This window comes from Cryptomeria japonica, chromosome 1 (genome assembly GCF_030272615.1).
Source record: "Cryptomeria japonica chromosome 1, Sugi_1.0, whole genome shotgun sequence".
NCBI lineage: Eukaryota > Viridiplantae > Streptophyta > Pinopsida > Cupressales > Cupressaceae > Cryptomeria > Cryptomeria japonica.
This window is the reverse complement of record NC_081405.1, coordinates 20,453,010-20,525,098: the sequence shown is the minus strand read 5'-3', so window position 1 is coordinate 20,525,098 and position 72,089 is coordinate 20,453,010. Positions and strand designations below refer to the sequence as shown.

Below are 72,089 nucleotides of genomic sequence, written 5' to 3'. Positions count from 1 at the left end.
TCTCCCATTTTCAATAACCACTATCTTCAAAATTATTGTGTAGTTCTTATGTAGGATTCCCAATGCAACACTGAGAGTCAATCAACCACAATAATTGAGAAGAGCAATGAAAGCCATGAATGGAATCAATGAGGGAGTTTAATCAAATTAATTTCCATATTTTATTGATTTATATTATATTTTTCATTGTCTTTATAGATTAGCTAATTAGATTTGAGTTTTGGTTGTTAACTCATTTAATTATGTGCAATTTTCCCATAAAACAAGGGGTACATGCCTTGACAACCCAATCCTGGAGCATGCTTTTATGGGGGACCCTCCCAACAAAGTATCCTATCAAAGTATATTGTTCTAGCCATTGACAATTTAAAAAAAAAGTTAAAAAATACATATTGCAAAGTCTATTGAACCTATTTTAATTGTAATTTTTCTTTGATTCATTTGTTAATAACTGTAGCGTTTAAATTGTCACTAGGCCAATTTACACCTCATGTCATTCCCCTACTTAAGCGCGTTTTCTTCCCATCTCCTATCTAGGTTTGTTTAGTGTCTTAACTCCATATTTTATGCCATATGCACCTACCAAATGACTCTCTAGAGGAGTGTCCTCCTCTTTGGACCTAAATTTTGGTCCTTGATTGAGGAGGACCAAGGCGTCTAATGAGAAATGAAATTGGTGGCTCTATATGACCATTGGAGGTTGGCCTAATCAATAAATTGACCTAGGATCTCATATATAAAGACACTCACTAGTACATTTGGGCCTAATTTCCAACGGCTAATTGTCAGATTTGCGACGACCAAACGTCAGTCTTCCGACAAACTTTACCATTGAAAACTCATTGTCAGGATTTCCGACGATGCCATTTCCGTCGGATTTCCGATGGATGTTATGATTGCTCTTCGATGACCATTTGACATGGTAGTGATGTTGGATATACAGCATCCTCGTCGGACGTTCCATTAGTTGTCGTCGGAATTCCAACGGCGAGAGATGATGTGGGTCAAACAACTTTGTCATCAGTGAATGACAACATTGAACAAGTTCTATTTTTAAAAATTGCATTAAACATTTTAATTTATTTGATTAAGTGTTATTTGCAAAAAATGATTATCAATGATGTTTCCTTTCTCCAAGAATTGTCTAGGATCTTTCTGTCAGATAATATGTAACATCGAATGACTAAATTTTTTCTTTACAAATGCTTATTTAATTTAATTATTATCTGAGCGTGAATTAAAATTTATATCTGTACGGAAGCAGAACATACAAGCTTTAGAGTCATGTGCAAGAAAATTTCCTAAAAGAAAGCAAACAGGCATTATCTTGAATGACATAGAAACAAGCTCATCAGCTGCCTAGAAGAGAGCAATTGGAGAAAAGAAGAGGAAAGTGTTAAAGGGTGATAAATAGATAGAGAGTATGCAATACAAACAAACAATGTCTAGAGTGTCTGATGTGACGTCTCTAATTTATATCCGAAGGAACTGACTGGTTTTGGAGTTCCTACGAAACCTATTGGGCCACGCTTTGGAGGAAATCAATGTGTTCATGCAAGGAGCACATTTTTTCTATTATGAGAATGATGGTTTTGCACCGAAGGATATTTGGAAGTCAATATCCAAAAATTTCTATAGTGTGGAACAAGAGTTGGCGGACTCGAAGTATAATTGTCAGCTTTCAGAAGACCAAGAGGTTATGTACACAATCTCCCAATAGAAGAGCGATTTCAAGAATTAACTCTCCCCCCCATGACTATCTAGGAAGCACTTCCTCAAACAAAGGACTATTGGCCTCCATGGGATCAAAGGAAAAAATTAAAGCATAGACTCTAGATGATGTGGTGGTGTCCTTCGTGAAGAACTCTACACTATAATTGAAAATTCACGAGGGAAACTGCAAGATAGTGAAGAGAAATACAATATTGAAAAGTAGGAAGAATGGATCTTGGTTTGGGTGGGGCCAAGTCAGGTGGCTCCTCTAGAGGTTGACAAGATAGAAATCATATTAGGATTTGAAAAAGATCACACTCGTGGAACTTCATGTGCGAGTGATCGATTGCGGTGTTTGGGTAATGCATTCCAAATAGATACAGTTGCATGCCATCAGGATAAAAGTCTTTAATCAAGACATTACCCATTTGGAATGCAACTGTATCTATTTGGAATGCATTACCCAAACACCACAATCGATCACTCGCACACGAAGTTCCACGAGTGTGATCTTTTTCAAATCCTAATATGATTTCTATCTCGTCAACCTCTAGAGGAGCCACCTAACTTGGCCCCACCCAAACCAAGATCCATTCTTCCCACTTTTCAAGATTGTATTTCTCTTCACTATCTTGCAGTTTCCCTCGTGAATTTTCAATTATAGTGCAGAGTTCTTCACAAAGGACACCACCACATCGTCTAGAGTCTATGCTTCAATTTTTTTCTTTGATCCCATGGAGGCCAATAGTCCTTTGTCTGAGGAAGTGCTTCCTGAATAGTCATCGGGGGAAGAGGTAATGCTTGAAATTTCCCTTCTATTGGGAGATTGTGTACATAACCTCTTGGTCTTCTGAAAGATGAAAATTACTTTGAGTCTGCCAACTCTGGTTCCACACTATAGAAATTTTTGGATATTGACTTCCAAATATCCCTCGGTGCAAAAGTATCATTCTCATAATAGAAAAAAGGTGCTCCTTGCATGAACACATTGATTTCCTTCAAGCGTGGCCCAATAGGTTTCACAGGAACTCCAAAACCAGTTAGTCCCTCCGGACATAAATTAGAGACGTCACATCAGACACTCCAAACATTGTTTGTTTGTATTGCATACTATATATCTATTTATCACCCTTAAACACTTTCCTCTGCCATTCTCCAATTGCTCTCTTCTAGGCAACTGATGAGCTTGTTTCCATGTCATTCAAGATAATGTCTGCTTGCTTTCTTTTAGGAAATTTGCTTGCACATGACTCTTCAACTTGTATATTCTGCTTCCATACAGATATAAATTTTAATTCACGCTCAAATAATAATTAAATAAAATAAGCATTTGTAATGAAAAGATTTAGTCATTCGATGTTACATATTATCTGATGGAAAGATCCTAGACAATTCTTGGAGAAAGGAAACATCATTGATAATCATTTTTTGCAAATAACACTGAATCAAATAAATTAAAAATGTTTCATGTAATTTTTAAAAGTAGAACTCGTTCAATGCTGTCATGCACTGACGACAAAGTCATATGACCCACACCATTATGCATAATAGAACAAATCAATATAATAGGCTATTATAAAGAATATATACAAAAATATGAAAGAACATTAAATTACCATTACAAACCCATAAACCATTAAATAGTGAAAATATATATAAATTTGTAAATGTCTCCCTATAAACACCACAACCATAACCAAAACAAAAAAAATCTTACCCGCAAAAACTTAGCTGGTGAGTTGCAAGTCTACAACATCTCTCAGATGATCAAACCGTTTCTTAATTTTGTTCTTCTGGTTAGTCAATGGAATTAGTTGCATGTTCAAGTTTTCTATTTGAAACCTTTTGTTTCCCTATATTTGAGACATAATAAAATTCTTGTGAGTAGGAAATTGATTCAGGAGTTATGTGTGAAGAATTTGGCAAAGTAAATGATGACAATCAAACTCAAATTTTATCTGTCTTGATTAAAGAATTTTATCCCGATGGCATTAAATTAAAGTTCTTTCTCTATTTTTTGGTGATCTCTGGAGCAGAGGTTGCTTTGCATCGACCTGGGATACATTTAACTTGTGTTGTATCTGCGGAAATATGTATCCTAGGACGATGCAATGCAACCTCTGCTCCACCAATACCAAATAGAAGAGAAAGTACTTTAATTTAAAGTCATCACGATAAAATGCTTTCAAGACATATATTAGGTATAAAAGGCCTACCCCGTCATTTGAAGGGGTTTACCTACAATTCAAGTGATCTCTTAATTATAAAATCAATTCAATTCCAAGTGAACATGCAATCAAGCATTCATCAAGAATTGAAGGAGAAATCAAGTTAATAAACATATCATCTTTTAAATTAAGAAATGGGCAAGAGATTAAGAATACAAACCTTCCATATTGCACACTTCAAGGTATATTAAAATCAGTTTAAAGTGTATTCATTTAGGGACCTTTCATAAAATATTCTCAACTTACATATCATAAAAGGATCTTAAAATATTCATTGTTTATAATGATAAGAATTTGGTTGTTCCATACACCTTCCTTTACTATTTTAAAAATATCATCGACCAAAATATTGTGCAGCAATAGTATGGAGTGCATTTCATCTATTTTATGTCTAAATATTTCATCATACCACTTTCTTTTCAAAGGTGACTGATCAATTGCGGTGTTTGGGTAATGCATTCCAAATAGATCCAGTTGCATACCATTTATCTGTCTTGATTAAAGACTTTTATCCTGATGGCATTAAATTAAAGTTCTTTCTCTATTTTTTGGTGATCTCTGGAGCAGAGGTTGCTTTGCATTGACCTGGGATACATTTAACTTGTGTTGTATCTACAGAAATATGTATCTTAGGATGATGCAATGCAACCTCTGCTCCACCAATACTAGATAGAAGAGAAAGTACTTTAATTTAAAGCCATCGGGATAAAATGCTTTCAAGACATATATAAGGTATAAAAGGAAGCCTAACCTATCATTTGAAGGGGTCTACCTACAATTCAAGTGATCTCTTAGTTATAAAATCAATTCAATTCCAAGTGAACATGCAATCAAGCATTGAAGGAGAATTCAAGTTGGTGCAAGTGCATTTGGAAGACAAAAGGACTCAATGAAGTCATTAAAGACTTTTGAAGGTCTTATGAGTGAAGAGCCAATCAATTATGATGTCTTAAGGGGGCAGCCTTAAACAACACACACTAAGCTTTGACTGCTTAGGTGTGTTGTGGGCCCATTCCTTCCCTTGATGTCCCTTCCCATCTGTTTCCGTTAAAAAGACAATCACCGTTAGCATTTGAATTCAAATAGTGTTCTCGCGTTTGACTGCATAGAACAAAGCAAATGGCATAAGAAACTTTCATCTACCTCACAATTGTTATAGAATACCTCCCCGAGGAGATATTCTCATGTCCTTTCCTGATTTATGATGTCGATGAAATGCATAAGCGTCCTCACAATGCAGTCAATGCAACAAATAGATTTCCATTTCGATCAGTTTTATTTGCCAACGTACTCTCTACCTGTGCCAAAATGGGAGCTTTGGAACAGAGTATGGGCTTCCATCAAAGCAGAAGGTAAGGGCAATTAATATCAGATGCTTACGGTTGGAAATGCTCTGTTTGACATGTTTGGAAAATGTGGAAGTATAGACATGAAAGCGCATGAACTGTTTAGTGAGATGCATCAAAGAAACGTGATCTAATGGAATGCTAAGATTGCAGGATATGCACAAGATGTGTTTGAAATGGATTTAGAAACTTCCAGCCAAATGTGATTAGTGAGTATAGATGTTGTAGTGCAACTGCCTAGGTACACATGCATGCAAAATATGTAAGCTTAGATAAGGCACATGAACTATTTGACATAATGCCTCAAAGATCACCCAATATCCAATGGCGGTTGGGAGAAAGAAAACATCAATTTTTTGATAATCTTAAATATTTCTTTATTCATCTCTATAAATCTATTATGAATTTAGTCTCAATATTGTAGAAATTTATTCTATTATGAATGCACTATTTACGGATGTAATCTTTATATATATTTTTTAATTAGGAAAAGGTCCTAATAGAATCCCCAACTAATTAATCTAGAGAAAAATACCACTAAAGAAAGAAATTCAATCCTCACCACTATGGTCTTGAAGGCTTTTAAGACACTTGGATTCCTATTTTGGACCGCTTTTCCTTGACCCTATGTTAAGATAGTAAACTAGTTTGAGAGAATCTATTGGGTGGGAAATTGTGTATGGTTGCAATTATTTTCATGCATGGAAAGTGATTTAAAGTTTGGACCAATAGAGGATAAGTATTTCTTGAATCTTCAAGGACATGTGCAGAGCACCGCATGGATTTTTCTCCATTATTGAACTCTTCAAATATGTAAGTAAATTATTTTTGGTTGATGACACAGTAAGTGTGGTATTTGTCTTTTCGATATGTTGTGGATAATATTAATCAAATATGGAATTTTTTTGATGCTATATACACTATGTTTTGGATTGAATTTAGGTAAGTGAAGAGGTAATGGAAGAATAAAAGAGGTACACAAAGGAAGAAGAGTGAAATAGGTGGTTTGGGATGGAGGTTACAAGTATATATGATAATTCGTATGGATAATTTGTTGTCTATAAAGAGCCAAATAAGCTATCACAGCTTCAACATGAATGAATGCCTCATCTACAGAAGCAAAAGGTACCTCTAATGGTTTCAAAATTTGTCAAAATAGTTATGATATACCAAATAATCAAGTGGAATATCCTTTAGGTAACTAATATTATCTTCAAACTATTTATTTTGATTTTCATCATATCCTTTCTATGTGCATTTCCCTTGGTTTTAGTCCCATTTTTTCTTTATTTTATTCAAAACAAAATTTATAGATGCCTCTACTTGTCTCACCACTCATTAATTTTTTGGGATTTTCATTCCATTCACCAAGGTTGGCATCTATTCTAAGACTTTGTGTCATGGCCAAGCTAAATGATTTGCCTCTAGTTTCTCTCCAATCTAGTCACTAGTAGCATGTGAAATCTATCTCTTCCTAATTATTATTCTCTCCATCTTGTTAATGACCATTTCATTAATGAATCCTTCCTCATAATTTTGGATAAGTGAGACAATGTTAGCTCAAGGAATCTTTTCAATCCTCTTTCAAGATTCTTTCCCAAGTAATAATCTTGCATATTGGAAAATAAATTACGCTTCTATTTTTCCAAGCTACTCTTCCTTATAATGTTTAGATTTATTCTAAAGTGCTCATTGTGACTCATGTTTACTAATCTTCCTATTAGTCTCATTCCAATATCTCCTACAAAAATATGGAATGATTACATTTATATTTTATTTGTGTCTCCTAAATATCCACAAAATTTGGAACAATAATACAATTTTTTAATAATATTTAATTGTAAAAGAAAGGATTAAAATGGAACTAAACACTCTAAATAAATTAATCAGGGTTAAAGGGATAAACTAGGATCAATTCATGAAGGCAAGATCTGTTATCTCAAAATTAATAGATTCATGCAAGAAAAGAAATATTAAATCTAGAGATAAAATTCTTGAAAAATTTAGCTAGCTAAAAGTGAAAGAATGTTGTCAAGCTCTCATTTTCGCATAGATTGGCAAAGGTTGTAGAGGAGAAATCACTATTGAACTTACCCCTGTCTCATATAACCCTATGTTGGCTAGGCCCCACAATAATTAGAAGATCCTGATTACTGTTGTCCTAAACCTTGCATTGACCATCACAATTTCATAGTGAATTGAGTTAATTAGTCCATTAGCGAGATTGGGAAAGAGTTTGGTATTGATTTAGGTGTTGGTGGAAGGTTTAAGGAGGTACACTATCATCATAATTAATGTTAGAGAGTGTTGTGTGAAGAAGAATGGCCACGAAAGGAGTGACTGTCCTAAGTGCTTGAGACTGTCAAAAAAAGTGAGTGTTGCAGCAGTGAATCTTCCTTTGACCTTTGTGTGTTTGGGAGGGTAAAGACCCATGGTGGTATATGTTGAGTGGTTGGGAGGGTAAAGACCCACATATCAACTATCTACTTTGACATCCTAGCATGGTGTCCACCTACTCTAAAACCTTGTGGGCACTCTCTGTCTAATACTAACATATACATAACATGTGCCTCTCATATAACCCTATGTTGGCTAGGCCCCACCATAATTAGAAGATCCTAATTACTAAAAACACTAGATTCTCCCCTAAAAGGTTGTTGAGTCATAGAAGGCCTAGCTTGATAGCCCTATAGTCTCTCATACCTAAAATATCCTTGTGTCTATGATGGTCAAATGTGACTACCCTATGACCCCTACTATGCTCTAGTAGACCTATGTCCCTGATATTGATACTATTGGGTTTTTCTTTGTAAATCATATAGTAAGTCTAAATTATCCTTTGAAGGATGGGGAGGCCTATGGACACTTTAGTCCCTTAATCAAGGTTACAAACTTCTCTCATGCCTCTTGTGTCCTCCCATGTACCTCCTTTTCCATAAGATACTTTTCCATAGCAACCCTAAAGTCATTTGGATTGGCCATGTGTAGGAAAACTAAAATTTTGGGCTTTCCACCCCTAATGAAATAATTGACAAGTAACTTGTCTTGAATGTAATCTACAAACTACAAGAACTCCAAAAACTAACTCTCATGTTGAGCCACTATGAAACCTTATTATGTAAATTGTGAAACTCACCTATGCATCTCTGTCAAAAATATTTTGAAATAGAACACACTTTGAAGCACTCCAAAATGGTATCTGGAGAGGGTTTCCAATGTGAGTTGGTGCATTTTATCCTCCCAGTACCACAAGGTGGAAGCAAGTCCTCTCAAAAATTGCATTGAAAATTATGCCTTTAGGTTGCTCACATATAGATGCAACCCAAAGCATAAGTCCAAGCTAATTAGTAAACAAGACTTATCCTCAACCCCATTTGTGGATCTTAAAAATGTAGAGGATTGGAGATGAAGCAACTCTTGAATATGATCCTTTAGCTCATGATATGTGCTTGCTATAGTCTATACCTCTTGTATTTATGCATGATGAGGCTAGGTAATGTGTATTGATCAATATTCTATCTCCTCTATATGTATTTCCCAAATTCAAGGCGAACTCCTAATAAGCTCCCAAGATGCAAGTATATGCTCCTCTACTACAAGTGGATCCTCATGGCTTGTAAGATTTGAGGTCCATACTCAGGCTACTCATCTTGGTGAAAACTCTCAAAGTGATATGACCCTTCCTTCCATTTCCTACACCCTATTTTCTAACCCACACCTCATAACCTTTACCTCACTTCCTATCATTATTACCTTCCATCTACCTTTCATATCCCCTATCTTAACCTCCTCCACTTTCCTACATCATATCCTACACCTTAACCTCATACACACTTACTTTTACTTCACCTACCTAACCCCATTCCGTCCTTCACATCCTTTTATCTCCCCCCATTCACTTTCCTACCTTCCAAACCCCTAACATATCCTAACTTACTCTTTTACCATTACATCCTTCATCACTTACCTCCCTATCTTATCCTAACCCACACCTCATAACCTTATACCTCTCAGCTTCCATTTTATACCACCTTCCTAACGGTACACTTATGCTCCCCTCCAAAACACCGAGAAAAAATAGCACTCGATCACTACACATTGCTCTCACGATTCTACAACAGGGATTTTTTGTCACTACCATATATACCAGCATCCATAATTAGGATATATTTTACATAATGGCACTCGATCACGTAGATTTAGGTCATCCATCCCCTTAATTAGGATATATTTTAAATATGGAAAGTAGTGTTAATATGTTTCAGGCTAACTATATTGTTCATTATTTAAAATGCAGTGTTTAAATAATACATGATTGTAGGATTGTTCAACGGTTTAGGTCTTGTAAGAAATTCTTCTTTTAAATTGATCATATCATATTACAGAAACCTCTCACCATCTCTGTTATTGCCAATTAATCTGATAAATATATAATAAAATTTGAATCTAAATATTTGAATATGTATAACAATGAATTTGTTGATTATACCCTACCTTTTTCCTGCAGCGATTAAACCATTCCTACATCCTGCAGCGATTAAACCCACAGGGAACTATGTCCACCTCCCTCCTTCATGTTCATCGGGGGACGGCCCCTACCTACATGTTCCCTATTGTGATCCCCATTGTGATCCCCTAATATGCCCCGAGACAACGCAAACTAAGATACCTTGGGAGGGCCTTAGGTAGGCACTCGTTCGCTCGACCAGGAAGGGATGCTTACGCAAATAGTTGTGGTTGAAGCCAGCGAAGATGGATAGAGATTCGATAGTGTGGTATATATGTTTGCAAAATGTGGAAGCACCCACAAAGCGGGTGAGCTGTTTGACAGAATGCCTCAAAGAGATGTCATTTCCTGGAACACAATGATGGGAATGGTGAATACTCAATGCTAAAGGAAAAGAACCATAAAATTCATTTATCTACTTGATATTGGAGCACAAGTCTTAGGATAAAAACCTATCAAGAGCCTAGAATTGAGGGTTAATCATTTTGCCAAATCACTTGGAGTTGTGATCCAAGCTTCTTCTATTTTGAATTATTTTGATATTAGGGCCTTGCTCTTAGCTTCGTCAAAATACTTGATCCCAAATAGACTCATTCACCTCTAAACCAAAAACCCAATAACACTTCCAACATCATTAAATATTTAATAAACTTTTCAAAAGATCTTTTTGTTATTTATGGGAATTTTTTTAAAATTTCATAATTCTCATATAGACTGGAATAGAACAATAAACATATGTAAAAGATTTGTCCACAACAACATCTACTACTGAAAGTTTGCATCATTACATGCACCTGCAAATTCATATTTTAACATAAACACGATACAGGACAATAATAATTTGAAATAAATGTCCACCACACATCCGATCTCCTTCAAGATAAGCATTAAAATATGAAGTACACAACCTATCTTCCCTACAATGAGGAAAATACAAATTATCTAACACCAGAAGATGCAATCAACTTCACTCCAATGGCTTCCTGAAAACCAAAGCAAGATCTATCTAGCCATAGTTGGAAATTTTTCATACCATTTAAAATAATGTCTCCCATTACTAGCAACTGATTGATCAATGTTGGCTAGTGCCTGCCTCCACTTCCACTGAATCATACTCCATCGCCACTTCCAGCCTGAGCTGTAGAACCGGCTGGTTTCACACCAATGATCTTCCCCACCATGATTAAACCCACAGGTTCGCTACAGAGGCGAGACGAATGAGAGGCGGGATTTTGTAAAGAGGCAGGATTTATGAAATGACTTGGTCTTTTTTTTTTTAAAGTAATGCACGCGATCGTCGGAATTTTGATGAACACAGGCACTTTTTCTTAAAAAACCCAAATGTCATTGCTAATTCCTTCTCCGTCGAAACCAAATGTTGCATTATCGTCAGAATTTCGACGAAATCGGGCATTTTTTCAAAAACAAATCAAGTTTGATCACAATATACCTTCTCCGTTGGAATTTTAGGCTAAATGTATTAGTGACTTGATCAACCTGATTTCATAACTAGCAATTCCATTTCAAGCAATTAGGCAGTCAAGCATTGAAGTGTTCATCATCAAGAATTTCCAAAGATCTTGAAGGTTGCATTTCCCTCATTCAAACATTGCGAAGAAAATTACATAACTCATATGCAAGCATGTGTGTGTGATTAGGGTTTTGTCACTTTCTCTCCATTTCATACAACATATGTGATTGCATTCAAGAAGCGAAGTATCATTATCAGTCATTGCAGATTTGAGGTATATCCTTCCATCATTTATTTCAATATTTGCAATATTTCATTCAAGGTTAATTCCTAAATCAAGATTTCACTTAGGCAAACCCATATTCCCAACCTATTTCCCTTCTCTAGTGTGCGCAAGAATAGGTACAAAACTGTGATCTTTAGAATTGGATTTATTTACAATGACGAATCAATCCCCCATTGGAGTGCAAAAAGTGTGGAGGAACAGAGTGACCACCATCCCGATCTTGACATATCAAAAGATCCTTCTAGGAACAAATCTAAATACATTTACATTCCTCTTATCCAGGTTTGTGGCTTGATTTGACAACTTTAGCTCATTGTTCATGCGCTTTTACATCTATTTCAGCACATTTACCCTAATTTCAATATTTTCACAATTCAACTTAAAAGAGAGCAATCAACTCAAATCTAGTGAATCTGATTAGACTTATGAACCCTATCCTTGTTTATTTGTGGCTAGGTCTATTAGGTTCACCCCTCTTTAATGTAATGGTCCCTAAGCCTAAAATTAGTGGTTTCTACTACATTTAATTGTGGAAATCCTAATTTTTCACCATTACCTTTTGGTGAACCCAACTCCTTGCACCTTTAATTCTAATTGATGTTCTTAGATCTGAGTGTTTATGCAATTTAAAATTTAAATTTATATTTACAAGTTTAATTTCCAATTGAATTTCAAAAAATTAGAGGTTAAATCAACAAAACCCCCCATTTTTTTTAATTCTAAAATTGATTTTGTAGGCTATCTAATTGTATTAATTGTTCCAGATCCAATTTGAAAACATTTTGAATTTAAAATTTAAATTCATTGATCTTATTTTAATCAAAGTACATAAATTTAGAGGCTTATTCATAAAAATCCTAATTTATTTTGGTTAATTAGATTTGTGGGTTGTATAATTTATCACTTTGATTTTGAGATTTGATTTTAAATATTCATAATGGCACTTAATAGATTTGATTTATTTGCTATTTCACATACGATTACTTTGATTTTCACTTATATTGATCATAATCATGCATTGGATAATGGTTTCTTTCACTTCACTTTGCTTCTTTTCATTCACAGCACTTTTGCATTTTTAAAATTTCCAAATTCCTTCCTTTCAATCAATTAAATCTCAAAGCTTTCATTTACAGTGCATGTTGTTTTATTGTGATAGTTTTAGGAAAATGCATTGCATATATAGATCACATTAAAGCTTCTGTAGATCCCAATCCTAGAGATGTTAATGGAAAACCTAATACTTGTACCTCTCCTAGGGTATATAATGCGAATGAAGAACAAGCCAATACTCTTATCAATGATCTCTCTAATGGAGAGAAAGCATTGAAGAGCAACATGGCACCATCTTCTTCTCATACACATACCCTAGCATAAGGGGCACAAGATTAAAATATTAGTGTTTCAATCTCTCTAGATCCTCCTTATTCTCCCAGAGCATATCTTAATCATCAAAACATTTGTAGAGAAGATGATTTTATGCATTTTATTCATGATTTATCTCCCAACATAACATTAAGCAAAGATGAGGCCTTAGATGATAAGGATCTTCCTTCCCAATATACCAAAGAGGATATGCATGATGATAGAAAGGAAAATCCTCCTCCACAAGATATTCCTTCTTCATCTACTTGTCCCTTTGTTCCTTCTAAACACACTTACACTACAAATTTTAAAATAAATTCATTATAACATTCCTTCTCCTTTTCAATTAAGAAATTCTCTTAGGAGTGGCTATAACATAATATCAAAAAAAAGGTTTTAGAGGACAAGGACTTGGAAAATTTGAACAAGGAATTAGAGTCCCTATAAACCCTCCTACAGAAACTATGTTAGACACAATGCACCACTGAGAGGGGGGTAAATCAGTGGTTCTCAAACTTTTCCCTTTAACTATCTTTATGAATTTATGTCGATTAGCAGATCTAACTGAATGTAGACTTACCGGTTAGTAAGAAGACTAAACACAAATTCATTCACACAAAGGGACATCACATAATACCGATATGTATGAGGAAAACCCAAGATGGGAAAAACCTCAGTGAGCAATGATGTTGGAGGTTACTGCTCCAATCCAGCTTCACAATGAATTTGTTATAATGTTTAGGGCACCAACCCAAGGAGCACCAACCCCTAACTTGTTTATGGGCTACAACCCAAAGGAACTACAACCCCTGCACTAAGTTACAACAATAAACATTCAAATACAAAAGTAATATCCTGGTTACAAAAGAGTTTTGAAACCTCTGCACATAACTTCCTTCTGTCGGTGAGACCCCTTCTCTGCTATACCGGTTCACTCTTCTGCTGTTGCATTGTCGGTAACCTCTACCGGTTCACCTCTACTCTTCTTCTACTTTGTTGGATCTCCTCACTGCTCTACTCTTCAGTCCTCTCAAGTGTCCTTCTGTTGGTATAAGCACCTATCGGTTATCTCCTTTGATGCAATCTAGCTGCTATACCGGTTGCTCAAACCACACCAGTTAACCCTCTGTTAAACCCTATCACCAGTTTAACCTTCTCTCACTCAGTCACTGTTATCTTCTACTATTTTTCATTCTGACTTATCTAACTCTCTCATACAACACTCAATCTCTTCGCAACAACTCTATCTTCTTCTTATTCAGCAACAACCTTCAATGATTTTAGCTTCCTTATTTATAACCTGGTTTTCCCACCAAAAGACAATTCAAATCATAGGCGGTTAGGGTTTCCTCATCAACCTCAAGGAAAACCATATCCAATCAGATCTTATCCGATCTAATCACCCAGACAGCTGTTTGCACATCACCGCCATTGTCGTGCCTTCTTGATCATGCCTTCTATCTTTGGCAATCTGCTTTTTACCCTGTCGGTTGATTTCTTGGTCAATCACCAAGATTGGTCTTGCGGTTTCCTTCATCTGCCTTGATCTCCTCAATCACTTTGAGCTGGCCCTCTGTTGTCCTCCAGACCTTGAGCCGCAAACCTTTGTAATGGCTCTGCAATACATCCCATGATTTACGGAATCTACCATTAATATTGACCAACTCTTCAACAACCTTGTCAGTGCACATTCCATCTACCATTGCATGCAAGTCCACCACCTTGACGCCATGTGGCATCCATGCCTATCAATTGCCAGCTAGATCATCTGTGTCAGTATGAACAGGATCATCGACCAACCACTCAACCGGTTCTTGTTTTCTGTCGGTTTACTAACCCTGTCAGTATCTCACACTTTACCGGTTAACCTTCATGTCTACACTTTGTTGAACTACCAGTGGAACACCTTACCAGTCACCAGACATGTCTATCCATAGCATGCTCATTCTCATCAAGTGGGAAGTATTCTACATCTGCACCTTGTCCATATTACTGGTGGACTTACATACCAGTAAAAACTCTTGATGACACCATGTCATCAATCTTCAGTGGTTTCCATCCAAAGCATTTGCATACCGGCTGCATACACTCTTTGCAACTGCTCCACTTTGCCTCCTTCTTGATCATCCCATTCCATATCTCAACGGGTTTGTCAAAGTGACAAACCCATCACTCTTCATCTGCACCGGTATCCCAACATGCCTTCTTTGTCGGTCAGTGCATAACCCTAATTTCATGCACTTGAGGCATTCCTTTGTTTCATCGATAGATCCAGTGTGAGCCTTCAAACACTTGCCTTTACCTTTTCTTCCTTGTCTCACAGAACTATGATGCACACTTATGCATAATAGGAGATAAGGTCCACTTACTGGTAGAGTGACACCTTGTCATCTGCATCCTGCAATGCACTCATGTGACTTCCTTGTTTGTGTAGCACATCTTCAAACATGAACATGTGACCAAGTGACCAAGTGTGGGTACATTCACTGTCAGTCATCTCTTCACATGGTGACTGCATCTTCATCTAGTGGGAGTCCTGTTGTTCTGCAACCTCACAACATATTGGTGACCTGTTCATTCTTCTCCTCTGGTGTTGATGTGATTTGGGTAACATTTTGCCTCTTCATCACAAACACCATCCAAGCATCTTGCTCATTGTCAACACTTCACTTACTAGTTGACATACTCTCCTTACCGGTGATACACTGTACCGATAACCTTACCATTTCATCCACACAAGTCAAGCACTAACTTGTGTACCGGTGACTCAAGTGATCATTCCTCTGAATGACATTCTCTTCCTTACCTCACCAGTGATCTGCAACTCAAGGTGATATCAAAGATATCTCATCCTGTACTCCTCCAAGACAGTCTTGCACAAATATCTCTTATACCAATAGTCATCCCATACCGGTTGACATCAATGACAACACAATGCCAACAAAATAGCATAGAAGGCCTAGGACATTATCATGATTCTCCTATGGATGATCTCATTAGGATTCAAAACTTCAAAGATCATCTTGCAAGACAAAAAACCTATTGTTCATCTACAAGTGCTTCTTCTTCAAAAATTCCTTTATGCTCATATCACCAAACAAATGATCACACTACCAATGATTGTCCTGATTTTGAAAATGGAATGCAAAGACTCATTAATAGAGGCATAGTTATAATTATAGATGATAATACTTCTTCTTCTAACAATCATTTTCCTATATCATAAGAGACAAGGCCTAATCCTATTGATGATAAGGAAAAATTAGCCACTAGAATCTTTTGGAAATTAAAGTATGATAAGAATGTTGCTTTTCCTTTCATAAAGTTTAGCAAAAACATAAAGACGGAAGTGAACATTGCCTTTTTCATCATAGTGGTTCTCATTCTCTTGGAAATTGTAAAGCATTTAAATAATTTATTCAAGATTAATTTGATAGGGCCCGCATAGATCTTTCAACTCATATTGCTCTCTTTCTTATTGAGAAAGTAGCGCCTTAGCACTCTAATCAGCCTCCATGTTTCTCTTCACCCTATGATACAAGTAGTTAACTTAATTGGGGGCTCTTTGTCACAAGAGGTGATGCTTTTTCTGTTGGCATGATGTTGTCATTGATGTCAACAATGTTACTTGTAGGGTGCAGATAAGTTGAAATGTAGAAAATAATAGATTGCAAATAACTAGGGCAGAAGAGACGAAATGTTAAAATAGGTTGCAAAGCATACAAAATGGATTGATGATGTGCAAAAGTGTTGAATTCATGTGTCTCATACTTATAATTAATGTTCTAAATTTGTCTTTTAGTGTGTTTAATCCATCAAGTTTGATTTAGGCTACTTGTAGATTGAAAAATGTGAAAAATCTCCACTATGGTAGAATTTCGGTGAGACAGTTTGTTTGTCTTATCAACATATACTTGTCTCAATGAGATATACTCTATCGACAAGACTTATCTCAGCTCTTGCAGACTCACTAGGCTATAACAATATACCTTTCTTTCGGTGAGACGTCTTCGGGTCTTGGTGACGCGGTTCTCTAGTTAGTTGTGACTTCTGTCGGGTCCTACTAATATGCTTCTTGTTCGTCGTGATATTGGTTTTCTCTTCCTAACATGGCCTTGTGGTCATTGTGACTCAATGTTTTGGAGAGATAAAATTCATCTTATGTAGATCCCATTAGACTTGGTGACTTCCTTTTTTGGTGAGACATCAATTGTGTCTCATCAACATGTATTCGTGTTGATGAGACTTGGCCTATCGACATGACCAAATTTGCCTCTCGTCGGCTTTTTAATGTTACATCGATAAAATCCTTCTTTAGTGTGATGGATGTAGTGTCTGGGCGATGTGGTCCCCTTTCGATATGACTTGAAAGCTCTCTTGTCAATATGCTCTTTTGTTCGGTGTGACTCAACCACCTCTGTCGGGCCCACTTCACTCATACGTTTGCAGGCATCCATTTGGCTATTGCTTATTGGTCCATCATGGCAGTGAGGTGTTCATGAGGGGCTCATCTACCTTTTTCGACGTGACCTTAGTTTTCAACATAATCCAAAAGGCCTTGTGCCAGCTCGTGGGAGTTACATCGAAATGGTCTCTTTTGGTGTGACTAGTGTTGTGTCTTGCCGACACAATCTTGCTTTTCAGTGTGACTTGGTGTGTCAGTATGACACCAAATCACTTCCTATAGATCTTGGAAGCTATAGTGACATGAAGATTTTGATGTAACACCAAAGTTGTCACACTGATAAAAGGTGAACAAGGCGTGAAAGTAAATGTGACCACACGGTGAAGAGATATGTGTTATTCATAGTTTTGTTGGGTGACCACCAAGGAAGGCATAGTTGCTCACGACATGGTGAAAGTGATAAAGGTAGCAGCGGGGAGGAAGGTAAAGTGCATTTCATTGTTTCAATGGATAACCATCAATGAAGACCTAGCCAGTTGTGATATGGTGAAAAAGACATTTGATGTCGCGGTTTTGCAGAGTTGCTTAAACAAATTGCCAAGGTGGTTTACGACATAGCGATAAGGCTTTTGTTCAGTGTGATATCGTTAGGTCTTAGTGATAAAATCCTACATGCAGGTTTTGGCCAAATGGAAGGGTTTTAACGTCCCCAATGCAACCTGATAGTTGAATAGTCCTCGTGGGGAGTTTGACAAAGGTTGACCAGATGACAGAGATGAAGATATTGATGATGTGGAGCATGCAGAACAAATGAAAGCCCATTAGAATGAAAAAAGATATTTCTTGCAGAGTTGGAGCTCATACATGAGGTGGTTTTCTATCCATTTAGAGTAGGTCAAGATAGGATGAAGCTGCATTTATGGAAGTCAAGTTGTAGTCAGTTGTGAGGCTCGAGTAAATCTACGAGACCAAATATTACTAAGTATAGTAATCCAATATCAGAAGATGATCTGAATATAGATGGTATCCAAGAGAATGCATTTATGAATGATGGCTATCTAATGGAAAAGAATGTACATAGAATCCAATTAGCCTACATATATGATTTCTTAGAGGCCGAGAAGATTAATTTTAAAATTCATTGTTGGAGGGAAAATTATGAGTGTACAAAAATGACAGAATGGAGAAGTTTTAGATGAGGTGTGATAGAGGTAGATGATGCAGTTGAGTTGGCTGAGATAATTAGGTGGATGCTGAACTGAAAAGTGTGTGTGCACTCCAAGCGTTCTAGTTGAAGAAAGAAATTGGTCGGGGGAAGAGAGCTGCGGAAAAAGGAAAGTAGTTATTGAGCAGGGAGAAGAGACAAGTGTGTATGCTGAAATAAGAGACTGTCCATTCTGAAAAAGATAAGTAGTGTGTGTAACCAGAAGAGGAGGTAGTGCAGAATAGAAAGAGAGGAAGATACAAAGAAGTGTGTTGCAAAAGACAAAGAGGTGTGTAATTCAGAAAGGGAGCACAAAAAAGTCAAAGAGCATAAAAGAAACATTAGAAGGTAAACATAACAGAGCAACTGGGCGTGCATGAAAATTAGGCTCAAGGGTTACAAAATATCATTTGTAACAAGGCGTTTCATTGTATTTAAAATAAATCATTGAGTCTTTGTAATCATCTGAGTGGGTGCTCAAATTTGGGGTAGGTTCTCCTTTGAGTTGGTGCTAATAAAGATTAGGGGTTGATGCCCATAAATGTTGTAATTAGTTTTTCAATGCGAGGTTGGATTGGAGCGGTAGACTCCAACAACATTTTTCACTGAGGTTTTTCCCCACTGTTGGTTTTCCTTGTACACTTGGTGTTATGTGTTTATCTTGTGTCATGTGGTTTTCTCTTGTGTGCATGTGCTTTAATCTATTTGCTTATCAGTGTTGGCACAATTTGATTCACAATTTTAAATTTTAATTATCATCGATTCACCCCTCCTCTCAGTGATCTATTGTGTTCCTTCATTTTCAATTTCAAATACTTTGGGGTAGCAACATCATTCATTCTTGCCTCTATCTTATTATTTCTTCTCTTTACTAATTCCCTTCAAGGGTTGCATTGTGCATATTTTGATGTCCTTTCTTGCATGGATTGGTATGTCTCTTATGATTCATCTCTCCTTAAGGGAGTTTGTAATCTTTCATTTCAATTCTTTCTTCTCTCTTTGAAGATTACCTCTTCTTTAGAGTAGCATTTTACATATACTAATGTATTTTATTGCATTGAGTATTCCTTCATGTGAGTACATTGTGCATTTTCTTATGTCTAATATCTCCTTAGAGGTTGTGTAATTCTTCTCATTATCCTTGCGCTTGGGGGGAAATGATTTCTCTCTCTCTTGTCCTTTCTAAGGATCCACTTATCCTTTGTTGAGGGGTATTTTCTTATGATTTGATTTCATTAATTATGTGAATTTGTTGTTTTATCAAGGATTCTCTCTCATGCAAGAGGTGTACATCCTTGGCTACAACCCCTTTTTCACTTGGCAATGTATATCTATTATAAACTTACCTCTCACATTGGGTCAAAAGTGTGTCATCCTTCATTGAGAATCCCTTTGAACTAGCAATAGGAGGAAGGTATGCACTATTGTTCTATTGTCCAAACAAGGAACACTGAGAGGGGGGGTGAATCAATGTTCTGCAATTTTTAACATTCTTAATCTGACCTTTAAACCACTTCATGCAAATGAATAAAAATAGAGTGCAGAAACACAAAGAAAATAACCACAACACCATAGCACCAAGATTTTTACATGGAAACTTGGTTAAGGGAAAAACCACAGTGGGATTGAGACCCACAATATTAATATACCTTGCTAGAAGTATAATAATATTACATGAGGGGAATGCACATGCATTTAGGCACACTGCCTAGAGTTCACTGCTCAAATTACAATAAGGGCTACAACCCCAGAAGGCTCACTGTCTTACAAATGATTATAGTTAATAATTGAAATGTCTGAACTGATAAACAACATCTAAAAATGCCAAAAATAGTTCTGGTTAAACACAAAATACTCTGCTCTGCAACATTGGTCTGTTATGATATTTTGTTGTATTCCGGAGCAAAAATCTTTCACTTGCGCACGCGAAACTAGGCACAATCACCCATACACACTTCACACACATCTACCAACCCCAAAAATGATCATATAAATCGCTTATATATATCTGCAACATCAAATTAGATCTATTTCATGTCATCCCCAAAATGCATAACATGCAAATGAAACGTGTTACCCAAGTTGGCTCAACCTGATCCAAAAAAACCAAGCGAACAAAACCAAATTGTCCACATGCTTCCCACGTGTTGGATTAACATCCTTGAACACACAAACAATCGCCAAAATCAATTTGCAAGATCCGCACAATGAATATTCACACGTTACCACTGATGAACACTGTTCTACTCAAAAACTTGTCTACCAAATCTTCTAATTTACACAAGACTCAACACCGGAGGCCACAAACTTGGAATAAGGCATATTACATGTCCATGATACATCTTTGAGATCCACAACATAAAATGCTCAACACAAATGAATCACCAACCAAAGCACTGTACACTTTGTCGGAGGACCTATTCTTCTCATCGAACCTCAATCAATCTTCCGGTATGAATAAATTCTAAATTGGATGGCATATCTGACATTAGTTGTCGTCAATGACAACATCTGAACAATAATGCAATGTCTCTTGCCAACAATCTCCCCCTTTGGCATTGATGGCAACACTTAGTGAAAAATGACTAAGTGTCAAACCAAAACCAACATATATACAGTGCAACCAAAAATCTGACTGTCGGACTCCAAAAATATAAAACTCCCCCTAAAATCAACATTTTTCACTCCTCTACTCTACCCCTTTGACATCAATGGCAAAGGTAGGGTTCCATAAACCAAAATTCAAGCCAAAAATTCTATATACATATGTACACATAGTCCTTACATGCTCACAAAAATTTGAAGATGTCTGCATATGAATTCTTTAATGTGTCCAAGTGACTATCCCAACCCTTCTTCAAGCTCTCCAAAATTGTTATCAGCCCACTAAAAAGATAAGCTTGGGCTTCTACTGTCTTTAGGTTTGTCGGATCACTGTTTGCCAGAGCATCTTGAGAATTCTTGAGAGCACTAAGCATAATGTCCAACTTAGGAGTAATGAGACTCCTAAGTTCTCCAACTCTGCCAATTATTCTCTCCCCGTCATGGTCCAGACGTCTGATTTTCATGACTGCTCAATGATATATGCATTCTAGGTCATCCTCATGTACCTTAGACCTCTTCTCAATGTCCACAGTGAACTTGGACTATGATAAGCATGATTTGTATTAGTTTCCACCTTCGGACAATGCATCTTTCATACTCTTTACGCAGGCATTTAAAGTGACTTTTTCTTTGGCAATCATCTTTTTCAAATTACGGAGCCTCTTTGCATTGAATTCATTTTGAAGCTTCTCCTCAACTGACTTTTCAAAGACTCAAAATTTGTATTTACAAAATTGATCAAACTTTTTAACTATCTGGATGGACTTTCTGAAGTATCCTTTTGAAATGAGGGCATCAATTTTTCAAAAATACCGGTTGCTAGAGTTAGCAACATACTATCCTTTGTATGAGACTTCAGAAGATCCTCACTGGCTTTCACTTGAGCAAATGATGCAAGTTGAAGCTTTTGAATTGGAGACAGAGAAGCGAGGTTAATCAGACCTTGAATAACCTTCAGATCATCAATGACTTGCTTTCCTTTCACTATCTCCGTAGTGTCTTTTACCTCAGTCTTAACTTCAACCTTAACCTCCACCTTCTCCTTTTCTGCATTTTGTAGACACCTAAAATTAATATTTAATTAATTTAAGCCTGTCAACATAATTAATTGACTTAATTGTGTTATCCTTATTCTTCTCAGTGTTAATTAAATCTAATTTAATTAATTCCATCACTATTGTCCAATAATTAATTTATCAAATAAATTAATTATTCCCCTATTCTTCTAAAGTCCCCTCCAATAATTATTTCCTCTAAACCCACTCAGTTAATTAATTCTAATTAATTAATCTAGTCATGTGATTCCTACAAATCACTTTTCCTAATCCCACTCAACCTAATTAATCCTTCTAGAATCTCTCATAATCATGCTTATCATTATCTCTCAATTTTTAATTTTATTTACTCTGTACTTACTTCTGAACTCAATCTTTGCTAACTTGAGCAATCTTTTATCTCTTCCTTGGAAATTACTAAGCATAGACTAACTAATACATATTCCTTCAATCTGTCATCCTCTTTATTTGCAGTTTGTCTCCTAGCATCCAGAATTTCATACAAGCTCTTCGGTATTGCTGACATGAGTTCAATTAGAGCCTTACTATATACATTAAGGTACTCTACAATAGCTTCTTCTAAAGTTCTTTTACTGGATTCATCAAAATTAACATACCACTCTAATAGTGGCTTCAAGTTACCATTCTTCACAACCCCATTCACAATCTGATCTAAAGACATAGGAGCCTTAAGTTCAAGTTTACCTTTCTTTAATGCCTCATCAAGTTCAGATGTCTTAGATTTATTACCAGATTTGGCTCCACCAGATGGTTTCTCTTTTGCAACTTTGGTGGCTTTAAGATCTTTAGCCTTCACCTCCTTGATTGCTTCATCTGATTTAGTTTCCTCATCATCCATAGTCACAAATTTGACTATCTTCCTCTTCTTCTCACTACCACCGACTGGCTTGATTGAATATTTGGGCTTGCTTGCAGACTTTGTAGGATCAGAGGAGGGAGCTATTCTTCTGGTTTGCCTTGTCTTAGGCTTAGAATCTTCCGGTTTAGTCTCTTTCTACATAGTCAACTCCTCAGAGAGAATGTTCTCCTCTCTATCTTTCTAGACCGCTTCCTTTGATGTCCTCATGCTCTTTGTAAGAGCCTCAACCTCCTTCCTCACCTTCTTTTGGATAACTGGTTTCTTGAACTGTTAATGTAGTTTTAAGCTCTTCTCTTTGTATGTTCTAAACCTTTCCTTATTAGGGTCCACCAGTTTGCTCAATAGGTGTTGTGCATATGGTTTCAAAATCTGTTCTTCGACCTCATAACCCATAGGCATAATCCATACCATCTGGGGCTCTACTGCTTCCATCAAACACTGATTTGTGTCTACCTTAAAACAGATGGTGTCTTGATATTTTTCTACTATAGACTTAGGGATTCTTTCCCTCTCATGCATTTTCTTCTAAAAATTCTTGAAATAACCCCATAAATTATTATTCTGAACCTTAGAGTCACTGGAATTATATAAGTGTTCCCGGATTTGAATTCCTACTAGTCTATCAAATGCCCACTGCACCTGCCCAACACCCAAAATCTCACTCGTAAAGTAGAAAAATATACATAGAATCATGGTTTCGTATTTGAATGAATGCTTCTTATTTTCCTCGATCTTCTTTATATTCTTAATGAGCTCACTATGAAGCAACTCACAAAGATCATATTTCTTATTTTCTCTCATCGTTTCATAGGCAACATATATAGCAGTACCAGAGACACAATTTTCTCTATTGGAATAATAGATCTTACAGCCAATCACCATTGATGCAAACCTAATATCATGCTCCAGGATGTCGTTAATTGTCATCATCCATTTATCAAAATTTGACTCGGTTGCATTAGTCACAATGTCATTCTTTACAACCTTCAAAGATGGTAGCTCACTAAATGCACACAGACCTATTATAGCTTGAATAATTGTCTTGGTGATCTTATGGGGCTTGTCCAACCATATGAATTCGTCGTGTTTTTGGCTCAATATGAACCAAATCCATTCCTTTTTATAAAACATCATAAACCTAACGAACTACACAAAAACCTTATTTTCCAATCCTTGAAATTCTGGTTTCAACATCAAACTCTTGTCGGATAGCTGATTATTATATAGATTCAACATTTGTGATCTTCCCAATTCCTCAATGGGATAGTGCATGTAAACCCCAATGTCTTCAATGTACAATACTCCATAAGGTACCGATGAAAATGCACTCTTTGGATCGTCTTCCATAGAGATGAAGGGATGATTCTTGAAGTTTGGTCAAGCACGCTCAGTGATTTTAACAACCAAAGGAGTCGCAATACCAGATGAAACCATCTTACCAATTTCAAATTTCAAACTTCAATCGAAATGGGTTTTATTGTTAAATACCTTTATCACCGGATTCACCTTTTGATTCGGAAGTCGGTTTAGCACTTTGATCTCGCCTAATAATATTCTTGCAGAGCTCTTCAAACCTCTTCTCTTCAATCGCAATGTGACAAATGAAGTGATTAAGTCACTTTTTATTCACCGCAAGCCTAACTTTTCATTGCAATAAATGCGCTTTTCCCTAATACTTCCAGATACTCCGTATTTCACAAAAATATTCTGCGAACCTTCAAATCTGCTCAAACTCTTCTGGAAATCCATCAAAAATATCTATGATAATCGCACATACCACTCCAACCTACCAAATTAGGCATATATCTCAAACAAGGGGTTTGTAAGATTTGCAATAACTTCCCCCAAGGCCGAATGCCTTAGATCAGTTACCGGATGAGGTTCCAACATCAGAATCAGGTGCAAAGCCATTCATTGCATTATCATCACTCTTCTTAACCCAAGTCTTTTTCATATGATCTTTGATCTCTTCAAAGTTTTCTTTTCCCTTCTCATCTGGCTTTACATTATTGTTCTTGTCTTCCAAACCTCTCCTATTCACATTTCTACTTCTACAATACTTATCAATATGACCAGATTTGTTGCAAGCATAACAAACAACATTTCCTTGCCTAGGTCTGAAGTTCATATGATTTCCCCTTGATCTACATTGATTAACAACATGTCCAAACCTACCACATGCATAACATATGACATTTATCCTATTTTGAAAGTTATTCGTCATACTTCTACATTCATTTTCCTCATGACCATACTTATTACATTTGAAACATTGACTGGTAAAAGATGGACCATTATTATTCATCCTATTTATGCATTGACTAACCATGTGACCAAATTTATTGCAAACAGAACAATTACCATTGAATTTATGACCATTAGGTTGCCTTACCGGAGGCCTTCTTGAGTTGTTCGTTTGCTATGCTGAATTGGAGCTTTCCCCCTTCTCAAATCCAAGACCTTGAGTATCATTTGGATTCTTCTGATTGGCAAGCATCTCGGCAAGCTTGGTTAAGTTGATCCAGAACTTCTCCTTGTACTCATTTACAACATCAAGATCATATCTAATAAGAATGATTTGCCTTTCAAGATCTTCCTCATGTTGTCTGGAGTCTTGTAGGTCAATCTTCAGTTGTCCATTCGCATTCTCAAGCCTGCAACATTCTTCAAATTTTTCTTTAAGGGACTAAGAAAGCTTCTCCTCATTCTTCTTCCTTTCTTCAATCTCCTTTGTCAATCTCATCACAATGGATTCCATCTCATTCTCTTGGACAACATTAGCTCTAGCAAGTCTCTCACACTCTTTTGTCTTTTCCTTCAGGGCTTCTTCATCGATGCTTTGACTTTCTTTCTCCTTCAGCTTATCAACAAGTTCCTTTCTTTTCTCCCTTGACTTGTTCAACTAATCCTTCAATGATTCAATGAAGTTCTCAGCATCCTTAAGGTTTACTTTCACTTTCCGAACCTCTACTTGGGCTTGATCAAGATACTCAAGTGCTACAACAAGTTGATGTTTAAGACTACCAAAATCCATTGATTCACTTTCCCGGATCCTCCTCAAGCTGTTAGGCTTCTTCTGAGGAACTAGGATTTGATACCAATTGTTGGAAACAAGGAAAACTAAAAAGGGGGGGTGAATCAGTGTTCTACAATTTTTAACATTCTTAATCTGACCTTTAAACCACTTAATTCAAATGAATAAAAATAGAGTGCAAAAACACAAAGCAAATAACCACAACACCATAACACCAGTATTTTTACGTGGAAACTCGGTTAAGGGAAAAACCACGGTGGGATTGAGACCCACAATATTAATGTACCTTGTTAGAAGTATAATAATATTACATGAGGGGAATGCACATCATTCAGGCACACTACCAAGAGCTCATTGCTCAAATTACAATAAGGGCTACAACCCCGGAAGGATCACTTCCTTGCAAATGATTATAGATGATAATTGGAATGTTAGAACTGATAAATAACATCTACAAATGCCAAAATAGTTCCGGTTAAGCACAAAATACTTTGCTCTGCAATTCTGATATTCTGTTGTATTTCAGAGCACAAATTATTCACTTGTGCAAGTGAAACTGTGCACAATTGCCCATACACACTTCACACACATCTACCAACCCCAAAAATGATCATATTAATCGCTTATATATATCTACAACATCAAATTAGATCTATTTCATGTCGGCCAAAAAACGCATAACACGCAAATGAAACGTGTTACCCAAGTCGTTTCAATCCGATCCAAAACAATCAAGTGGGCAAAACCAAACTGTCCACATTGGCTTAACATCCTCCAACACACAAACAACCGCCAAATTCGATCCACAAGATCTGCACAATGAATATTCACATGTTACTGTTGATGAACATTGTTCTACTAAAAAACCTATCTACTAGATCTTCCAATTTACAAAAGACTCAACACCAGAGGCCACAAGCCTAGAATAAGGCATATTACATGTCCATAATGTATCTCTGAGATCCGCAACATAAAATACTCAACACAAATGAATTGCCAACCAAAGCACTGTACACTCTGTCGGATGACCTTTTCTTCTCATCGGACCTCACCGGACCTCAATCAACCTTTCGATATGAATGAATTTTGAACTAGATGGCATATCTGACATTAGTTGCCATCAATGATAACATTTGAACAACAATGCAGTGTCTCTTGCCAACATGTTCTCCTTCCCTTCTTTTGGTAGAAGATGTTATGTTTGTTCAAGAACTCCTCTTGGAGGTAGATTTATTTTGAGCAAAGATCTCTTCTCCTCCAAGGATCCTCTTTACACTTGTTGCAAGATATCTCTTTTCAAAGATCTTATCCTTGCTTATAAGAGTAATCCCTCTTTAGTTTGGATTTATGACATTGTTTCCTAAAGGATATCTCCTTGGTGTTGAAGGTGGGTATCCTTGTTCTTAGCTTCCTTAAGATATCAACATAGGGCTATGTTGACATCTTAAGGAGGGGGGGAGGCATACATATCACCCTCTTTGTACCATAATGTACCATATCTTTGCATGTCTTAAATGGGGTGTTTAGCCTCAAAACTAGAGAAAACAAACTCTTATATGAGATGCTTCACGCCCGAAACCAAACACAACATTTGATATATGCCTTAGAAAAAGTGCACATCACTAAAATGAGAGAAAACAAACTCTTACACAAAATGTCCTCGAAACCAGGCATGTATCTGCCTTAAATGGGGTTACACATTCTCGAAACCAAAGCAAATAAAATCTAATACGAGATGTTCCCGAAGCCAGACATTCACCCCTAGGCATTTGCATTTTCATTACATGTCTTAAACAAGTTGATGCATGCTCGAAACCAGAGGAAACAAACTCTTATACAATACGCTATATACTTGAAACTAGACATCACTTGTACACATACACAAGGATGAGTGGAACTAGAAAAACACAACTAGACTATTCCTACTATCCTCCCCAACATGGATCACCTATAAAAACACATCTAGAGTGCGTATCCATGTCCTTTCTCATCATTCTTCTCATAGATCACCTAGAAAAACACATGTAGTGTGTATCCATGCTCTCTTTCTCTTTCTTCTCATGAGCTCATAGCTTTGCTATTTGTAGTTCATTGATGATGCATGTTTTGCTCTTTTATGTGATCGCTTGTGTTCTTGAGATGGCATTTTTCAAGAATGATATTAGTGGTTGAGACATTTTGATATCGAGGTCTCTTCGACTAGTTGACTTAAAGTCTTGTTTTGGTTTTTAGTCTTTGTGTGTGTCTTTTGCCTTTTGTCTTTTGTCTTTTGTTTGTCTTTTGTTGCCTTTTTTGTCTTGTTTTGTGTGCCCTTGCATATGTTTGAGTGATTTAAGATCCTAAGATTGGGGGCTCAGTTCCTCAAAATTAGTGTTGTCTTATACTCCTTGTGATTGTGCTCCTCATTGCTCCTCTCCTTCATCTCTTTCGTCTACTTTACCGCAAGTATTTGCATAAACTCATAATCCCATTAAAGTGGGGGCTAAATGTAGCATCATAAATTGTCACTGAGCCAATTTACACCTCATGTTGCGCCCCTACTTTAGCACGTTTTCAACTCATCTCCTATCCGGGTTCGTTCAGTGCCTTAAGTCCAGTTTTTTATGCCATATACACCTACCAAATGACTCTCTAGAGGGGTGTCCTCTTTGAACCTAAATTTTGGTTCCTGATTGAGGAGGACCAGAGTGCCCAATGCCTTGGTCCCCCTCAATGGGGCCCATTTTTCAATTGGAGGATGTGACCTATCACTCCTATGGGAAATGAAACTGGTGACTCTATATGACTGTTGGAGATTGGCCTAATCGGTAATTTGACCTAGGATCTCATATATAAAGACACTTGATCAACCTAATTTCATAACTAGCAATTCCATTTCAAGCAATCAAGCTTTCAAGCATTGAAGTGTTCATCATCAAGTATTTCCAAAGATCTTCAAGATTGTATTTCCCTCATATAATCATTGTGGAGCAAATTACATCATTCATATGCAAGTATGTGTGTGTGATTAGGGTTTTGTCATGTTCATGCCATTTCATACAACATATGTGATTACATTCAAGAAATAAAATATCATTATCAGTCATTGCAGATCTGAGGTATATCTTTCCATCATTTATTTCAGTATTTATAATATTTCATTCAAGGTCAATTCCCAAACTAGGGTTTGACTGGCAAACCCCTATTCCCAACCTATTTCCCTTCTCTAATGTGCGTAGAAACAGGTACAAAGCTGCAATCTTCAGAATTGGTGAATTAATTCCCCATTGGAGTGTGAAAAGTGTGGAGGACTAGAGCGACCACCATCCCGGTCCTGACAAATCAGTAGCTCCTTCTAGGAACAAATCCAAATACATTTACATTCCTCAGGATCCAGGTTCGTGGCTCAATTTGACGATTGTAGCTCATTGTTCATACATTTTTACATCTATTCCAACACATTTACCCTTATTTCAACATTTTCACAATTCAACTTAAAAGAGGGCATTCAACTAAAATGCAGTGAATCTAATTAGACTTCTCAATTCTATCCTTGTTGATTTGTGGCTAGATTTATTAAGTTCAACCCTCTTTAATGTAATGGCCCCTAAGCCTAAAATTAATGGTTTTTACCATATCTAATTGTAGAAACCCTAATTTTTTACCATTACAAGAACTAAATAAAATAATATCATTTCAGTAGATAAAAACAATTGATGAATGAAATCTAATGACTCCACTTTTAGCTTCTCACTACCAAATTAAATAGAAATAATTTAGATATCTTAAATACATCTATCTAGAAAAATGTTGTAGACATCTAGATGGTGTTGAGTTCAAATTTTCATCAATTTAAATTTTTTTAATTATTTTATTAGTACTTGCCGTTAGGCTAGTACTATTGCAATCGGTTGCTCTCCATTTTTGTTAACTCGTTATTATTCAATTGTTTCTCCACCAATTAGACCTACAGATTTTTGGTTTTGATATATTTTTTTAAATTTTTATAAAGTTAAGATGCATACTTTTTAAGTTTGTAAATGATAGAAATTATTTTTCTCCAATCTAATTGGCTTGAAAACTTTGCATCTTATTACTAGATTTCATTGGATCCACCATCTAAATGAATTTTCTTAGGCAATTTTTTAGGTATGTTAACATAATATTTGGCATGTTTAAATTTTCTTATGAAATTTATTTCACATCCACCAAACAAATATTTAACAAATAATTTTGACTCTCTATGTAAATCTTTTAAAGCTTTATATAAATAAATAAACATATATATAATATAAAAAAACATAAACTAATAATATAATTTTAGTTATCCTCATATGCAATAAATTAACAATATAGTACTAATATATATAATAATAAATTAATAACTAAAAACAACATAATAATAAACATATAAAAAACTATACAATAATATTGTAATATACTAATAATATAATAATTAAAATACAATATTATAAGAATCCTAATGTTTGTCTATATGAATATCTCTAAATGAACTTTAACATATTTAACCTAACCCTAACCTAACACCATCTTTAAACACAACTCTGATTTAACCATAGTCCAAACTTAATTAGTATACCATGTATTTATTAGTATATAATTAACATATATTAATAATATAAGAATCCTAATGTTTATTTATAAAAGATAAATTTCGTAATAAAATAAAATTATTTTTAAATAATAAAAATAATATAATATCTAAAATAACAATATAATATTTATTGTAATTTAAAATAACAATAGAAATAGATAATATTATACTATATCTTATTATTTCTAATCCAATCTCATTTTTCAAGTTTCACTTATAATTCAATGACTATTTTTATTTTTAAAAACTTATATATTTATATCTATTATTCTATTAAAACGACAAGTACTGACCACTATATAATTATTTCAAACCCCTTACTACCACTGAAATTACCACTAAGAACACTCCACACACACAATTTAATGTCGAACTATTTTAAAGAAATAATCTCATTTATTATATAAAATTTAATGTGAAACTATTTTAAAGAAATAATCTCATTTATTATAATCAAAATGAATTGAAATAATCTTGAAACAAATATATACATTATTAGGCACTGGTTCATTTTCAGCATTTAAAAAACCTTATCGTAAACTAATAAACCTCAAAATCTGTAATAAACCTCTGAACCCCTTTCATTCGCTAGGTTGGATGTGTAATGGATGCCCCATCGTTTGCCGTACTCTGAATCCACAGCCATGAGCAAGGTTTCTGCACCACCATTGCCACTTAAAGGGCATTCCTGCTCTTTCTTTGGAGCTCACTGGTTCGGATCTCAAAACGAAAAAAAGATCTGCAGACCGAACAGAACTAAACATTCTGGAAGATTAGGTTTTGTAACTCGGAGCATACTGCAATGGAACAGAAAACCCCAGCTAGCAGGCGAAATACCCAGAATAGTAGTCATAACGTCCGGCAAAGGAGGAGTGGGGAAAACCACTACAACTGCGAATTTAGGGCTTTCGCTGGCTAGGTTGGAATTCAAAGTGGTGGCCATTGATGCAGATGTGGGGCTTCGAAACCTGGACCTGCTGCTGGGCCTCGAGAATCGCGTCAACTACACGGCCATGGAAGTTCTCAACGGTGAGTGCCGCCTTGACCAAGCTCTAATTAGGGATAAAAGATGGACTAATTTTGAGCTCCTCTGCATTAATAAGCCCAGGTATAAAATGCCCATGGGTTTTGGTGGCAAAGCCCTAGTTTGGCTTGTGGATGCCCTAAAACAGAGGTCCCAGGGGTGTCCTGATTTTATTCTCATTGATTGCCCAGCTGGCATTGATGCCGGTTTTATCACTGCAATTACTCCTGCCAATGAGGCCATCTTGGTGACCACACCGGACATTACTAGCCTGAGGGACGCCGATCGGGTCACTGGGTTGCTGGAGTGTGATGGGGTTAGAGATATCAAGATGGTTGTGAATAGGGTAAGAAGTGATCTGATTAAGGGGGAGGATATGATGTCTGTGCTGGATGTGCAAGAAATGCTGGGGCTTTCACTGTTGGGCGTGATTCCTGAGGATGCAGAGGTGATTAGAAGTACCAATAGGGGATACCCACTTGTTCTGAATAGGCCTCCTACTTTGGCTGGATTGGCTTTTGAACAGGCTGCTTGGAGATTGGTGGAGCAGGATAGCATGAAGGCTGTGTTGGTGGAGGAAGAGACACCCCCTAAGAAGAAAGGCTTTTTACCTTTCTTTGGAGGTTCATGAGAATTTTTACAATTTTGGAAATTTCAATGCAAAGCCCCAATGATTTTATGGAAATACCGATACAGTAAATTGAGGTGACTGAGCTTTTGGATTGTGGCATTCCTGGTGAGTGCTTTTACGGAATGTTTTATTCTTCCATTTTAATTAATCTCAGGCCACTGAAACAGATGATGCTTGTCGATAGCTGGAAATTGTAACTTTTTCACGGGAGAGAAGCGCTATGATAAGCTTAGGTAGGTGGAGTTTACATCGTCGTGGTCATTCTTAATCAGAATCAGTTGTTCCATGCTCCATGTTGCATTTAATGATTCTTTCAGTTTTGGGCTGTCAGTTTGAGATTATTTTTATGTTGTGTTACGAGAAACATTCTGTGAAGTTTTTAACTCTCAATGGTAACATCATTAATGTTACTCAATTATCCAGTGGTAGAATCAGTACAAATTCCCTTTTCCTGATGTGTCGAAGGTTGGGGTATCAGCAGCAAGAAAGATGCCTTCAGCACTATCAGGAAGATATTATTTTTTTTCTCTTGCATTTTTTCTCTTTTGAATCTCTGGGATATCTTGTGCTTGTCCGGTTTCTGTGAATTATAATAGAATGTAATGGGATTTTCTTTGACAAAGATGAAGACCTGATTTGTAAACGAAGTTTAACTTTAATTTTTTGCTGAGCCCATACGAAAAATTCAATTCTCCTTTTGTTTTGAGGTCCAATTTGTATTGTGTATTTCATTTTACCAAGGAGGCTCATAGTTTTCTTATGATGAATGTGATGCTTAGAATTCTGGATTGGAGGCATGAAATCAAATAAATTCCATTCCATAAGGGAGTCTTGTGGAAAACATTCTGTTCAGCTCAGTTGCAGCATTTAAGCTATTTATTGCCTTGAGTGACATGGATTTCCCCTTTTGATGTATTTGTATTTATTTCTTTTAAAAAGTGTAGAATGAAATAGCAAGGAAGGTGCCCTGACAATGCTAGGGAAGTAACTTTTTTGATTAATCTGTTCCTCCGATGTTTGAATTCCTGAAATTTATTGTATCTGTCTGATATCTGTGATGTTTATATTCTTGAACTTTGTGGCATGCGTCTGATATCTTGGAGTGAATGTTTAAAATGGTGAAATGGATTGGATCCACTCAATGTTGGGTTGAAGCCACTTAAACAAATTTCCCGAAGGATTCAAATATCTAGTGCTTATTTTCATGTCTTTCGTCTTACTGTAATTTTTATGACACTAGATCAAGTAAGTGAGCAACTTTGACAAGATCATAACAAAAGTCACTCCATGCTTGAGTATTTAAGGTTTTCAGGTTTTGTTATATCTAGAATTAGGACCACCTGTGCCTCTGATATTTTTCAGCAGGTTGTGCAATTGTCCTGGAAATGGAATCATATAAATTCTTTTTTTTTTAATATGATAGATTTAAGATGCTGATTGCAATTTTGGGATTTGATCAAGGTGACCAAATACAGTAAAATTCGACCATGTCAGGGTCTTCGTATGATGTTTTGAAATTGAGTGAAAAAAAATGAATGAATGACGATAATTATTTTCATATGTTAAAAAAACAATGCAAGTTTATAGTAAAAATAATTCAAAATGGCAGATGTAAAAATAATCATTGAAGTGTATGCATGATGATGAAGATATGGTAGATTTAGTCTTATATAAGTTGTGCTCATCCTAGATTCTTTTGTTGAATTCAGGCTTTTCGTTGCAAAAAGCCCTTAAGTGCACTTGAGAAATTATCAAATACTTACCTTGTATTGACAAAGGACTTGAGACGAGATCAGGTGGAAGCTTGAATTTAAGACACTACGAGAAGTGTATTCAATGCACAGATCAAGGACAAAGGTAGGCACAACACCAACTGCTTGACTGTTAATTACGTGACTTCTTCAAAGTTGGTAATACGTGTATATATATATGTGCAATATTATAATTATAGGATTGCAGTTAAAAACTGCAAGAAAAAACTCTATAAATAGACATCGGAGTACAAACAAATATTAACACCCAACAGCAATGTCTTCACCAAGGAGAAAAAGAAGACCACTCAGCAGCACTGATTGAGAATAAATTGGAACAGCCGATGATACTTAACCAGCTGAAGCAAAAGAACAGCAGTCAGCACTGTAAAAAAGGCCTTAATCCTTGTGCTATGCAAACCCCTTTTTTCCGTATAAGTTGTTCCACTTGCAATTTGATTTGTTGAGTTTGGAAATCCACCTTTAAATTTCTCTTGGACTATATCTCTAGCTGAGAAAAAAGAACAGCTGTCAGTTCTGTAAAAAAGGCCTTAATCCCCGTCCTATGTAAACCTTTTTTTCCTTAGCATTTGTTTCACTTGCAATTTGATTTGTTGAATTTAGAAATCCACCTTTAAATTTCTCTTGGACTATATCTCTGGCTGAGAAAATAAAGAGGCAAGGCAATAAAATATATCAGAGTAGAGCTTTAGAAATGCAAAATTTTAGTGATCATTATGATAATTAAAGACAACACTTCACCTGTTTTTTCATATTTGCAACAAAATAACACATCTAACACCATCAACTTCAACCTGTTATTAGTAGGTCGTTTGCAACTGATTTTTGATTTCCAAATTTGAGTTGTTAGTTTTGACTAAAAATTCCATTTGAGGTTCAAATGAGGCTTTAATGGCAGATCATAAAGCATTTGCAAGTATATATTGTTTAATGAAAAAAATAAGAAAGGATAAGATAACTGTAATCAATCTTTGAAGAAGTTGCATTGTATAGGAGTACATAACTTCATAAACAATTACAATGACACCAAGATTTGCACAAAAATAAAAAGTCATTTGTAGTATTGCTCAAAATAAATTGAGTTTTAACAATATGCCTTGGTGTAAGGAGTTCATTGTAGAATAATCTCAAAGGTCTTCAACATTGCAACCTCATTTTTTAAACAAGAAATAAGACTGTTTTGGAAACTCTAAAGCAAGGGTTTGTTCTTTATAAAGAATGCCTGTTCCACCAAATAAGTGAGGTGGAGAATTTGAAACCATGTTGAAGAAAGGGTTCACTCCATTTTAAGAAATGACAGTTATATTGTCAAGCCTTCTTGAGGGGAGGTGAAGCTTTGATTGCGGAAAATTATGTATGAAGGATTTTGTTTATAACCATTCCATTGACTACCATTTACATTTGGTTGAGGCAAGGTTAATTTTATTACATATAAAGATCTTTCACACTTCTTCACCTTTGATAGCTTTAATAATCCATTTAGTTGATAAACAAAGTCCTAAAGTTTTTGGATCTATTAACCCTAAACCACCTTTGCATTTTGGTTGAATGCAATGATTCCATGATGTGGATGTAAATCTCATATTACCATCTCGTCTAGCCCACGGGCTTAGTTGAATGAGAAGTCCTTATACCTTTTTTATAAGGCATCTAATATGATGAGTAATAAATATGTGGTAATAAAATATTTTATTAGCTACTTGGATTTTACGAGCCAAAGAAAGGAATTTATTCCTCCAACTAAAAAGTTTATTCTCGACTCTATTAAGGTGCCACTTGCACATATCAAAAAGAGAAACCCCAATATCAAAGAGTATTTCGAGGTATCTCATAATTTCCCCATGTTTGATTTGTTTCCATTCTCAAGAAATTCATTTGGGAGTAGGCTTTACTTAAACCATCAAGATTCAATTTTATCATGGGCAAGTTTAGATCATGAAACAACACAACTCCAATATATCCATCATATTAGAGATCTTTTTTAGAATTTTCTAAGAATAACAAATTTTCATCAACATAATTAGATTTAATTACAACAACATTATGTGGGATAGAAATTCTTGAAACGAGTCTCATTTTATTGGCACTTTGAAGCATATAGCCCAAAGCATTGGTCGTAAGAAATAGAGATATGTAGCTAAGGGACATCCTTGTCAAATGGATCTCTATAATGAGAATGTATTCGTCATCATATTTTTGATAATAATCCAAGCATTTGGATATGACCTTAAATTTTAGGACCAAACTCCAACCATTGAAGCATATTAAAAATAACACTCCAACGAATGTTACCATATGCCTTATCAAAATCAAGTTTGATCAAAATAGCTGTTTGACTTATTTGTTGGGCCCATTCACAATTTTCCCATGCCAACATAAGATTATCAAGAATAAATCTACCAACAATAAATCCTGTTTACTCAACTTTAACAATTCCTTAAAGGTCTAGTTTAGTCCTAATAGCTAGGGCTTTTGCAATGATTTTATTAGAGGTATTAAGCAGTGTTATAGGGCGGCAATCAAAGAGTGTCTTGCTTTTTTCCTTGCTAATGTTTGGACCCAATGATCCTTTCTTAAAGTCCTCTAGGTATAAGTAGTAAAAATCTTCCTTAATGAGATGCCGCTTAGCTTAATAGAATTCCATAAGAAGTTCATTGTTGCCCAAACTTTTATAAGGGCCATGGAGAAAATGTCATTTTCCAACTCTCTAAGGAAAAGGTTTTGTCTAAGTATTAGCTATTTTTAGAATCTATTTTGTTAGGAATATAAACTTTGACAATATCCTCAAGGTTTTGTTAAATATCTTGCATTTGGTCATCTTTGTAAATATCTTCATAAAATTGTTTAAAAACATTACTCATATCAGAAGAGTTAGACAAAAGAACATTAGTGTAGCGTCGTAAATTGTACACCTTTATTAGTGTGTCCAATCTCACACTCTCCTAGCACCTACTTTAGTACTTCCCTTTCCTCTATGCATTATAGGACCTTTATTGATTCAAATTAATATTATAGGTCTTACTCCACTTTATTACATCATCACACTCTTATTTGGGCCCTTAATTCTAGGTGTGCCCTTTATTGTTTTATCCTAATTTAATCATAATCTTGCCTTAATGTCAACTCTCAAAGCATATTTTGCAAATCTACACATCTTGGTTTGAGCCACCGAGCTGGATTTAGCATTAGAATTGCTATCTCACATCCCTAGAAAATTGGAAAAAAGTTGGTTGGACCAGGTAGTATACTTGGTCCTGAATATTTTTCCCCAAGTTTTGAGAGCTTAATAAGGTAGTCTTACCCTATCCAAATTTGGCTTCGTGCGAAAATATATCAATTCTAAGTCGGCCTAAAGGTGATTTTAATTATGATAATCCCAATAAAGGCATCCCTCTCAATTCATTTTCATTATCTAATCTTATGACAACTTTATCATCAATTCAAGAGCAATTCTTCTTCTTTAAGAGCATATTTGATTCAAGGAGCATCAAACTACATCAAAAAATCTTTCATTTATGCTTTAATTATGATTTCACGATGGATTTTATGTGATTTATCATGTTATTGCATCAACACACGAAGGACTTATTCTAAGAGCATTGCATCACCCATTGAAGGTATAATCATCTACATTCAAGCATTTCAGCCTTACCCTCAAAAGGCAAGCTTTTTCAATTCAGTTCAAGTTCAATTTATATTTCAATTAGGGTTAATTCCAAACCTAGGGTTTGACTTAAGACAAACTTCTATCCACAACCCCCTTTCTTTCCTCTTGTGTGCAACTACAATTACCCAGTGGAGCTAGGAAGACCAGAACAACATCATGACCCAAAAATAGAGCATCCAACCAAATTTCACCGTAAAGTTCTTGGACTGGGGGGCTTTAGGGTGCCATGGTTTGGACTAGGGCGTTTGGGAACACCATAGTCCTCCCAAAATAGTCTCAAATTTGACAGGTGTCTTCAAGACTACATCAAGATTTTGACTTTCAGACCAAGGCGTTGGACGCCCTGGTCTGGACGTCTTGGTCCTCTCAGTCTAACTCCAGATTTCAATTATAGGTGCACAATCAGATTCCCTATTCATTTCTGTACCAATTGTGAAGTTTCTGTTTCATTATCAGTTAGCATAATCAGTCCAAATTGTTAGTTCATGCATTTACCTTCTTACCCTAGGTTTGTCATTCAATTTACATCTTTTCAATCACAATTTCAACTCAAACAAAAGGGGAATATGACCTCAATCAACAATCAACCCTCTTCTTAATAGAATTGAGTTGGATCTATTGAGTTCACCCTCCTTTTAATGTGATGCATGTGAAAGTTAGGCCATTTCCTAGTTTACAAAACATTAACTTATGAAACCCTAATTTTCTATCCATTACATTTTGGTGAACTCAACATTCTTACACTTGCATATTTCTGATTTATAGTTTTACATCTAATATCCGTATAGAATTTTTAGATTAAGGTGCATTCTTTCATGGTTTGTGTACTTGCATTAGTAAAAAAATCATAAAAATTGCACATTGTTATCTCTTTTTATCATGCATTTTGCATGTGTTATCATTTGAAAAAGCCAATTTTTATCATTTTGCTTTCATTTAGTTAGTTCCATGATGCATTTAATTAAAAAAAATTATTGTCCCCATTTCCTTCTTTTATTCAATTTAGTCTAGATCTAACTTAAGCCCCCTGTAGTATGAAAATTATCAGTTTTACATAGTTGACCTTTGATAGCAACAATGGAAGTTTGAATTCTAATACTATTGGGATAATCATTAAGAAGTTTTCTAGCACAAACAATTTTGCCTTAGAGAGATTTTTTCTTATGTTTATGATGCTAAGCCATTCATTCGCCAAATGAGTGTAGGAAGTTAGTGCACTAAGTAGTGGCTACAAACCGCCAATCAATTCAAGACTCTGTTTCACCTATTTTAGGTAAAGAATTCCAAATCACCTCAAGAGAAGAGTAAGTGCACAAAGTTGTGTCCACTTAGTGTGGAAGTTTTACACTTAGAAAAAAAAGGAAAATCTCACGAAACACATGAGAAACGAAATGGGATCCCGAGCCAAAATTTGAAACAAGATCTCGAGCCTAGATCTATGAAACGGGATTCCGTTTCAAAAACAAAACGAAAACAGGATCCCGTTTCCTTTAAAAAAAAATAAATTAATTTTAAAATTTTTTTTTTTAATAAAAAATACAAGCTATATATACATGAAATATAAAATTTATATATAAGTCACATTTCTCTGTCTTTTTTTTCCTTTCTATCTCACTTTGTCCCCTCTCTCCCAAAATCTAAAACTATGTCTCTACCTCTCTCTCACATCCTTAACTCTTTATTCTTTATCTTCACTATCTCTATGCACCTCCCCTTACCCCCTACCTACCTATATATTTCTCTATATATAGATCTCTACCTCTCTCTTAACGTACCATCTCTCTTTTCCAACCAACTTATCTTTCTCTACATATGTCATAATAGGTCCTACTAAGGGGTCTTATGTCATAATAGGTCCTAGTAAGAGGTATGATGCCTTAATAGATCCTCTTAAGAGGTCTTATGACATAATAGGTCGTATTTTGTCATAATATGACCTAGTATGTCACAATGGGACCTATTATGACATAATAGGTTGCATTATGACATTATAGGTCCTATTATGTCACAATAGGTCCTATTATGACATAATACCCCTTAACAAGTTCTAGTAAGGGGTATAAAGTCATAATAGGTCTTCTTAAGGGGTTTTATGGAATAATATGACCTATGATGTCATAATAGGACCTATTACATCATCATAGATCTTATTATGTCATTATTAGTCCTATTATGACATAATACCCTTTAACGAGTCCTACAAAGGGGTATAATGTCATAATAGGTCCTCTTAAGGGGTCTTATGACATTATAGGACCTATTATGACATAATAGGTCCTAATATGTGATAATTGATCTAATTATGTCATAATAGATCCTACCAAGGGGTCTTATGTCATAATAGGTCATGTTAAGGGGTCTTATGTCACAATAGGACCTATTACTATTATGTCACAATGTGACCTATTATGACATAATAAGTCGTATTATGACATTATAGGTCCTATTATGTCACAATGTGACCTATTATAACATAACATGTCGTATTATGACATTATAGGTCATATTATGTCACAATAGGTCCTGTTATGACATAATACCCCTTAATTCTCTCTAAAAGTACCATCTCTCTCAACCAACTTATCTTTCTCTACATATGTCATAATAGGTCCTACTAAGGGGTCTTATGTCATAATAGGTCCTAGTAAGAGGTATAATGTCATAATAGGTCCTCTTAAGGGGTCTTGTGACATAATAGGTTGTATTATGACATAATAGGTTGTATTATCTCATAATGGGACCTATTATGACACAATGGGACCTATTATGACACAATGGGTCATATTATGACATTATAGGTTCTATTATGACATAATACCCATTAACAAGTCCTAGTAAGGGGTATAAAGTCATAATAGTCCTCTTAAGGGGTTTTATGACATAATGTGACCTATGATGTCATAATATGACCTATGATGGCATAATAGGACCTATTACATCATCATAGATCCTATTATGTCATTATTAGTCCTATTATGACATAATACCCTTTAACAGGTCCTAGTAAGGGGTATAATGTCATAATAGGTCCCCTTAAGGGGTCTTATGACATAATAGGACCTATTATGACATGACAGGTCCTCTTAAGGGGTCTTATGACATTATAAGACCTATTATGACATGATAGGTCCTATTATGTGATAATCAACCCTATTATGTCATAATAGGTCCTACTAAGGTCTGTCTTATGTCATAATAGGTCATAATAAGAGGTATAATGTCATAATAGGTCCTCTTAAGGGGTCTTATGACATAATAGGACCTATTATGACATAATAGGTCCTATTATGTGATAATCTATCATATTATGTCATAATAGGTTGTACTAAGGGGTCTTATGTCATAATAGGTCCTAGTAAGAGGTATAATGCCATAATAGGTCTTCTCAAGGGGTCTTATGACATAATAGGTCCTATTATGTCACAATAGGACCTATTATGTCACAATACCCCTCAACTTTATCTAAACATACCATCTCTCTCTTCCAACTAACTTATCTTTCTCTACATATGTCATAATAGGTCTTACTAAAAGGTCTTATGTCATAATAGGTCCTCTTAAGGGGTTTTATGATATAATAGGTCGTATTATGATATAATAGGTTGTATTAAGACATAATAAGTCGTATTATGTCATAATAGGACCTATTATGTCACAATGGGACCTATTATGACATGATAGGTTGTATTATGACATCATAGGTTGTATTATGACATCATAGGTCCTATTATATCGCAATAGGTCCTATTATGACATAATACCCCTTAAAATGTCCTAGTAAGGGGTATAAAGTCATAATAGATCCTCTTAAGGGGTTTTATGACATAATATGACCTATGATGTCATAATAGGACCTACGATGACATAATAGGACCTATTACATCATCATAGATCATATTATGTCATTATTGGTCCTTTTATGACATAATACCCTTTAACAGGTTCTACTGAGGGGCATAATGTTATAATAGGTCCTCTTAAGGGGTCTTATAACATAATATGACCAATTATGACATAACAGGTTCTCTCAAGGGGTCTTATGACATTATAGGACCTATATGACATAATAGGTCCTATTATATGATAATCAATCCTATTATGTCATAATAGGTCATAGGAAGAGGTATAATGTCATAATAGGTCCTCTTAAGGGGTATTATGACACAAAATGACCTATTATATGTCACAAGAGGACCTATTATGACATAATAGGTCATATTATAACATTATAGGTCCTATTATGTTACAATAGGTCTTGTTATGACATAATACCCCTTAACAAGTCCTACTAAGGGGTATAAAGTCATAATAGTTCCTCTTAAGGGATTTTATGACATAATATGACCTATGATGTCATAATATGACCTATTATGTCATCATAGGTCCTATTATGTCATAATCAGTCCTATTATGACATAATACCCTTCAATAGGTCCTACTAAGGGGTATAATGTAATAATACATCCTCTTAAGGGGTCTTATGACATAATAGGACCTATTATGACATGACATGTCCTCTTAAGGGGTCTTATGACATTATAGGACCTATTATGACATAATAGGTCTTACTAAGGGGTCTTAAGTCATAATAGTTCCTATTAAGAGGTATAATGTCATAATAGGTCTTTTTGAGGGGTCTTATGACATAATAGGACCTATTATGACGTAATAGGTCGTATTATGTCACAATAGGACCTATTATGACGTAATAGGTCGTATTATGTCACAATAGGACCTATTATGACGTAATAGGTCGTATTATGTCACAATAGGACCTATTATGACACATTAGGACCTATTATGTACCAATGAGACTTATTATGACATAATAGGTTGTATTATGACATTATAGGTCCTATTACGTCACAATTTATAAGATCTTCTAAAATCTAGAATCTGTATTATAATTCCTAGAGATCTGAAACCATTCTCAAACATCCTGCTAATATATACATAAAATATAACTTAAAGTATAACAAAGGAAAAAGACAAAGGGAAATGTGACTTAAACTTAAATTTTATATTTCATGTATATATAGTTTGTTTTAAAAAAAAAATTTAATTTTTTTAAACGGGATCTCGTTTTGTTTTTGAAACGAGATCCCGTTTGCTAAACATTTTTTTAATTATTTTAAAAAACGAAACGGGATCCCGTTCCCATTTCTAAAAATTTCAACTTTGGTTCGGTTGTAGCTTCGGTTTTGGCTTGGGAAATGGCTTGGAGAGCCGACCCTTAGGCTTGGACCTGGTTTGATCTGCAACTTGAAGGCCAAATCAATCTTCATATAAAATAATGACTTCAAAAATATATCTGAACACCAAATTTTCAGATTTTTTTTAAACAATGAAAACCCATTATAGTAGAGACTGTCTAGATTTTAAATATGTAATTTTTTTAAAAAATTGATCAATATTTTTATTTTAAAAATAATTACTAATGAAAGAGGTCTATAAACTCGAAATAACATGGTTTTTTAGTTTTTTAATAACTTTTTTGTTTCTAAGTTTTTTGAATTTTTTTTTATATGGCATCAAACTAGAGAGAATTCTATACAGTTTAAAAAAAAAAAAAAACCAAAAAATGTTAAGTTTAGGTCAAATTATGCTTGCCGTACACAAGAATTTTTCAAAACAATGATTATGCCTAATAAAAAATTAACAAAAAAAAAAATTGCAGAAAACAATTACAAAAAAATATTCTCATCAAAGGTGAGTGAGTTATCGATCTTTTCCCAAAAGGATTTATAAAAATAATTTCATTTAGCTCAAATTATGCTTGCCGTACACAGGCATGGTATGGTCCTAAAAAGTGACTTTTAAACTATAGGTTTTAGTAATGCCTATTCAAACTTCATTTTTAAGATCTGGGTATTAAAATAAATTACATATTTGGAAAGTAGACTTTGAGCACTACATTTTCTATTACTCAATTTTTTCAAGATTCATTCTTTAAGTGCCTCAAATATTTAGGTCAAACGGGACAAAATAAAAAAAAAGGGAAAAAACTTCCACTTTTTGGCCAAAAAGTGGACACAACTTCTTGCACTTACCCAGAAGCTAAACAAAAATGATTCTCTAAATGGAAACATTAAGTTTGAAGGGTAGAGAGTTGTCAATATTCAAGTCTCGAGAAAATTTATGTTGCAAACAATGGGAAGATGACCATAAAGGGTAGTAGATAGGTCCACTTGAACACACAAACTCAATGAAACATGGACCAACACAAAATAGGAGATATGTAATTTTACCTTGCAATTTGCATGAAGTTGACCTTTATTTTTTGATTCACCTCAAAAGGTCATTTTAAAGAGGTGTAAGTTGCATATAAATACAACATCCTTTCCCATTTCAATTGGGCTAGCAAATCTAACATTTCCAAAAAGAGTAAGTTGATGATTCAAACACTTCAAGCAATCAAGTAATTCAATTTGAGCAGTCAATCAAGCATCCAATTCTACAATTTTGCAACAACAAGGTTATGATCAAGTTTTGTTATGATGATGCACTAACATCTTGTAGGATTTCACAAGAATTGCACCACACCTTTATGTGAAGTTCCTTGTGAGGGTTTTAAATACAAGGTAAGATCTTTTCATTTCAACATTTGTTTTATTTAGCTTCTTTCCTTGCGAAGATACACACTCTATATCATCATCACCATTGTGAAAGTGGAAACACTAGCATGGGGTTTGACTGAGGCAAGCCCCTATACGACACAACGATCTCTCCCTATTTTAGATCTGAATTTGACAACAAAAAGTTGTAGACAAGCAAAAAAGACATTGACAAAGGATCTTAGATTTTGAATGGATGAAGAACCTCAGGAAATAGGCATCCAATGTCCCCGTCCTACCAAAATTTCTCTATTTTTTAGGAGAAATGTATGCAGAGCCTATTGAACCCATTTTGGCCATCTCTTAAGCATTCACTACCTTTAGACATAGTCTCCCAACGATTCTGTCCTGCATAGTCAACTCTTGATTTTAGTTCCATTTTCTTCTCTATGCCTACATTCCATATTTGTGTTACCATTTCTATTGCATTCTACAAAATTAGTCAATCTAGCCATCATTTACATAAGTTTATTGCATGCATTTAACAAGCTCAATCTTTTACAACAAAGGAATAGAATCCAAGTTCCTAGATCTTCGTCAAGGATAGTAGCTAGGCCTATTAATGTTTGAAAAGTCATATAGGACTCTTAAGGTTGATCATAGGTTAATGCATTAATTAGTCTAAGATCACATTTTCTATATTTCACTAACTATTCAATGACAACATGAAATATGGACATGATGTAATAAATATTATATATATATATAACAAAAGCTACATAGTGATTCTTAGAAATGTCACGCAATGACTCTCCTACTCCCTCTAGTTTGAATTCTCCCTCTTTGTTTGGCTTGCCTCCTCCCATCTCTACTCGCTTTGGTGCTTCAACTCTCGGCCAGCTGGACCCTGCTTTGGCTCCCTTGACCACTGTGGCAGCGATGGACCCTGCTCTCCTAGCTAGTGAGTTCGCTTCCTCCCCTGCTGCAACCACAACTCTCACTCAACACTCTCCTCCCATGGGTTTCGCTCTAGCTTGTGGTGTGACGACTTCCTTTGGTAAGGATACTTTAGACGTTGCCCCGACCATACCCCCGCTTGCTGGTAAGAGCAACTTTTCTCGTGTAGAAAAATTTGCGGCTTCCTCCAAGGGTATTCATCCTCTCCCTTGTGCCAAGTCATCTCCTATGGTTGTCTATGGGCAAGATGTTGTGGACAACATAGGGTTCTATCAACGTTGTGCCCTAATGTGCATATTCTCTAGGTTCTGGCCCTCCCTTCCGGACCTACATCACTAGGTAAGTGACTCATGGAAACCCTTGGTTGCTTACAATATTGAGCTATTCTTGTGTGCTAAAGGATTTTTCATTGCCTCCTTTACTGCTTTGGTTGATCGAGATTTGATTCTAGGGAAGTTGTGGGCTTGGGTGCCCACTCTCTCTCTGTCAAGCCTTGGACCACTACCTTCAACCCCCTCACTAAACTTGTTAACGTGCGTCTTGTGTGGGTTCGTCTCCCGAACCTTCCCTTGCACTTTTGGGAACAATCTTGTTATGAGGCCATTGGCAACTCTATAGGTCGCTTCATGATGGTGGACGATGACACTTCCTTGATGGGCCACTCCACCTTCGCCCACATTTTGGTCAACATTCATATTGCTTCTCCTCTCCTTGCTGATGTGATGCTCATGGTTGGCGAAAAGCCCTGGACGTAATTGCTAGACTTTGAGGGTCTCCCCTTCCATTGCCGGAAGTGCTTCTCTACAAGACATTTGGCTTCAAATTGCTCTACTTCTCATCGTAAGTGGGTTGCGACCTATTGGAAGGATGCTACACTTGATCATTTAATTATTTATGCTTCAGAGGAGCTTCCAGATGGATTGGGTGAAGAGTCACCTACTATCTCTTCTGGCATTCCTTCAGACACCAAGACCACACAGCCTTGTTCTGCGGCCCCTCGACAACCTGCTACAACTTCTCCGCAACCTCTGGAAGCTACTCATGTTGTACTGGGGGAGGCCCCTGTTCATTCTTCTACAACTCTCGTGCTTCTTGGTGTTGATCCTACTGGTCCTTTTCATAGGGACCCCTCTCTGAATGATTCCCCCCTTGCTGATCCCGAGGACAATATTGCATGGATAGTTGTTCGCTACAGGCGGAAGGGGAGGTCCTCCCCCCTTCCCCAAACCCTCCCCAATCAAGGTGTGGATGTTTCTACTCCTCCTTGATTTGGGCCAAGTTTGTTTGTAGTTGTGCAACCCCCTTTGTTTGACTGCCTAACTGGGTATGTGTTTTGGGTTGTTGATAGTCTTTGATTATGTTAAAAGGGTTGAAACCCTAGTCAAAGCTGCTTTGTAATCAAAAGCAAATTTTTTTTTAATCTCTGTCTTATAGGTTTTTGTGTCCATGTATGAGTTGTCAATTCCCTAGAGATGGGAAAACTATTCCTCCAAATATTTCATTTGATAGATTTAATTTGATTCCATGAACAACACAATTCTAATTTAAACTTTTATGAAAAATATAACTATGAAATTGATACTATATCATGTTTTATGCTACTTAAAAAAGTAATAATGCTTAATGTTTTTATATTTTTCATTGTATGTGTATGTGTATGTGTATGTGTATGTGCATGGTTTTAGGAAACCTCTATTGGTTTGCGTATTGACATTTTCCTATTTATCGGTACTTGGGGATGGAGTATGTATGATTGAATTATATGTATTGTTATGTTGTTAAAATTGCTTCAATTTTACTTGTTGGTGATTCTTTTGTATGAAAACATAGCTAGATATTGTATTAACCTTTGTTGCTAATATTGAATATAGTTCATGTTTTGAAGTGTGGGGTTTTCTTTCAAAATAATTTTCCCTATTTAAACCTATGTGTTATGACATTATTTTTTGTGTGTGTATGCTTTCTATATAATTGTAATATTAATTGTTATATACACATACCTTCACCCAAAGTTTAGTGTAGGAACTGTATTTTACATCGTTGTTTTCTTTCATGAAGGGTTATGATGTGGACTTCTTTTCAAAGGGAAATTAAAATGAAATGGAGAATTTATCATAAACTTAATATAAAAACTCTTAAAAGATAAAAATAATGAAACACATGAAATGGTATTAATTGAAGTCTAGGATCTAAAAATAAGAAATAAAAATTTGGACCATAAGGCCAAGACTTAAGTGGGTGTAGGATCAAATGAAATCACCAGGATGAAAGTAAATAAAATTAACATTTCAAACTTATCCAAAGTTAAGAAATAAATTTCACACATATAAGAAATTAACCCTAGATTAAAGAGCTAGGATTGTAATTGGAATGTACAAGCACACTTTTTGAAATGATAAAGCTCAATATTAGGACTTAGCTTCAGGGGTGGCTTGATGAAGTTTTTTATAGATTGTTTCTTAGTGATAAAAAAATGTTCTCAATCAGTGGATTTGATTCTTGAATGCTTTGATAAATTCTTAACTAACCCTTGCTCTACTTTTGAATCAAATTCACACATGAAAACGGTTTGGAAGTTTTGGTCTCCTAAAGCTTATTTGTCTCATGTCTTGGAATTTGAATTTGTAAACCAAGCAGTGCTAATGAACAATTTTGTAGGTTATGTTAAGCAATAATCTTCTCTTTTGGTCAAACCTATATTTGGTTTGATTTAATAGTGTTGGAACAAGGATAAAAATAACATAAAATGCCTACCTTGTCTCTAAATTTAGATGTTGATAAATTGGCAATGAATCAAATATTCTAGAATGTTTAAATAACAATGTTATGGTACTTTAATAGATGGTAAATTATATATGTAAAATTGAATTAAGATTTATCATACAAATAATATTAATTTGAAATATTTCAAACTCATTAAAAAATAATTATCATATAAATAATATTAATTTTGAAATATTTCAGACTCATTAAAAAATAATATCTATTTTAAAACAACTAGATTTTAATACCGTTATTAAATTTGAATTTAAAAAATCTAAACTATTTCATACTTAAATAAAAATAACCTAAAACAAATAAAAAAATTCAAGATGCAAATTTTCCTATTGCACATATGTATGATTGTAGTAGTCCAAGCTACTAAAGGACTTACGTGTTCCATGTAGTATCTAGATGAGTAAGGTTGCCCTAGTCCTATCCTTAAATCACCACCATCTTATATTTTCTTTAGACGTTGAAGAATGCCATCAACCGTCCAAACTTGAAACAATCGTGGCATTTTCTTATTGAGCCGCAAAATAATCAACGAAGCTACTCGACAGTTACAAAGAATGACTATTCTTTCTGTACTTGTCGTCTATGACATTCATGCAGATTGGTATTCCCAAACTGTGCATTTCTTTTTTTTAATATCATAAAAATGTATTTTTTTTTAAATTTGAAAATATCTAATATTAATTCAAATAATTATAGATTACAAAAATTAATGATATTTTAAAATAGGATGATTTGTTTATGTTTATTCACAATCTTCTTTTTGAACTGATATTTTAAAAAATGAATCAATATGGTTATCTTTTTCTTTAGTTTTCTTCATGAATTATTAATATTTTAAAAAATGAAGTATCTAGACTTTAAATTGATCTCAATTTACAACAAAATTAAGCATTTTCTTTATCTTTGAAGAGTCAATAATATTTTTTTTTTTTAACTTGTTTTCACCTACTCTACTTCATTCAATTCACACTTTCCTTTCGAAGAGTTTTGTTATTTTTCTTTTCCGTGTACTTTTGTTGAACTCACTTCAATATGATTATACATTTCCAATTTCAAAGGGTCTCAAAAACTTCCTATTGAAATTTCAAACCTATTTGAAACAATAGCAATATTATCTTTGCTTGATAACTTGATTGTAATAACCATTCTTTTATTGAACATTTCTATTTACTTTTGTTGTGATAGAGGTGTACTGAAAGTTTTGAGATCCTTGAAGCGCATATTGCTCTTCCTGCGATCCTTAACAAGGTAGTCATTTTATGACATTTACTACATTTAAATAGCAAATGGTCACAGTCAAGATCCTTCATGTATGACTATGAATTTAGGTTTAGCTCTAAGGTTAATCATATTGTGATACAAAAGAAACAACTTAATATTTTAATTATTATTATTCTATGTTTATTAATGTTGCTATCATGATTTAGATTTTCCAAAATTCTCTATACTCTTATTATGTCTATCAACTAATGATAATCAAATATTTATCATCCACAAAAAATTCACCTAAACAAAAATTAAATTGAGTATATTTATTTTTTATGAATACGTTCATCAGTTTCCATTAATTTTAAAATACATGCACATATCCTCAAAAAAAAATATAAAAGGACTCAAGGTCATTCCTAGAGTCACACCGACCACCGACGGTGCTAAAGCAAGATAATAGAAATAACAAGAAAATTGCTTAAGCAACGAGAGCAACACCAATAGAAAATGGACAGACGGTGCTAAAGCAAGATAATAGAAATAACAAGAGCAATGAGAACACCACCAATAGAAAATGGAGAGATCCTTCATCCGATTGACTTCTCCCTTATCTTTTTGTCTCTGTCTTAATTAAAAATCAATTAAATTTATGAAACTAATGATTCAAAATACAACCTTCTTACCCCCTAAAATATCTTTATTTTCCTTCAACTCAGAAAAATAATAGTAAAATCATTCTCGATTAAACTAAATACTTATCCTATCCTTAAAAATTTGCAATAAAAATCCATCCAATGAGAGGGCCTTTTAATCGTCGACGCACCCTTTTCGACTAAAAGCAAAACAGTTTTGGCGTATCTCAAGTGGGTCCCGTAAGACGGCCAGCCTTAGCCAGACCCATTAAACTTTTCTGTCATCTTGCACACCTTACAAACAAATCATGGATGCCAAATTTGGAATGCAAGATCACAATACTTTTTTAAATAGTTTTTGTCAAAGTTTGTTCCTTGATGCAGATGCATTCTGTTTTCTTCTGCCAGCGCCCGTAAAATCATTGCCTACAGTGACATCTCTTGGATCTCCATAGATTTTCTGCAAACGTGGACAGATTTACAGCCATTCCTCAAATTGCATGGAAGAGCAAAACGCACGCAGTCTATTTAGAAATAGTGTTTCAGTGAACAATTGGAGAGCAGAGGATTTGAAGAGCTTGAAATTTTGAGTCTGTGTTGAAGTGGGCAGCTCAAATCTGAGAAGAAGAGCAAAAATGGTGGTGTGCATTTCATCTCCCTATGCAGTGGGTTTGTGCGATTCGATCCTCTCACCTGCTGGTGTCAACAGAGCAGTGAGCCCTGCTTCTTTCAATGCTGCTGCTCGCTTCTCTTCCAATTTAATGCTAGGGAGAGAATCCTCCCGTGTTTGTGCGAGGAGAAAGAAGATGCTGCCTGGCCTCTGCTTTGTATTCAAGGAAAATGAAGGACAAATTGGAGAACAGTCTCTGGAATTTGCAGATTCGTTGAGAAGGGCTGTTGAGAAGGAGGAAAAGGGGCTGTCAAGCAATGTCAAGGCTAATTTGGCTGCGCTTGCTTGGAGCCTCGGAATTACAGGCACTGCTGCAGCAGCCATTTATTATAGATTTCTCTTCGTAATGAAGGTCCGATCTTTTCTGATTCACAAGCAAAATTCAAGATTTTCTTGATTTGTGTTCTTCAGCTATGCTCTGTTTCATTATGGATCATGTTTTTTTCACCATTTTCCAGTTAAAAAATATGTGCTGGTTATGCACAGCCTTGCTGATTTGTAATCTGCATTCATAATTTACCTGCCCAGATCCCAAATTTGTTGAGATTCTGTATTTTATTCTGGCACAGATCTTTCCATGAACTCGAGTACTGGAAATTGAAAACAATTATATTTCAGAGCAGGTGTAACAATCCTTGAAACCTTGGTCTCTTATGATGGGACTCTCTACAACATTGGGAACTTTCTAGCCTGAAGCTATTGTTTGTGCAAAATCACATAATTTTGTGCATTAAAGTGTTTCCCCCAAACAAAAAATGCAAAGTTTCCTAAACAAAAAAAACATTGCCTTCCATTCTCAGTCTTATTATCCAGTATAAACTTGAATGCTTCACACATATAAACCATGTAGTCAATTTATTATTGAACATTTACAAAGGTGGAAGTTTACTAAATATAATTTTTGTAAAAAAATATCTGTCGATTGTTCTTAGATATTTAAACTTGACGATTCTCCTGTTTTTCAAGGGAAATGCTTTAACAGTGTTCTGGTTAACCCAGTAGTTGTTTACAGTGGGAATGCACCTGCTAGTATGATTTCTTATTTTTGTTTTAATAATTTCCATATCTCATGACTGAGTTTCGCCTATTTTTTCTCAGGGTGAGGAGCTTCCTTACACGGAGATGATGGGTACAGTTTTAGTTGCAGCTGTAGCAGCGGTATGCATACATTACCTCCTCAATATATAGAATTTGAGATTCAAATTTTTTCTATGTGCACTTATATCAAACTGTGACGGACAGTTTCCTTGAACATATTGAGTCCCAATTCCTTAGAATTCAGAAGTCAGATATATTTTCTCATTATGCTATATGCCCTGATATCCTTCCAGGGAGATTGTTAAAGCAGCAGCACCTATTAAAATTGTCTTTGATTGCCATCCATCCAGAAAGATTTTGTTATAACAGTTACATCTCTTGTAAATTGAAAATATATGATATTTTCACAATGTAAATTTTTAGCCTTGTTTCTGACTATACTCTGTGATACATTCATCCTCTTTTTGATGATGGATCACAGAATGTGACTCGAAACATCAATGTGAAAAAACTGGGCGGTTCTGCCTCTGAGTTATAGGCCCTCTTTGGTTTGGTTGTGGCTCACTTTCCCTCACCCTTTTGAACCACACTGCACCTGCTTGGGGATCCTAGTTTAGCCTGCCCTGCTGACCTTAAACTTTTATGATCCAGCTAGGCATCAAACTTAAGACCTCCGATTTCTTGCTGGGGTGCTTTGCCACAGAGCTACTAGCCCTCACAATGACTGGTTCATCTTTAATTCAAGCGTGACTCATTTTCCAACACGATTATCTAATATAAGATTCCTCAAATCTCTTCCCATGATAGTGATTTCTGCCTGTCTGCTGCTGGCTTTGACATGATTGCTGCTAAGTTCATTCTTGTGCATACAGGTTGGAATGGAGCATTGGGCTCGCTGGGTTCACCGAACTTTCTGGCATGGTGCCTTGTGGTCCATCCATGAGGTATGAAACTGGTGCTATTGTAGTTTTAAGCTAAGGTGGATGACAAATGATCTTTAAACCTAAAATTCCAGTGCAACATACTAAACAGGTTTAGTTACTTTGTTCTAATCAAACTTTCACTTGCTTTGGCAGTCTCATCACAGGCCCAGAGATGGACCTTTTGAAATGAACGACATATTTACCATCCTCAATTCCATCCCTGCTAATGTCTTATTAACATATGGACTCTACTGTAAAGGTCTTGTGCCAAGTCTCTGTTTTGGTGCTGTAAGGACTGCCTCTTACCTTATCTTCTATATTTTTAGAAATGCAATCTTGGAAAAAGTGTAATAATGATTTAGGTCACTTTATAGTCCATCTTCTGTACGAATGATGGACAAGAATTTGTTGAAAAATCGTTTGATTCCTATGTTATTAGGGGAATTAATGATGAATCTGAAGGGTTTAATGGGTCTGATAACTTTTTCCAGGGAATAGGAATCACCATTGGTGGGCTTGCATATATAATTGTCCATGATGGCCTTATTGATAGACGTTTTCCTGTTGGGCCACTCGGTGATATTCCGTATCTTCGAAAAGTAGCAGCTGCACATCAGGTTTGTTACAAACCCTCTTCTCATAATTCAGAATGTTTATATCTGCTTTGTACAATTCTATGGAAATCTTTGGCAGAAAAGACATATACGTGACAGATTTTTGTTAATGCATGCAACTGCAGATTCATCATGCAGATAAGTTTGATGGTATACCATTTGGTATCTTACTTGGACCTTCAGTAGGTTTCTTCTTCCTTCCTAACTACATTGATGAATTGTTTATAGAAGCAGAATTTTTAGTATTTGTTATTGTTTCTGGTTTAGATTGTAAGGGTTTGTTTATATCAATATTTTGGATAACATTCTATGATGCATCATCGAGATGGTAGATAATGCATAGAACTTTTAGTACCTAAAAATTCTGATAATTCGTGTATATTTGTCTGTGACAAGGAACTGAAAAACCTGGAAGGTGGTCCTGAAGAGCTGGAAAAATTTGTGAGTAGGAGGAGGAAGGCCTCTAGAAGTTACATGGAAAGCAAAGATGTTGCTGTGAAGCAGTAACCTTGACTTCTTTGTCCCTCTATTGTGGGTATCTATCCTTATTGAGTTTGGGACTGTATCATAAGGGTTTTAACATTGGGGTTTGCCTTGAATTGGCCATTAATTACCAACCAAGATGGTGTACTTCAAACATCTTATTAAATTGGGTATTCAACACCTATACAAAATATTGTACAATATATTTTATCAAATATAACATTTTTTATTTAATATTCGAAATATTATTATTTCTTGTCTTATTAGTTCCTGTCATGGAGGAATACTTATGCATCCACCATGTTGTTAAATAGCTATTAGTCATTGTCCTTGATAATCAATCAGAGTTTAAAATTTTTCAAACTAAAATAAATTTTTCTATTTTCAGAAGTTAACTTGCTTATTTTTTAACAAAAAAATATTTAAAAAATGATTTCTTTATGCTGTGATTGGTCAATGTGAATTTCTGTAGACATAAAATTTAATTTTTGAAAACAAAAATATACACAATTTTTATGTACAATTAAAAACTGTCATAATTAAAAATGATCAGAAATTTAATAACCAATTCATTCAATGATAGATCAGACAAATAATATAAAAAATTGTCCTTGCTGATGTGACATTGCCCTGTTTGTTTTTCTATCGATTGGTGTAGCAAGATAATTATTTTTATTTTTTTTTAAATTGTGACTTCGAGGAGGCAAATATTGAATACAAATTTTGACTATTTAAAGCTGCGTGAATTGAATGTTTTATCTTTGAGCTAGAATGTGCATATATTTTTGTAGGTTGTTTCATTTGGCCATAAAAATTACCAATACCCATTTTCTTTCTTTTGTGTTACACCTATATGTGTTGTTGTCTTCTAATTCTATACGTATAATTGAGTCCAGTGTGTTATTCTATTTCATTTCATAGGTCATTTCATCTAGTTTTAAATATTCAGCATTAAATATTTTCTTCTTTGAAAGGTATTACCGACATAATGCTTTCTTTCAATTCTGTAGGTAAAGTTGGAATTACACTGCCCTGAAAGCACCTGAATGTTGCTTACCATTTGGAGAAGAGAGGGAATACAGGTAACTAAGTTTTCTGTTAAAATATTTTATGATAGGTTTATGAGATTTTTGCACTGTATGTAAATTTGTATACGTTGTTTACCAAAAAAGGTTTGAAAGCTTGTTCTCTAGGAATAGATTTTATAAATTTTAACATTTTCCTTTGGGTCAAAACCCCTGAAGATTTGTTGGTTCAGTGTTTTGGAATATGCCAAATTCAAGTTTGAAACCCTTTTAACCTTATGTTTCCTTTGAACTAATTTAATTTTCTGGTTCAGTGTTTTGGAATATGCCAAATTTAAGTTTGAAACCCGTTTAACCTAAAATTTTCCTTTCAACTAATTTAATTTTCTCTGACATTATATATTTCGGGTGATTTGGTTGTAGATTAGTTTTCCGTTGTCTAGTTTCCAGATGGTTTTTAACCCTACCCTTCGCATCGATAGCAATAATTGTAATAAAAATTATTCTTTCTGTAATTATTGTTCCTTCTTTAGCCTTGCAATTATACCACTCCAGTCATCTCTGTGTAGCTTACCAGTTTGTTTGTTTGGAGGCCAAAGCATGTCAATATTCAAGGTTGGTAACATGGTTCATCAGGCCTGAACTGCTCAGAAATATATTCAGTTTTGCTCTCAAGGTATGCATTGATAGTTTTGTATTTGATATTAAGACTCATGTAATCCTAGAATTTGATAAGTTTCTCAAATTAAGATAATTTGTATTGTGCATAACCTAACTGGTTCTGACACTTCGAAAATACTTTCAATTCAAAATGTTGCTTACTGATGTTTCTAAAATCTTCTGAAATTTTGATTGGATAATGGATATTTATCATCACAATTTTTGCTAGTACCAAAATCATATTCCTCATGTGAGATTATGTGAATCAATATGTGGAAATTTAAGTCTTGACTATGTACTAGGAAAAGAAATAAAGTAATAAATAGAAGCATAGCCGTCATTTAAGATTTCTGTTTGCATTAGATAAACTTTCAGGTTGAATTGAAGCATCCCTTTGGCCTGAATGTTGTAGTTGTAATTGTTGCCTAGGATGTCATTTTTTGAAGTCTTTTGATGTATCAAATCTTGCATTGCTGATTTTGTGATTATTGTGCTCGTATTACTTTCTGACTTACCTTAAGGTAGAAGGGCTTCTCAAGCATACAAGTTTTAAAATTTTTAAAACCTTAAAAGATACTAGCTATGTTGTCTTTACAAATATTGACCACTGTTAATCCCTGAGAAAATGGTCTGGTGCCATTCTAATTCCAAAAATATTGCAAACCTTACATAATTGTTACTCAGGGATAGAATAAATATGTTAATTTCTCACCCAGCATCTAAATATATTCCAAGCTTAAGTCCCTTGGAATGAACATAGTCTGCCAATGCCTTAATGCTAGAGGGAAATGTAGAAGCTTTGGCAGCAAGATTATCCTGACCACATACAAGAGTTTGAATTAAGTACATCAAAATCCATAATATGTAACTCTAGCAACTCTCAGTATTCTTTTTTCATGCATATAATGTACCTCATCATCTCTGTTCAGCTCGGCCCAACAGTCATCTTAATTGACACATCCACATTGATATTAGTGTGGGCTGAAGTCATGTAACTTTTATAGTCTATAATGTTAGTTCTTTTTATTTCCGATTTGCACTCTGTATGATATTTTTCATTATCAATGTTACGGATCATACTACATGATCTATCGTTTAGATGAAAAATATAATCCGAAACATTGATGATGAAAAATATCACACTATACAAATCAAAATGAAAAGAACTAACATTAATACAAACTAATTGGGTAGATTAAAATATACACAGCTAATAGAAATGGCAGAGTATAGCTGACCTATATTAACATACTCATAACCTAGCTTATATAATCTGGTGGATATCATTGCGTCAGCTATATGATGACCATAGATCAACAAAAGAATTATTTCATATTTTCTCAATCATAAAACAGTATTAGAAATCTATTGAAGTTCCAAATTATACAATACCAAGTGTACCCCGTTATCACTAAGAGCATAAGACAGTGTCACAATGGTTCAAAGACCAAAATATATAGCTTATATTCATACCATTAACATCACGGTATTGTTTGAGCTCTTAACTAAATCTTCCCATGGCAAGAAGTTTAGAACACTGCTATTCATAATCAAAGTATGCGAGCACCTGTTTCATGAATAATCCCCTAAGTAACATGGCGTGAGGAATGATTCCAACTATTCCATCTAAACATAGGAAAGAAATAAACCAATCTATGAATAATTATGTGTAAACAAATGATAAATATTTATACTAATCCACCCTTATTTTGCGTAATTTTATGTCTTAGGTATTTGTAATTGAGAAACATTATACCCCATCTGAGGCGTCTGACCAAGCCCATTGGATACTAAAATTCTTCTCCCCACAGGAGCAGATTTTGCTTGATAGCATAAAAATGCTAAGAGCCAAAACCATATCATCTTCATGGTGTGTAGTATGCTCAAAATAGAGAAGTTGTATGTTGTATGCATAGAATCTTGATTTCTATTGTGAGCACCTACAAAGATCCTTGGATTTCAACTGGATGTTTTGAGCAAATTCCAGTATATAAAACTGTTGTGAACAACTTAATAGTGTCTATTCATTCCGATTCTCTCTATGCTGATGAGAACAAGGTCTGTTTCCCTACTCATGGCAAATAAACCAATGGTGAGGACAAAATAAGCTAGCGAAGAAGACTTTTTTCAAACCTTCACTCATATGGGATACAATTTTAAATAATATTAAAACTAGTAATACTACTTAATATTGCTATTAAATAGTTTCATAGATATTAATATTGATAGAATTGTTGCTTAAATATCTAAGTTTTATTAGCAAAGTCATTATGTTTAGCAAAGTCATTATGCAGAGTGTTTGGTCTAGAAAATTAAATATTTGTATCTTTTAGTCATTTAATAATACCTTAAGATGTTATTATTTAATGTTTAATCTAAGATTCTAAATATCGGTTTGATAGTTTTCCATAGTCCACATTGTATTTGCAAAAATGCTTTGGGACAAACCACGTTAGATTTTTTGTATTAGGCATTAATTCTTGCATCTGTTGCCTTGCTTTTACAAGCTACGAGCTCTCTTCAAGTATCACGCACTGTGGCTGAAACATAAAACCTTTATATAACCACAACTACTAAGCTGTACAGTCAAGGCATTTGACCTTACTCTTTTTATTTTTGCTACCAAAATTCAGCTTCAAAGAGTATGAACAACATTGTGGTGATTTTAACGTTAGAGCAACTTCATTTCAAAATTTATGATCTTCCTACTATCTATTTTGAATATTAATAATTTCTATTAATGCAGGTAACCTACTTCAGTTCATTAACCAATTGAAGCTGATGGAGACTCGAGCAACATTATTCGCAAAGATTGTGACAGAGTATCGGGCACACGCATAGAAAGGGAGCTTCATCATCCAACATCTCTTAGCTGACATTTCATTCAAATATTTTCATCAAGTCCTTGTTCCAGCTTTACAAATTGCAGCAGGAAATGCAATGAATTCATCTTTCATGATCTAATTTGTACCAAAGAGAATTTTAACATTTAATTAAAAATTGTACTTGAACATTAAATGGATTCAATGAGGAATGTTATGGATTTAATGCCTTTAATAATGCAAAATACAACATCTGGTTCCGCTTATCTTCTCAATATTGTGGAAAAAAGTGCAAACTTTTATATTATTCATTCTAGCTTCATCTTCTCAATCTTCTAGAAAAAAATAATATCTTCTATATTATTGATTGTAGCTTCATCTTCTCGGTCTTATGAAAAAATGTTGACTTTTAGATTATTGAATCTAGCTTGATCTTCTAAGTCTTCTTGAATAAATGTGACTTTTTATATTATTGATTTCTTTTCACTATACCAGAAATGTTCAATGCATTTTTCATAACACTTTCTCTAACATACTCAAGCTTCCAATGTATATAGTGACATGATAACTCAATCAACATATTATATAAATTTTGTAATAAATTTTTAATTTTAGTTGAATTATGGATAAAATTTTCAAACATTATTATTCATATTCTACTAACACTCATTTTCAATAATTAGAAATAAATCTTTTCAACCATGATAATATTTTAACTAAAATTTGGTAATATTCATTTTCAAATATTAAAAAAGAATTTAAATTCAATTTCACTGCTTAAATTAAAATTTGATAACAATAACTTCTCTCCTCTCCCCCTCTCCTCTCTCTCTACCTATCTCTCTTTGGCTCTAGTTCAGTCCCTTTCTCTATTTTTTATACCTCTATCTCTATATCCTTCTATCATAGTGCCACATGTAGCTTTATTTCTCCATCTATATGTAGCTATCTCTTCCTCTTTATCTCTATCCATTACTCTCATTCTTCTAATGGCAGGAACTTGATGCTTTGCATCCTTGTTTTTTTAAGGTAAGCATTTTGAATTATTAAGTAACTTATTAATATTGAGAGTTGGAACCACAGTAATATGAATAAGTGAGTGCATCTGACTTAATGTTAAAGGTCGTGAAGTATCGAGTCTAGCAAAGTCACTTGAGACATGATCCTAGCCTCAATGCTTTAAACTATTATGGTTTAAAGCAAAGTCACTTGAGATAGCAATTGCCTACCCATGAAATTATTAAAAAATATATTAGTACATTTGTATTCTTCATAATTATTAAATTTGAGGCCCCATATGTCATGGTTGTTAAAGATTCGGTTAATAAAGGAGAAAAAAGGAGAATACAAGTGATGTACATTGCAACACAATGTCGGTAAGTCATGGTTGATGTCTTGTGTTAGTCATAAGATTGTGAGATTTATCTACATGGTAGCTTGCATTAGGGGGCCACAACAAAATTCTTGAAAAATATATACATCTGATCTCTAAGTGGAATATCCCACCAAATTTTGATTTCAAAGTGAATTTGCCCCTAGAAGCATGTGAGAATTTAATATTAATAGCGATAGGGACCTAAAAAAAGTGAGAATTGATAGTTATGACAAACAAGATTTAACTTTGTAATATGGATTATAGATTTAGACAATTAGGCTCCAACCATACATTATTCCTTGTGGCAAAATGATTCATTTAAAAGTTTAAAAAATATGGTTAGGCGATTCAACCGATGTTGATTTGATTATTTGTAAAAATGTGGATATTTAGCTCTCCTTATATCTTATCTAATTCACCAAAAATTGAGGCATTGGTTTGAACTATTTGCCACTAAAAATTAAGTGGGTATCATCCTCCTAAAAAACAACCCTCAAAATCTTATCAATAGTCATTTTGCTAGCAACTCTTTCCTCACTTTGATTAAGGATGAGAATATTATCATGCAAGATTTCAAGTATCTAAACAATTTTTCTTAGCTATTGGTTCAATTATTCAATGTTGCAAGCCCCAATTTTACAAGCAATCTATTTTACTACTTATCCTTTTGGTTTCAAGCCCATAGATGAAAGTGAATAGAACATGAGTATATTTCATAGTTTTAGGGATTCACATTGTCTTTCAGGCCTACCCATCAACACTTTGACACCATGTTGTGGACGAAGTTGAGAAGAAATTGGTCTATTAAATTACCAAGCCACTTTCTCTATCTAGTGAATTCCAAAATTACTTAAAGGTTTTAGTGACCATGCATGCCTTTAATTCCTCTTTTTGGGTGCTTAGGGATTCCCTTTTCATTTCAAGTCTATCCATTGACACTATGGCACCAAGTTGTGGATAGAGTTGACAAGAAATTGGTCCATTGGATTACCAGGTCATTTTCTCTATCTAGTGAATTCCAAAATTGCATTAAGGTTTTAGAGGCCATGCATGCACCTATTATTCCTCTATTTGGGTGCCTCCCAAAATGCCTTATCACAAGTTAGGGAAACTCCTATATGAGTTTATTTGGCCAATTTTGACCATAATAAGAACTTTTATAGAGTAGCATCTAGGACATATGATACCTTCCAAGATACTTCGGAGGTATGGACTTACTTGATGTTTAGAGATGGGGAATTGTGCTCCACACAAATTGGGTCATGAAAGTAATTTAAGCTAAAAAAGGAGAGAGTATTATTAAGGAATTGCATATCCTTTTGGTCTCCCAAAATAGACCTACTTGGAAAAGATTGAGTTTTCATTCTCTTGTTATCTCTCTTGTTCCTATCAAGATAGTAATAACTTTTGTGGCCAAAATTGTTTGGAATGCTTTAGAAGCAATCAATCCTTGGCTCTTCTAGAAGGGTAAAAGTTTTTTCAATGGTATTTATTAATCCGTAGCCTCTATCTTGGTCTCCCACCATTAATTTCTAAGACAAAATGATAGCCAAGATTTCTAAGATGCACTCTCTCAAGTTTTTCAAAAAATGTATTGAATATATCAAGGATCTTTACTCAAACTTTTCTTTTGCTTTGCTCTCATGATCGCAAATATGTGCCAATTATAACTTGAACAACACAAATAAAGAGTCTTCTAGTTGGTTATTGAGGTATTGCCTTTTCAACACCTACACAAGATTGCTTTGAGAATGATAAAGCCTTAGTGGAAAGATTGGATGTAAAATATCCATACCCTTTTCATAAGTATGATCTCAAAAAAGGGCATAATTAGATCTCTCTACATTTTACCGTGATTTAAAATTTGAATATGAGATGGCCTCTCTAGACACCCTCTCACATTTAGAGCAATTATTTCCAAACTATCTAGCAATTTATTGTTGAAACAAGGAATGCTCATTTCACACCATGTTTTTTGAACCAAGGTATCACTATTGGTAAATGATTGATCTATTTGGACCTTTCAAACCCTAGATGTCCATTAATTGGGCACATGAAGACAATCATGCATGTGTTTTGGTTTTGTTCGTATGTGCAAGCTATCTAGTCTTGTATCATGATTTATTTAAACCTTTTAGATGAAAGCCTTTTACTTGGCACAATGTCCTTTTAGGAGATAATGAGCTAGACTTTAATTAAATATGTCTAGATTTGGCATGCTTTTAGAATTTATATTGTGTTTTTTACATGGAAAGATAGAAATGCAATTGTTTTTTTCTCAAAACTTAGTAGATACAAAATTTTCTACTCAACAAATATTTAGTGATCAAATGTATTCATGTGAATGTAGGTGAAAAATAATAAAGTGGCCATGGAGGCATTGCACCTCCATATTTTATTTAACCATTGGAGTAATACTTGTGTACTATGGCTTGGGTTCCCCCTATCTTTACCAACCCATAATAAGTCCTCTTAAAGCCAATAATGCAACCACTTTTGATTCCACTTTTTGCTACTTGTTAGAGCCACCATAGGTGGTCCTCTCCTCCATCAATAGTACAATAGACTAGTTAGTTGCACCACCATAAATTTGATGTCCAACAACACTCTTCTATGCCCTCTAACTGACATAGGTGGACTCCTTGTTATATGGTCAAGGCAAGTTTCCTTATTTGGCCCTTTGCTACAACAAAATGATACTCAACTACATACTAGTGGGCATGAGTCACAATCCCATGATTAGGATAATAAAGACAACATTTTCACTAATCGGGAGTTAATTGCTGATAGAAGAGACCTACCTTTAGTAGAGGTTAGGGCAAACGATCAGAGTCCTTAGCCATATTCAAATTTTATAGCTTTAGTTGCATAGTCTTTTTTTAGGATGTTATATTACATCATTATTTTTTTTGTTGCATAGGAAAATAAATTATAATCCTTCATTATCTTCACTTAACTTAAGACCATCATTGTTTCATCTAATACCATCATAGCCTATTAAGTTTTTGATTTTGGTTACCAACCTCTATAAACTCACCTTTTCTCGCTAAAACCCAACTCAAGTGAAGGAGACCTTGTGAAGTGTGGGATTTAAACCATCGACCTCTAATAGACAAGCACTCAATAACTAATTGATTGTAACTTTATATTGATAATTAAGGAAACATCCCCAAAACTTGGGGATGATAGTGATTCTCAAAGAGGATGTGCCCCCATCCCCAATATGGTTGGGGATGCCTATGACGTCCCCTAATCGTCTCGGGAGAGCCAACCGTCCCCCTTTTCCCAGCACATAAAAAAAGGCTCAAATGCTCTAAAAAAACATTTTTTAATTTTAATATAGGTTTGTAAAACTGATTTTTCACTAATACGATAGCTAAACATTTCTAAATCACTTCCAAAAGCACTTAGAGATAATGAGCAACAACCTGGTAATAAATTTCACAAACACTCAGAACTCAATAGTACGTAAAAAAGTGGTTGTAGGTCTACAATTGTGGACTTTTCACTGATATGAAAGGTAAACAGATCTGAATCATAGCCAAAAGCACTCATATTTCACAAACACCCAAAGCTTGGTAGTGCATAAAGAAGCGGTTGTAGGTCATAATAGTAATAGAGTACTATCAGAATATCCTTCAACTAGAAAGAAACAATGAACTACATGCAAACAAGTGTTGGCATATTGACAATGAATTTTCAATTATGAATGCATATTGAGTTTTGACAATGAATTCTGAACACGGTTCTATAATGTACATATACATGCTTTATCCATGTTTTCATATGAATATAATGTATATATACATGTTTTATCTATTTTTCATATGAACATTTAAAAATTTCCTTATATTTTATATAGCCGTCCTCTTTGCCATCCCCATGTTGTCCCCAAAATTGATAAAAAATTGTATCGTCCAAAAAACTCGTCCTGCAATCCCCGTCCCGAAAATTTGAGCTAACATAGATTTAAAAACAAAAACAAAAAATCAATATGAAAAAGGTGGAAACAATAAATATGAAGGATCTCTAGAATAATGTTTTGCAACACCCAATCAAAAAGTCCTAAGGTTATGGCTGAATACTTCCATGGCTTCCCTGTATCTATCACCATAATAAACCATAACGATCATTGCACACTGTTTACAAGTTATTGATCATACGACAAACCTTGAAAGCATAGACCAAATCTGAAGTAGGTCCTCTACAATCCTGAATAGACTGACATTAGAGAGTCCATAATTTATGGCCACAATGGAATTCACAAGTGATGAGATAGAGAGAAACAATACGATAGATTGCTTGCCAGCAATACCTACGTATGTTTTCTAAACTTTCAAATTTTGAAAATGACAAACAATCAGCCAGATCATTCAGTTCAATTATTCTGTGTTGCTCTTGAATCTTCCACTGACTGAGACAGCAACGATCCAGAAGCATTCCATCTTTAATTCATCTCTTTTCAGACACCCAAAATACAAAGCAGAGTTTTCTATGCCCACAAAGTCATTCATTGCCAACAATGTATGCGTTAAATTTGTTTGCATTTTGACCATAATAAGAACTTTCCTAGATTGGTATGGGACATATGATACCTTCCTAGAGGCTTTGGAGGCTTGGATTTACTTGATGTTTAGAGATGGGGAATTGTGTGGAACATGAAATTGAAGGTAAAAAAGAAGAGATCTAATGAAAAGGATCGGGTTCTCATTTTCTTGTTATCTCTCTTGTTTTTATCAAGATAATAATAACTTTTATGATCAAAATTATATGGAAGGCTTGACAAGCCATCAATCTTCGACTTTTCTAGAAGAGCAATGACTTTTTTAACAGTCTCTCTATTATCCTGTAGTCTCAATTTTGATCTCCTACCATCAATTTCTAATACAAACTAGTAGTCAAGATTCTTAAGATGCACTCTAAGTTTTTCAAAAGAAGTATTAAATATATCTTGGATTTTTACTCAAGATTTTCTTCCTCTTTCCTATCATGATCACAAGCTAGAGAATCTCCTATATGAGTTTATTTGGGCCAATTTGATCATAAGAAGAATTTTTATAGAATAGCATAGGACATATGGTACCTTCCTAGAGGCTTTGGAGGTTTGGATTTACTTGATGTTTAGAGATGGGTAATTGTGCTCCATACAAATTGGGTCATGAAAGTAATTTAAGCTAAAAAAAGGAGAGAGAGTATTATTAAGGAATTGTATTTCCTCTAGGTCTCTCTTAAAAGATCTACTAGGAAAGGATTGAATTTTCATTCTCTTCGTTCCTATCAATAATAATAACTTTTGTGGCCAATTTTTTTTTGGAATGCTTTAGACACCATCTATCATTGGCTCTTCTAGAAGGGTAATGATTTTTTTAATGGTCTCTATTAACTTGTAGTCTCTATCTTGGTCACCTACCATTAATTCGTAAGACAAAACAATAGTCAAGATATCTAAGATGCACCCCCTTAAGTTTTCCAAAAGTATTAAATCTATCCAGGATCTTTTCTCGAAAGTTTCTTTTGCTTTTCTCTCATGATCTCAAATATAGGCCAATTATAACTTGAAAACAAAAAATAAAGAGTCTTTCTAGTTTATTATTGAGGTATTACATTTTCAATCCCTACACAAGATTACATTTTCAACACCTACACAAGATTTCTTTGAGATCGACAAAACCCTAGTGGAAATATTGGAAGTAAAATATTGATATCCTTTCCATAAGTATGAACACAACAAATGGCATAATTAGCTCTCTTTACATTTACCTATGATTTAAAAGTTGAATATGAGGTGGCCTCTTTAGATACCCTCTCACATTTAGAGCAATTGTTTCCAAACTATCGAGCAATTTATTATTGAATAAACGATTGTTCATTTCACACTATGTTTTCTATACCGAGGCCTCACTATTCGTAAATGATTGATCTATTGGGATGTTTCAAACCCTAGACGTCCATTTTGTGGGCACATTAATAAAATCATGCATCTATTTTGGTTTTGTGCTGATGTGCAAGCTATCTAAGCTTAGATCATGATTTATTCAAATCTTTTAGACCAAAGCCATTTAGTTGGCACAATGTCCTTTTAAGGGATAAGGCTAGATTTTATTAAAAAAGTCTAGCTTTTGTGTGCTTTTAGAATTTATATTTGTAGGGTAAGAAATTGCATACCCCTACAATTTCATAGTAACGACATCACCCCTTTGGTCTATGATATAAAATAATCTAAATATAAAGTATTGACACTAGAATATCTTCTAGTTAGCATCTCCACATTCCATTTTTGTTGATATCAAGTTAAGATTATTGGTACAAAAGTAGATATTTTCCCTAATTTCTTATAACTACAACATTGCTTCATCCAATATCATCGTAGCTTATTAGGTTTTGATTTTGGTTACCAACCTCAATAAATGTTCAATCGAAAAATATCCTCGAATGTGCGAGATTTAAACCATTGACCTCTAACTAACAAACACTCAATGACAATGACTACCCATTGATTATAACTTCGATTTCTACTCAATCCATTTCTTAAAATAGAACTATTTTTTCAACCTAGAATAAGTGGAAACAATAAATATGAAGGATCTCTACAGTAATATTTCACAACATCCAATCAAAAAGTCCTAAGGCTGTGGCTGAATACTTCCATGGCTTCCCTGTACCTATCACCATAATAAAGTATTGCACACTGTTCAGAAGTTATTGACTGTTCAGCGTACACATTTTTAAAAGTTATATATCATATGACAGACCTTGAAAGCTACAAAGCATGGACCAAATCTGAAGTAGGCCCTCTGGAATCCACAATTTCCAAAAGAGCATTTATTATGACGACAATGGAATTCACAAGTGGTGAGATGGAGATAAAACATACGATAGATTGGTTGCCAGCAATACCTACGTTTTCTAAGATTTCAAAATTTCTTAAGACAGATCATTCAGTTCAATAAATTTGTGTCTCTCTTGTAACTTCCACTGACTGAGATAGCAAGGGTACAGAATTGTTCCAATCTTTAATTCATTTCTTTTGATTGACACCCAAACTTCAAAGCAAATTTTGCTATGCCCACAAATTCATTCATTCCCAAGAGTGTATGGCCTTAGAAACTTGTTTGTCTTTTATAATGAATAAGTTTTAATCTTTTATTAATAATTAAGAAAAATAGTAAATTTATAAAAAAATCATTTTATATAAGGAATCTTATTATAGTCGAGCTACCCAGTGTTTTGTCCATAAGAAGTGGTAAAAGGTTTGTTGAGAGGATTAGGACCAAGTTTTATGGAGCATATTATGTTTAGAATCTCGAGGCTAAGAGCCACAAGATTGAGATCCTCCATTATATTTTGAAGACTGTACTTTTTATTTAAACTTTGTTGTAGTTTTGAGTGTTAAGTTTTGAGAAAGTTAATGTCATGAATTTAGATCTAGGTTAATAAAGTTGCTTTAAAGTTTTTTTATTTGCAGATTTTTGGTCAGTATTGAGTTAACATGTTGTGTAGATTATCGTTCATATGTTGCCGCCTTCTATTGATAGGCATGTTTCACCTCTATGTGGATACTAAAATGGTCGTAGCTATAATATCTATTCTAGAAATAAATCTAAATGTCCCCTTAATTTATGCATTATGGATGGTCTTCCTGACCTCATTGTTAGTCTTCCACTCTATAGCACATCATTGTAACATCCTCATTTCACATGATAATGAGAAGTTCCTCTACTTGGACTTTATTATTTCTCCTATTCACACGATTCTTGTTGGTTAAGAAAAAGATAAAGATAAAGAGTCCATACTGTGATGAATTAGGAGCCTATTCTTGATGGCTAGGACTTGTTAAATGGCTAAGGCAACTCCTTTGACCACGATCCTCCTCTCATTGAGATTGCATTAGCTACATTTTTGCTACTTAGAAATATCACTTCTTTTCTTTTGTCTTTAGACATTTGTATTGACTCGTGGAGATGTGATTTCATTCCACCTTTCTTTTATATAAATTTGTGCATTATATTTTATATAATTTAATATTTAAATTGTAAGCTTCAAGCTTTTGTAATTCATAATGTTGTACTATAATTTGGGAGTTAAATCATGGGTGTGCCCTTTTGAATTATCACAAATTCATTCAACCATTATCCATTATCTTATGCTTTGTGGAATGGAAAATTAATTCAAATTTTTTACGCATTGCCTAAGATTAGGACCTAAGTTAAATGTAGTTTCTTTTAAAACATTTATCTCCCTTTCCTCTCCCCTAAAATCAAAAGAGGCAGGTTCTTTTAAAATTCGGAGGTTGTTTCACTAATCATAGTCTCACATCCATGAAATTTATAGACTGTGATTTCTTTAGTGCTCACTTTAGTGATCAACAAGTTCTTTTAGTGTAGGATGGATATGGGCCTTAATCATTATACTTGATTAAATTTTATATATCTCATGGATGTAATTGGAATGCATAATTTCCAGTGGGAGAATGTTAGGGTAGGTGGAATTAACCTTGAAATACTAATTCATTTTATGTACATCCATGATCATTGGAATAAGTACTTTGATGGCTAGGATCATGTGTGACAAAAATATTTAATACTTATTTACCTTTGAAAAATTGTAATAGCATTTACAAAAGTGGATTCAGTTATCAGTGGTGATTACAAAGCTTATTGGGAGACTATTCCTTTTAGACGTCCACTTCAGGAGTATGGAACAATTGGACTTGCATCTTTGTGCATGTTGACATATGTCATATTGACATATTGGGAGAGTATTTTTTTTTTTTATGTGTGTAGGCTACTTAAGAGTCTCATGCCATGATTTTTTCAAACCTTTTAGATCAAAGCCTTTTAATTGATACATTGTCCTTTTAGGGGATGCACCTAGACTTGAAAGCAAATGAACTTAGCAAGTTAACGTGCTTTCAAAACAACATATTTAATTTATTAAATGGAAAGATGAAATGCAACTATTTTTGCTCATACTTTAGTTGATAAGATTTTTTCGATTTGTACCAAGTCTTTGTTGATCAAATGCATTCATGTGAATATAGGTGCAAACCAGTAAAGTGGCAATGAAGGTGGCATATCTCTAGAATTTTCAATCATTGGACTAGTGCCCATATATTATGGCTTGGGATCCCTTGCCTTCACCAACTTGTACTAAGTTCCCTTGGGGTTGACAATGTGAGCACTTTGTTTTCGCTTGCCACTACTTACAAACCTACCATATATGGCCATCTCCTCCAATGGTAGAGCAACACACTAGTTGATTTCTTTACCATAGACATGCCAACAACATACCAAGTCCTCTCATTGACATAAATGGGCCCCTCCTCATGGTCAAGAGAAGTCTCTATGTTTAACCCTTACCATCTTGTTGCAACAAAATCATACTTAATCCCCCACTTATGTGCTTAACTCACAACCCTACAAGTAGGAGAATAAAGATAACATTCTCATTGGTTGGGAGCCGATCAATGATGAAAAAGCCTTACCTTCAATATAGATTAGAGCAATCAAAATGATCAAGACCCTCCTCCAAATTTAAACTTTATAACTTTAATTACATAATCATTTCTATGACATTCTAACTTTATATTACTCCAACCATTTCCTTTTTCAAACTTAATTTTATTGTTAACATGTATAAACAACACACTAAATTCTTATAGAATCTACATGATTTACATAACAAAAAAAAAATATAATCCTATTCCATCTTTTAAAATAAACTATTTTCCTTTTTTAAATAATATATAACTCAAATTAAAAACAAAACAAAAAACAAATGAATATAGAAAAAGTGGAAACAACAATAAATATGAAGGAAAGAGCAAGATTCAATTAAAAAGTTCCCGAGGCTTCCCTGTAATCATCACCAGAATGATGATAGCGACTGTTGTAGAGTGTCTAAAAAAGTTATTAGACTATTTACAGGACTTGAAAGCTACACAAAATCTCAAGTAGGCCCTTCAGAATCCAGCACAACTATCAGTGATGATAATGGAATGCACACGTGATCAGATGTAAATAAGAACTACCAATTATTGATCGCCACATCATGTTTTCAAAATTTCAAAATAATCAGCTAGATCATTCAATTCAATTCAATAAATGTCAGTTTTGGTTGGTAAAGATTGTTTTAGAGGTTTTCTATTTGTAGATTTCATTTGGCTATTGTTTTGGGTTATTTCTCATTAATATGTATGTTCCACAACACCGATGAGGCCATATCTAAGTGTTTGTTCTAAATAAGGTTTTCATAAGACCATTTTATCTAAATATCGTGACTGGATTCCCTCATTTCATAGTTAGGGAAGCATATCAGTAGTCGTTATAGTTAACTTCACGCATCTACATATTCTAAATGGTACATCATATTTTGACAATTTTTTGTTCTCCACATACAACTCAACTGTTTAGAGTTATTGTTCTAGCTTCTAGGTAGTAACGATGCACTGTGAGATCCATTATGTGCACAAGAGTCAAAAAGTACACATTTCAAAGTGTCACTCGATACCTACTTAAAAATGCCCCAATAGCCGTGCACTTAAAATTGCCAATACTTATACACAAATGCTCCAGTAGTCGTGCGCTATTGGTACCAATAATGGTGCACAAATGGACCAATTATGGTCCAAAAATGCTAAAAAATGAGCAGCTATTGGTACATGTGAAATTTATTAATGGACATTCAGTTTTTTGTTTTGGTTTCCTTAAAGTTAGTAATTGAGAGGTTGGGTGTGCAAGGAGTGAACGGTTATTGGAACATGGGTGGTAATCGGTGTTCTTCCCCTAGTCTTCTACTTATTAATGTGATCATGGCATCCTTATTTGTATGACAGTGGGAAGTTCCCTCTATTGGACCTTACTATCTCTTGTTCACATGACCTTACTATCTTTTGTTCACAAAACCTTTCTTTATTAAAAAAGAAGGCAAAGAACTTACCATCATAGTTTGGGAGCCCAATCTTCATACCTAAGACCTTTTGAATGGCTAAGGCAACCCCTTGACCATGACCACCCTCCCCACACTAAGATTACTTTAACCGAGTTATGTGGGTACTTTTTTTTATCTTTATACTTTTGTATTGACTTGTGGAGATTTGATTTCATTCCACTTGTCTTTTATATAAAATAATTTTATATAATTTAATATAAAAAAAGTGCACCATTCATCGTTAAATGAGAAAAACTTACTAAAACTTACTAAAGTATTAGAATATACTTGTCATTATGTAGTTGGGGTTTTTTCTTCACGTTAACTAGATATTTACATTATTTGTGTATTAACTTAGATATTATGTTATTTCTTCATATCAATAAAATAAAATTAGTTACAATTACGTAACTAATTTTATCAAAATAAACTATACTTTAACTATAGGTTTTAGTCAATCTAGCTAACGATAGGTTTTAGTCAACCTTATCCTCTTTCCCTTTCTATATGTGTGCACATTCCAAAATATCTAAAATATCTTAATATTTGGGGAAATATCTTAATATTTGGAAATGAATTCCCTTTTAATTAATTATTTGACAATCATAAATTGAATTGAATTAACTAAATTCACCTCTTTCTTCTATTAAATAAATCAAATGCATAATTTGACTATTTAATTCATCTTTTGTTCCTGATAGGGAGGTAATGCTAGGTGGTTGTTGAGTGGCTAGTATGTTTGCTAAGTGATAGATCCTTATTGTTTTCAAGGTGTAGTCACCAAGGACAGAGTGCAAATAGCTCAAAGGCAATCTAACAACTCACCTTGTTCCACTTCCCTATGTCAAACTCTCCTTGGCTACTCAAGGGCTTCAACTCCATAATCACTTTGGTTTGGTAATCCAACTCCTTGCTCACCCAATTGGCATTCATTCCTCTGTCCCTTATCTGCTCTCTAATTGCACAAGGTCTCCTCTTAGTGAGTTATAAGTTTGAGACAAGTTTTGTTTCCTTGGGTGTCTTTTGGTCTTCTACGTTTTGGAGTGTAGAAGCCTTCACAAGTGCTGCAACCTAAGTTTTGGAGTCTTTCCCACCAAAAAGGTTAAATTCATAAAAGGACAACTTGTTTCAACTGTTATTGAAGAACTTCATGCCTTACATCCTCCATTTTTGTACTCGATTTGACAAAAACTCAATTTTGAGGTCTAAAATGGGCTACAAGGAATTAGCCCTCCATTTGGGGTTTTGTGCTCACCCTGCTCAAGTGATGGACATCTAGACAAAAAGGAGTTGATATTCAGACACCCTTTTGGGAGTTCTTGAAGATTTTCAAAGTCTCAGGGTCTCTTAGGCCTTCTCCGTGACTGTCCCAAAAATGGGTGAAAAAGGAGGGTTTGCAAGAGTTTCAATGGCAAATAATGACTAACAAGTTGGAGACCTTCAACATGGACTATACAACCTTGATTCTACCCTGTTACTTGTTAAATGAGCCATGAAAAGACAAGTTTTACACCTTCCAAAGGTTAGGAAATCAGATTTACAAAAGTTGCTCATAAGGCATATGCAACGTTGACAACTTTCTCATTATTGCTGTCTATAAGCACATCTTTAGCATGAAAAGAAATTACATTTAA

At 34.6% G+C, this 72,089-nt stretch overlaps 2 protein-coding genes across 6 annotated transcripts; both read left to right on the top strand.

Moving 5' to 3' along the window:
- The first annotated feature begins 31,198 nt into the window (after window positions 1–31,198).
- Window positions 31,199–34,741, top strand: LOC131031206 (septum site-determining protein minD homolog, chloroplastic). 2 transcript variants are annotated; one of them, XM_057962254.2, is made up of 3 exons: window positions 31,199–32,580; window positions 34,057–34,204; window positions 34,374–34,741. In XM_057962254.2, exon 1 carries the CDS (start codon window positions 31,301–31,303, stop codon window positions 32,345–32,347), a length of 1,047 nt encoding a protein of 348 aa, XP_057818237.2. In that variant the 5' UTR covers window positions 31,199–31,300; the 3' UTR covers window positions 32,348–32,580; window positions 34,057–34,204; window positions 34,374–34,741. The 2 variants fall into 2 exon arrangements, with proteins under 2 accessions (XP_057818237.2, XP_057818236.2); XM_057962253.2 differs by having other exon boundaries at window positions 34,057–34,741.
- A 15,534-nt stretch (window positions 34,742–50,275) lies between these two features.
- On the top strand, window positions 50,276–58,417 carry LOC131031201 (beta-carotene 3-hydroxylase 2, chloroplastic). 4 transcript variants are annotated; one of them, XR_009102998.2, is made up of 10 exons: window positions 50,276–50,938; window positions 51,685–51,744; window positions 52,497–52,568; window positions 52,701–52,835; window positions 53,039–53,164; window positions 53,287–53,343; window positions 53,558–53,692; window positions 54,655–54,726; window positions 55,269–55,345; window positions 58,076–58,417. XR_009102998.2 is itself a non-coding variant. In XM_057962247.2 (7 exons), the coding sequence occupies exons 1-7, from the start codon at window positions 50,552–50,554 to the stop codon at window positions 53,666–53,668; spliced, it is 948 nt and encodes a 315-aa protein (XP_057818230.2). In that variant the 5' UTR covers window positions 50,279–50,551; the 3' UTR covers window positions 53,669–53,878. The 4 variants fall into 4 exon arrangements, 1 of the variants encoding a protein (XP_057818230.2); XR_009102999.2 differs by lacking the exon at window positions 55,269–55,345 and having other exon boundaries at window positions 58,090–58,417; XR_009102997.2 differs by lacking the exon at window positions 55,269–55,345.
- The last annotated feature ends 13,672 nt before the right edge of the window (window positions 58,418–72,089 follow it).

Bases quoted from the DNA above. Each gene is read 5' to 3' on its own strand.
- LOC131031206 (XM_057962254.2), top strand. From the start codon at position 31,301: ATGCCCCATCGTTTGCCGTACTCTGAATCCACAGCCATGAGCAAGGTT.
- LOC131031201 (XM_057962247.2), top strand. From the start codon at position 50,552: ATGGTGGTGTGCATTTCATCTCCCTATGCAGTGGGTTTGTGCGATTCG. The intron at 52,569-52,700 runs GTATGAAACTGG...TTGCTTTGGCAG, and splicing joins CCTTGTGGTCCATCCATGAG to TCTCATCACAGGCCCAGAGA. The intron at 53,165-53,286 runs GTTTGTTACAAA...ATGCAACTGCAG, and splicing joins AAGTAGCAGCTGCACATCAG to ATTCATCATGCAGATAAGTT.